Genomic DNA, 72,089 nt, shown 5'->3' on the forward strand with positions numbered 1-72,089 from the left:
CTTACCGGCACATCACAGCATTTATGTACGATCTCGTCACTTTCGCAATATCGGTAAAGTCATTGAGTATCGAATCTTTGACTTTCTGAAGGTAGATAATGCGTTGCACATTTTGCTCACTTTGAGTAGTGCGGGATCTTAATGAGACACAGTGCCACACCACGTCAATTCCTGGCGTTAAAACCGGAACGAGAGCATTCCATATCTCCCCCTAACGACGGGAAGTATGTCTCATCAAAGTGACCGTCTGCTAATATCGCAGGATAGAGATCAACAGTTGTAGATTGGAAATAGCGGACAAGTGTTGGTGATTCATAAATCATAACCAACCAGAATACTTAATCGTTTCAAGTAGACCTATTGAGATAACTACAATAGAGTCACATAAACAACTTTAACCAAATAGGCGTTAGTGAAAAGAACCTTGAGACCGTATCCAGTGACCATCTGGTATGCACTAAACGCTTGGCAAGTTGTGGGTCTGAAACGAATAAATGTCGCTGCATGTAACATCATTACATATCCCCATGCAAAAATCGGCAGGTTAGTACCCATAACCAAGTCCGAGCTCTGCTGGATCGTGCAATGAATGAACATGAGGAATAATATGTTCAACGACGATCCCAGTAGATATGCAAAACGAAATCATCAAAGTCGTGGAGGTGAACTCTCCAACGGTATCCAATCAAATAGATTTGAGAGGATGAGAAGGGTGGTGAGCCCTTAGTATGATGATCATAGCTAAAAACTTAGCAAATGCAGCGTTCCTTGTGGAAAGCAAAGCGACGTGTGACCAACGCGTCGATTCTCTTAACCTATACCATAAAAATACCAAAAAACGTCTGCATTCGGTTGGATATGGTCCACTAATGTCACCTTAAATACTTTGTAAGAATGGAATGTTCTCGGTTGGAGCCTTAGCAAATAAGGACTTTCTTGAAATCTAGCAAAAGAACAAGCTTTACAAAATGAGCGATAGGCATCAGAGATTCTTATGGAGGCATTAGAAAACACGGGAGGCATCAGAAGCTCATGTGAAGGAGGGGATGCCGCCACCGACGACCTTAATGCCATGGAGCCACCGGGAGGGGTTGGCTCGGCCTCATCGTGCATGGCACGGATAGGCACGGCCTCACCGTGTGGAGCACGGGTGAGGTGTTCCTCCAATCGCTTCGTGAACATGAAAAATAGATGATCATGTGAATTTCAATGAACTCGAATCATTATATTTCGTTCAAAATGACCAAAAAATGATCATGTCAAAACCGAGGAGATAGCAAAACCGAACCCATGATTCAAAGAATCTTGAGTTACATAAAGCTACTGCTGTAGGCTAACAAAGCTACTGTCTAAGCTTGAAAAAGTTAATGTCAATGAAATCTGACATATTCATTCCTCTCCATTCTTAACACAAATATCAAGATGAAAATCCATCATTGGCATGTATGGGCCTTTAAAACTTAGCACGACACGAAGATATGAAACACAATCTCCGCACGAGATCCGTAAAACAACTACCTGCGCCGTAGGACAGTGTGGGTGGTTACGCAATAAGCAAAACACTCGATTTCACGGCGGGACATGCTCAAAATAAAATTAAGAGAGTCAACAACGCGGTGAACTTCTCTAGACAATACGCCATAGGATATTGTAAGACGGGGGATTGAAACAAATGTGCAATCTCATCGAGTGTATCACATGGCAATAGAACTACATTTTTCAACTAAAGAGTTGGAAAAACATGGTATTGGAGCAGTTGAATACCAAACAATTAGGGTGGAAAACCATTCATTTGGTGCGGGTGGTCACCAATAATAATAAAATCGTTTGAGATATGAAACGACTTGGAGAAAACCGGAAAAACATGTCAAAATAACTCAAAACCGGGTGAAATTTTTGGACTAGGAAAAAGTGACATCAATGACTACTCAAATATGCCGGAAAAATAACGAGAAACGACGAAAAAATCGTCAGAAAAACTCACCGGAAGCCAGCGGCACCGATTGCCGGAAATCCGGCCGGTGGCGGCCGGAGCTGGCCGTAACCTCAGGTCCGACGGGAACGCCGTCAGGAACCGGATGGCGGTGCCGGAAACGTCGGAAAACGGCCGGAAGGCGGCGAATACGCCAGAAAACGTTCCGAAAACGCCGGAACAGTAACCGGAAAAAACGACATCAATTTTGATGTTCTGAGGTCCGTTTTCCAAATTTTAAGGTCCAAAATCACAATGTAGTGCTATTGGGGTCCCATGTAACCCAAAAGCGGCCAATTTAAAAACCACGTGAGTTGCAAACGTTGACCATGCATGTTAAGCCAAGGTAAATAAAATTTTCATGAGTCCATCTTTTAATCAAGAAATATGAGAAATTTTATAGAATATGCCAATATTTAATACAACACAACCAAACTTCCAATTCCAATAGACGACTTAAGCTAAAGTCGAGCAAAAAACATGGCAATGCCAACGTCATACTTGAAAAATAGTAAGCAGAAAACATAGTCAAAATAGATTGACTAATCAAAAGTCCGTAGCAACAAAATCTTGCATATCGGATCGGGCGGAGCCTTAGCCTGAGGCTCAAAAATGTGCTTACTTGAGAATGAAAGAATGTTACGTTTCCATCTCCAAGATTCCCTCAAGAAATAGATACAGATGCCAAAAATGGCATGCGTTTCTTAGATGTGGAGTAAGCATTAAGGTCAACTCTGATAATACAACGTCATAGACGTTCATCAAATCATTTTAAGTGTGTCCAATAAAATTCGTTATTTTTGGGATCTTTTGTCAGCAAATAGTATTGCTTCAGAGTAATGAATTTCAACTCAAATAAATGAGTACGTAGACCTTGGTATTATCGTTTATAGACATGAGTTTAAGAAAACTCGAACATTCAAATAACAGTCGCGATGACGACGCATCCATAAGAAACGGGGGTTGTATAGGTTTCGAATAATCGAAATATTCAAGTATGTAACCGGAATTAGAAGGGTTGTGATGTATATGGTCACAAAATAATCGATGCATAACGGCGATTCTCATGATCGCACCCAAAAAAACAGTGTACTCAAACAACCACACGAAATCGATTTCTTCCCTTTAAATAATAACGTGACTCCCCCAGGACCGTCACACGAAAAACGTCGACCAAGAGGGGAATCATATCCCTCTTTGGTCTCATCGGCGTAATAAGAAGGCCGGAAAAGAAGACATGAAAAGGCTAATAGCGCCCGATGATTTATATATATATGTTCAAAAGCAGCAATTTTAATAAAAACATACTTGTTGGTCTGCCAAATAGACCGCATATAATTAAATTGCTCTGCAAATCGATCGTCATGCATGAAGTTGATTGATGAATTCCTTTTCGATCTTCGTCCGATGACATAAAAATCTTGGGATGATACGATCAAAATCGTATGTAGATGACAAAAGTATCGTCCATCTCGACATGAATGTCATCACCATAGTACGACGAGCAATGATTTTACCTATACGAGCACGTGAAATATTGTTAGAAATAAAAGCGTGTCAATGAACATTTAAATAATGAAATAGGAAAAAGGAAAAGAAAATATAGTATGAAGCCCAAAGGGCTATTGTGCTCGGCAGGCCATAGGCCCAAAAGGGTAGAGAAGACAGGAGTAGCTTCTCTTGAGCGAAGAGTTTGCTTGTGCAGTTCGCGTTTCTTGCGTAGATATGCGGGAGGAGCAATTTTGAATGCTTTGATGCGGGGTCTTGCGGGGCAAAAAGATGTTTTTGCGAAGCGAATGCGGAGGAGACCCTGCGGGACTGCGGGGCTGGCTGCAGGGGCTGCGGGGCTAGCTGCGTGTGGGGCTACGGGGCTAGCTGTGTGCAGGGCTGCGCGTAGGGCTGCGTACGTGCGTGCAGGGGCTGCGAGCAGAGGCTGCAGGGCAGCAGGGGGGTCGCAGGGGTTGCAGGGCAGGATCTGCGTGCGGGACTGGCTACGTGCAGGGCTGCGTGCGGGGCTGCAAGGGTGCGTGCATGGGTGTTGCAGGGGCAGCATGCGGGGGAGGGGGGCTGCAACGACGACGAGCAGGGGCTGCGCCGACGAGGAACGCCGACGGGAAGATGCCGGAGGCCGGAGACGACGGCGTGAAGGTACATATATTGGCCTCCATATAGTTGATGAAGATCCAAAGGTGTGGAGGACAAGTCATGAAGATTTGATATGCAAAAAGAGAATTGAAGTTGTTTCCTAATTGGACTAGGAAAAGATTATGGTTTGTTTTTCCTACCAAATAAGTCTCCACCGATTTGATTATGGGTAGATTGATATATATTTGGGAATATATATTTAGTTAAATGGTGTTTGGGAATTGTTATAGAAAAGGATTCAAAATAAAAGGTGTATTCCATATTCCTATGGATTTTTTCCTTTTCTATGTGAGATGTATTAGGAAGGGAAGTTAGGTTTAATTCCTAGGGTTAGGGAATACATGTGGCTGCTATATATATGATGTATATAGGCAGTAGGTTGGGTAGCCTTGAAGCACACACGAATAGAGAAGAAACGAGGTGAAACCAAATAGAAGAAATTTCACAAAAAGGAGAGCTTAGTGCTAGGAGATCTGTGTGACTCCATTGAAGACCTTAGTGGCAACATCAACGTTCTTAGTGAGGTTGATCATCCGTGTGACTACAACGATCTTAGTGAGGTTGTATCGACACTTGAAGCAACGATCTTAGTGAGGTTGTTTCGTACTTGGTTGTGACTATCAAGTAAGAAGTATTTTTACTTTTGAGAATAACATTATTATTGATTAAGGTGTAATCATTGTAATATTGTTTATTCAATAGAAAAGTAAAATTCTTCTACATATTCCGCTGCTATTACTCGTTATTGTTCTATCTTGTATTTTCACGGCGGCCGGCGGTGGAGAAGAGAAAAAATTTCTAGGGCTCTAAAAGTTTAGGGTTTGAGGGCAAAGTGCGTGATAACATGTTTCAGGATGAAATAATTGTGTATTATTGAATGATATGAGGGTCTATATATAGGAATTACAAAACCACAATACCGTAGGATTCGGAGTCCTAATCTATTACGGAGATGCTAATTTATCTCCTAACAGAAAACTTATTAGGCTAAGACACATATAAGGGTAGAATAGTAATTCTCCCGGAACAGTTTGGTATTTATATTAGTTGGTTTTTATGATATGGAAAGCTTAAAAAATTCTCAGTTTTTCTTTAACACTTTTTGTATATTGTGTCTATATAGGCTATACACATGGTTAAAAAGACTTCTGCTTATAAGAATTGACTCCGACAATTGGAGCTTGAGCATAGTGGGGGAAGTACACCTATGAAGAAACGTAACATAAGTGAAACAAGTAAGAACTTATCAAATTGAACTAAAATAATAAAATGTAGAGTTCTTTGTATAATTATATGTCAATATTTTTTATAGTGTTTGTTGGTTTGTTTATGTAGGAATTTTTGGTAAGAGCAATTTTTGTTTGTATCACTAATTTTTCTTTTTACCAGCTTTCGTTAGAATTTGGTGATTCATTTTCAATTAATATAATTATATGTGATAACAATTTAGACTATAAAAGTGATAAAGTTTGTAGACTTGGATATTACTGTGTCGAGATAAAAATTTGGGTTGTGGAACCACTATGGGGACAGACAAGAAAGAAAAAATGTTCACTGAAAGACAAAACACTATAGAGGGATGTACAACTTATTCTGTCCCCAAATTGTACCAAAACAAAATGAGGATGATACAAATAGAGACGGACATATTTTTCCTCCTCATCCATCAATTGGGACTGATTCCGCCCCCCTATAACGTTAGTAGAGACGGAGTGTTGTATCTCCCCATACTCCCAATAGCTAGTAGTGCTGCATTCAACATTGCACAACGCTTGCTGGCTAGTATGCTCTCTGACTTGATGAACATTGAGCTTTGTGCTGGTTTGGCATTGCTGTAAAACTGTTGTAGTTGGCATTGTTTTTTTTTTGTTACATTGTCATTTGGCATTGCTTTCTTTTGATACTGTTGTTGGCATTTGGTACAATTTGCTACTTTTCTAAACCTCAACGAGCACGGAGTTTGCTCTATGTATATAAAATTGTAAACTTAACCTGGGTTTTGCTTATAATTAGGAAATAAACAATGAGTCCATTGATGCGAACTGAAGTTGGTTTAATTCTATATTTTCTTCTATGAAAAGAAGAACCCATTGTATTTGTAGCTTTACCACCCGACAGGGAATAAGATATCAAATTTGCTTCTTGCTAGAGTAATGAAATTCTTCAAGTTGCATTTGGGTGCTGCATCTGTGATTTCTGTGTTTCACAGTTGCCTTGAGATTATATAGGCATTGTTTTTCACTTTCAAGATGTTCTTTTATTAAAGAAAGCTATGACGTTTCTAGATTAAGATTCATATTCAATATGTTACATATGTGTGTATATTAGATTCAAATTTCTTACGGATCAATAATATACCAATACATCAAGCAGACTGGATTTGATACAGAAGCAGATTAATACCTTGTATAAGTAGACTAAGCTTGTTTTGATATCAAGTTGTTAGTCGATCTATATTAAGCTGGTATATCATATGGATAAGCCGGTATATCAACTCCGCTCCTTCAATAAGCGACTTGTCTAGAGTAAGACTGAAGTGATTCCTGAGAGGAGCAAATTTGTAGCACCACCTTCCTCGGCCAACCAAAGAAGCCGTGAAGCTACACAAAATGTCCGTATACGAACCTGATTGAATCAATATATTTCATGTACAAAGAGGGTAGTGAATCTTATTTTTTGTTGATCAATTGAGCAATGGAATACGAGAATCAACGTCCATATATAGAGAGTTTGACTAAAGTCAATGAGTAGTTCGAAACCAATTTCGTATATAAGATGAGCAAGTTGAAACTTGGAATTAGTGTATCCAAGTGAAATGATGAGCAGGTTGGAAAGTGTAGACAAGTAGAAGGTAAAGAGAACACACAATTATAAGATGCAGATGCAGATACAGTGGATCTCGAAGTCGAAGAATCAATTGTTAAATTCTTACGTAAGGAGTATATTTATTAGTTTGCTCTTACGTCAATTATATTTATATATGCTTCTAAATAATTATAATCACTTCTCTTAATCCAGATGTGACATTATGAGATGAGGACATGTCTCTGTAACTACGTTTTCACATTATAAAACTTCATTCGATGTAATTATTTGGAGTCTGTGAGGGTGGTAATGAGATGAGGAGATTCAAGAATCAACTCAATCAATAGCTGGATCATAAACTTGGTAGCCATCCTATCCTAATCAATCCGCTGGTTATGACGAAATTTGAGTTGGAATTTTCCAGATAATCTGATTATTTTTATAACAAAGAATCCTCTTGGAATCTTTATGAGGTGATTATATAGATGTTCTAAAATATAATTGCACGCACAATTATCGGCAAATGGGAAAATCACATGAAATCTGAGAAAATTATATTTTACATGCTGAATATATGTTGCATCTTATTCCAACATTTCTCCACATTGGTACATAGATATCAATCATATGCCTAACTTCTTAGGTCAACTATGAAGCACTTGACGATTAATCTTGTGGAGTAATATCTGCTCTTCTTAAGACTAGAAACAAATTTGAAGATCATTCTCTTTCACCCAACATAATCGATCAGCTTCTGCATGTTTTGCCTGATCATGTTTTACAAAACTTGTATGCTTATGTGAATGGCTGGCTGGTTATCCCAACTTCGGCCTTGAGCATATTCTTTATATATAATCTTTACATGCTCGATGATCGAACTATTCCTTTAATTTTGTTTTAACTCAGATCTTGAAATTAATTTTAATTTTGTGTCTTACTTCTTAAAGTGACACTTGTTTTTTAAGTTCTATTATATAACAAACCACTATAGTGACTTCTACCGACACTAAGTTATCAGAGATTGTACGTATAAAAAAACTAGTTGAAAATTATATCTCAATTAATTTAAATTGAAATTTGATTTCGTGCGCACACATTATTTTTCAATATAAATTTAAAAAGTAATATCAATGTTTTAGTGACAACAAAGTCGATGGAATATGTTATTTTATCAAGACTAAGATGACATACATAAATTGGACAAAGACTTTTTAGATACATGATTACTAGCATCCAAAGCCAATTTGCTACTTGCCATAATTTAGAGTAACTTAATCAGGGCGCTCTTTCTTCTAGTTGTCAACTTCTTTTTAGTTGTACCTCGCTTTATTTTCTTTGCAAGTTTGCTAGGCCAGTTGCCCTTGTGGCCTCATAATTTTCTTAGTTCAGACAAAATGGAAAACCACACAAAAGATGATTTTCCAAGCCCTATAGAAGTATAGATACCATATATCATGACCATAAAAATTGACGAAAATCTGAAGCAGATGGTTGTGGAACCTGGTCTCACAGAAAAATTACAGAAATGTAAACATATTAGCTCTCTGATTGCTTGGATTATAACATGCTTATGTACCGATACATCAAGTAAACTTACTCGATAATTACAGTCCTACTGAATTTGGACCTTTGAAACTGATCTGAAAATGAGAAAGAAAAAACAAAAATCGAAAGGCTTTGTGTTTGGGGAATCTCAGGGCGAGAACTCCAGCAGGCCACCAGTATTCTAAAACGGGAGGAACAAATTGAATAATAGCTGCAGGGTGCCACTGAATTTACTATTTATAGTTTCCTCACCATTTTGATATTTGGAAATGAATATCTAAATGCGACGGCGAATAGAACAAAAGAAAGAAACGACGTCAGAGAGGGAGATGGGACTCATGGGAGGCATTGGGAGGCCGGAGGGGGAGAGGGGAGCTGTGGCTCGAGAGCATGAGCGCATGCATCTCTCTCTGCAACCTCAATGCGATTTCTATATTGGTGAAAGTGTGTGCCAAGCCACGATCTACTCTCTCTCTCTCTCTCTCTCTCTCTCTCTCTCTCTCTCTCTCTCTCTCTTTAACTCGCCGTTGAACAAATCATGATTCCCACCGATTTCCACTTCTTCAAGTCATTGCGTCATCACCCTAAAGAATCCACCTTTCTGATTCTCTCTCAATCTCTATCTCTCAGCTTCTTCTGAACTCTCTCTTATTCTTAAGCTCCTTGCTTGCTTCATCATTCGATATGTTCTAGTTGACTTTACAGCCGTGAGAAAGTACAATGTCCATGATGGGTTGTTTTGCATACGTATGACCGGGACCCACGTGGGCCAAAGTTGGAATCTTTCTTTCTCCCCGCATATAATCAAGATTCAGTATAGTCGGTCCAGATTGAAAGCTTTGGAATTGTGGGAGGGGATTTGGTCCTTTCTTTTGAGATTGAGTTGTGTCTTGTTTCTGTACTCTACTGTCTCCCTCTGTTGCTCTCTTTGTTCCTTGTGTTGCAGACACTGTTTTCATGGGTAATTCAGGAAAGTGTATATAAAAACATCCACTTGGGTATCTTGAGGAATCTTCAACCGGTAAGTTATGCTTATTCCTTTTTTCTTCTTCTTCTTCTTCTTCTTCTTGTAACTTACTTCCATTCAGTTGGAGACAAACCCAGTTTGGAACTGCAACTGGTTCTGGACCTCTTGGTTTCTATCACTTTTGTCTTTCCAAACTGGTCAAATTACTGGGTGAAAGAATTGTTTCTGTTGTTCTCTCTCTTTGTTTGTTTGGTTCAAAGTTTGAATCTTGTAAGTGAAACAAGATTTGACCGGTTGAATTCAAGAGATAATCTTTGGAAAGTGGGGGGGGGGGGTTTGATTTTATGCTTTCTTTACTCTATTGATTCTTGCCATGAATATTTGCATCTTTGAATTTGTATTCTATGATTTCTATTACAATACTACAATGAGCTGTTGGTTATTCGATTGGTTTTGGGGGTGTTTGTGGCCTGGTTTGACGAAATATGAGATTTGTTAATTTGAAAAGAGAATCTAATCTTCATAGAGTATGATGTAGGATATTGTTGTTGATTTTCTTGTGAGCTATGATTGGTTGAGTTAGTTTTTGTTTATTCTGGGAGAATAGTTCTTGATTGTTGTTTATGATTGTATGAAACCTGGACAGACTGGGATTTGAAGGCAGAACAGTGCAAGTTGAATTGCTCTTGTGATATCCTCTTTATCAATCAGCTTCCAGCTTAGAGTTCATTCATTCCTAATTCAAGGATTCAGCAAAAGGGTGATCATGGAAGATGATGTTTTATCACCAGCTACCATGCTGGGAGCTCCAACTGATTCCGCAATGGATTTAGACTTCATGGATGAATTGTTCTTAGATGGATGCTGGTTGGAAGCAACGGAGGGACCTGGATTTCCTAATCAGAGCCCCCTAAATTCTGGTGCCATCATGGACTCGTCTTTCTGGCCTACATCGGGGACCAATGGAAATTTCTACGCAAATCCTTTTCAGACCATTAATCAAGCTCAGACACCACTGTTTAATGAACTCCAGGAAGAAGCTCCAGCCAATATACCATCTTCTAGCCAGACTATGACAGATATTGTTAAAATCTCCGGTCAGTCAGGAAATTCTATAATCCAAGGTCATGGCCTTAGTAGAGGTATCTGGATTGGTCGCATAGAGAATCAAGTTTCTGCACCGTCTGTGCTGGAGAGATTAAAGATGGCACTTGTGTACATGAAAGATATCATGAGGGACAAAAATGTTCTTGTACAGGTATGGTTGCCAGTGAATAGAGGGGGTAGACGTGTTCTAACAACTAATGATCTACTTTCCTCACTTGATTCTAGCTGTCCAAGGCTTGCCAAGTATCACGACATCTCTGTGAAGTATGAGTTCTCAATTGGAGGAAACTCTAAAGAGTTAGTTGAGGGCTTGCCTGGTCGAGTGTTCTCGGCAAAGGTTCCTGAGTGGACTCCTGATGTTCGATTATTTAGGCGTGATGAGTACCCAAGGGTTGGTGATGCTAAACGGTATGATGTTCGTGGAACTTTTGCCCTCCCAATCTTTGAACAAGGTTGTCAGACTTGCTTGGGTGTAATTGAGGTTGTTACAACCACCCAGAAGGTGCAGTATCAACCTGAGCTTGATAGTGTTTGCAAGGCACTTGAGGTCTGTACTTTCTCCTTGAATCAGCACATTGTCTTTGAATTCCTTTCAATTTCAGTCAGTGAGTGCTGTATAAATCACTGCAAGAGTTGACATCGATCGAAGTTGCTTGCATCAGTCTCAGAGATGTCATTACTGATATCTAAAATTTTGAATTCATATATGTGGTGAGTTGTGACTGAGAGTTTTTTGATATAACTGTCATGCCAAATTAATGGTTTTCCAATCTTTACATTTGTAAATTATTCGTGCTTGTGGTTTTCTCTTTTGCTAATCCTTTAAATCTGTCTCTAGATTGGAGAGATTAACTTAAATCTCTTTTGCTTCAATATTTCATCTCTTTCTTTCAAACTTAAAAGGTGGAAGCCAAGCCTATATATACTCTAATATTGGATAGTTCAATGTGATTGCTTATGAGAAGATTAACTTTATAAGAGAAGATGACCTTTTATTTTTTTCACGCATTGCGTACATTCATTCAAGTTTCGAATGTCGGGGAAAACTTTATATATTGTCTTATGTAGATAAACCTCCCTCTACTGCTTTGTACATAAATCTTAGTCCAGCATTCTGGTCTTGTTTCTTTCCCTGGTCTATGTTTCTTTTCACTGCTGGAGAAAAGAGATATTTTCATTTCTTGATTTCTCTTTTTTATTTATTAAAAAGAAGGTTATATTATTTCCCATAAAAAAAAGAGAAGGTTATATTATTCATAGTTTGGTTTACTGTCACTCAAGTAAATAAATTTTAATTAGTCTAAGCTGCAAATCACTGTAAGCTTGCAATACTAAGAACTTTGATCCTCCAATCAAAAAATAAAATAAAAACTTTGATCCATGTGAGATCCTTACATACTTTTCTTTCCTTGCCTTGTCCAGATGAGTTGTTCGCGTAAATGTTGTTTCCTAACATGGTTAAGCTTCCTAAATTGCAGGCTGTTGATCTTCGGAGTTCAGAAAATCTGAATACTCATACTCTTAAGGTAACTGCATAGTTTCCGGAAAGGAAAATTGGTTTATCAAATTTTCTGATATTCCTTATATGGTTATTTGGTGGGTATTATCTTAGCAGGTGAATAAAAAGCCCTACCAAGCTGTATTGCCTGAGATTCAAGAGGTTATGAAATCTGCATGTGAAACGCATAACTTGCCCTTGGCACAAACTTGGGTGTCATGTATCCAACAAGGCAAAGATGGTTGCCGACATTCTGATGACAACTACGTTCACTGCGTTTCAACTGTGGATCATGCTTGCCACGTGGCTGATCCCCCTATCCGGGGTTTTCATGAAGCCTGCTCTGAACATCACCTGTTAAAAGGCCAAGGCATAGTTGGGAGAGCTTTCATGACTAATCAACCATGCTTTTCAGATGATATAACTTCCTCTGGTAAAACGGAGTATCCTTTATCTCATCATGCCAGGATGTTTAACTTGCATGCAGCTGTTGCGATACGTCTACGGAGCATCCACACTGGTTCAACTGATTTTGTCCTGGAATTCTTCTTGCCAGTGGATTGCAGGGATCCTGAAGAACACAAGAAGATGCTAACTTCACTGTCTTTGATCATACAAAATCTCTGCCGGAGCTTACGGGTTGTCACAGACAAGGAGTTAGAGGAAGAAATAGATTTGCCAGTCAGTGAAGTGACCATCCCTTCAGATCCCAGGCCTAGTAGTATTGGCTCTTTTCCGGAGATGCAACAGACTGATAATGATGTCTCCATAATCCCAAAGGAAAAGGCAAGGAAGATGCCAAGTCCGAGATCGTCAAAGTTCAGGCCACAAGACTTGAACGTAAAAGAAGGTGTTGACAGTGTTGGAGAGTTTTCTAAAATCGGTGAGGGTAGCTTCTCAAGTGTTGGTGTGAGTAAGACAGGAGAGAAAAGGCGTACCAAAGCAGAAAAAGCTATCACCTTGGAAGTTCTTCGAAAATATTTTTCTGGTAACCTGAAAGATGCTGCAAAGAGTCTTGGAGGTATACATTTTGTTTTGTGAAATATATGTCATGCTCTGGCTTTTGTGAAAGTTTTTGTGGTATTTTAGGGCCCTGTTAAATGCTTAATTTTCCTGGTGGTGCATAATCTCTTCACTTTGTTTTATTTCAAAATTTAATGTCAACCCCATTTGAGACTCATACAACTGGAGTTGTATATATGTGTATAATTTCTATCATGTGTTAACTGTGCTTTGTATAATCTATTAAGTAGATATGTAATACATATATAATGCAAAAATAAAGTTGCTTGTGTCAGAATATTTTAGTTTTACCAGCTTATAACAACTGAATTATGCAAAAATGATAGACTGCAATGAATTTTCTCTTCTTTTTATGGTTGTTTCTTCATAATTATCGTTAACATTGTCTTTTCTCTCTTCCCTGTTGTTCAGTTTGCTCCACAACCTTGAAAAGGATATGCCGACAACATGGAATCAAACGATGGCCATCTCGGAAAATCAAGAAGGTTGGTCACTCCCTAGAGAAACTGCAGCGTGTAATTGATTCGGTCCAAGGTGCGTCCAGTGTTTTCCAAATCAATTCTTTCTATACAAACTATCCAGAGCTAGCCTCTCCAAATTTGTCTGGGACCAGCCCGTTTTCAACTTCAAAGCTGATTGATCAGTCAAGGCCATCAGATGTGCCACCTGAAGGTGGTGTTTTGAGTCCCCAAGCTACTGCATCAAAATCTCCATCGTCTTCATGTAGTCAGAGTTCCAGTTCAAGCCAGTGCTGTTCCAGCAAGACAGAGCAGTGTCTTCCCACATGGAGCGTCGCAGGTAGTGACGATCCTATTGGTGGAGATAATAGAATGTTGAAGAGGGTCAGAAGTGAAGCAGAGTTGAATGCCCTTCGTCAAATTGGAGTGGAAGAGCTAATGCAAAGATCCCAGAGCCATAAAAATCTCTGTGAGCAACAAAACTTGCAGTCTTTTTGTCCTCCATTGAAATATGATGGCCAGATAGCTCAAGACGGGGCTGCTCGAAAAGTAAAAGTCACATATGGAGATGAGAAAACTCGGTTTCGCATTCAAAATAACTGGAGATTTGGAGATTTGGAGCAAGAAATCGCAAAGCGATTTGGTATAAACGACATGAGTAGATTTGATATCAAGTACTTGGATGATGATTCAGAGTGGGTCTTGTTAACATGTGATGCAGATTTGGATGAGTGCCTTGAAGTATGTCGCTCTTCACGATGTAGTACAATTAAGCTCTCCGTTCAGCTTTCTCGTCGTCGGTTAGAAAGGTTCTTAGGCAGCGGTGGCCCTTCTTGACGGATTGTAACTCGTAAAGAGTTTCATGAGTTGCAACATGGATTAAGAACTGCGAACTGCACTTTCAGGTTAAATCTAGTCCAGGTGTTGAAACCTTGCATAAATTGGAGCATGGGAACGGAAGTTTCACGTCTTGACTGAATCTGTTGAAAACAATCAGCGTTGTTATCTGGGACCTTCATGCTCCATCAATTAGTTATATTAACTAGCTAGTTAATAGTTGTCTGTACATTGTAGTGAATGAAAATAATTGTTCCTTTTGTTCAAATTATGGAGCAAGCATTGTGTTTCTTTTTCCCCATTCTGATAAATTATATCAAATCATATGATTTTGTCGACAGCGCATTGCAACGTCCAGTGTGTCTGGCTGCGCCGGAGCATAAAAATGACCCGAGTTTTCCGATTTCAATTCGTTGCACAAATGTCCTGACCGTGCACTGTAAATCAAAGAACGATGACCTCGGTGATGGTGAACATACAGTTGCACCTGGTGAGAGCTATCAGTTCTCTTTTCGAAACAACTTCAGCTTCTGGTATTGGAGCAACAAATTTTTCTTCTGCAGATTTTGATGGGGGAATGAACAGAAATGGTTCGATATAGAGTAAAAACCTAAAATGGTACCTAGATTTTTGTCAAAAGTACTTTTTGGTATTTACGAATTTTTATGACCCAAAATGATACCTGAACTATTGTTCTGTTACTTAATATGGTAGATCCGTTAGTTTTTCAGTTAAATTGATTATATGATATATATATTTTGACTTTTTTGGCCCAATAAGTAATGAGCAAAACAGCAATTTGAATTAATTTTGTTATTTTTGCTCAACAATATATGTACTAAAATTTGTGTTATGTTTTGTATTACCCGAGTTAGTTTTAAAGTCTCATCAAATTTGCAAATATCATATATCACATATATAATATATAATTATCCTCAATCAATGACCATGCATAGTTTGATGGAAATTTGTGAGAATTTTAGACAAAAAATAAAAAAAAGAAGGGAGCAAAAATCTATTATCTACTGTGTATAGACCATTTTGCCCTTCTAAATATGTGCTACAAACGGAAAAACTAACAAAAGTACCATATTTGGTAATGATGCAATAGTTCATGTACCATATTGAGTAACAAAAATTCTTAGGTACCAAAAAATACATTTCATAAAAGTCCAGGTACCATTTAAAATTTTTACTCTATATATATGGTCTGAGGAGATGGGAGGAATAATGAATGTTTTTTTTTTATCAAAGTGGTCCGTAATGATCCGTGCTGCCGGTGGAAGAAGTAATCGGACGTCTGTATGGGAATGAAGGCAATTAACTATAGCTAGTTCTATAGAGAGAGAGAGAGAGAGAGAGAGAGAGAGAGAGAGAGAGAGAGAGAGAGAGAGAGAGAGAGAGAGAGAGAGAGAGAGAGAGAGAGAGAGAGAGAGAGAGAGAGTGCCATATTTTGAGTTTGCAGCCTCTAGTAAATTTGTTGGTTAAAATGACCGGGAGAGAGAAAGGGGCAAAATAGATTTATCACCAATTCCGACAAAATTGGTTAGCGGTGGTGCTGGTTAAATCCAACCGAACACACTATACACAATAGACATGTTTACTAATATGTAATGAATTGAAAATAGAAGAATTAATTACGGGATGACATAATTTTCTTGTTTATTAATACATAGGAAAATTAGAATGAATATGGGTCTCACCTCCTCATTATGAATCGATTCGTCCTAAAACCCCTAACTTGATACCCAAGGAGGAGGTGTGTATCAGAATCATTTACTCCATCAGTTCGGGTATCAATTTTTGTTACCTAAACTACCCTAATTTAATTGAGAATATTTTCAAATTGTCCAACCCAAATTAAGAATATATATATATATATATATATATTCTTAATTTGGGTTGGACAATTTGAAAATATTCTCAATTAAATTAGGGTAGTTTAGGTAACAACCACATATATTCTACGTGAGTACTTAAAGTTAATTCGTCTCTTTTTCTAATAATATTCTCTAATTTTTTCTCTTTTATTTACATAGTTTATGATCGATAAATGAAATTTAATTGAAGTTGATTTGTCTTATTGGGTGTTAAAGGAAAAGAAAATTGGTGTATGTCGTTCTGATTGTAAAAATTGGTGTAGCACTATTGAATGGTAGAAGAAATAAGCGATTTCATAGATATATATGGGTATTCCAGTATCAAATTAATTTTAATTCTGATTTCAATGGTAAGTAAACAACATCAATAATTAGTATTGTTTATGTTATAATTCCATGTGGAAAGTAAACAGTTCAATATAATTGAAATCTCCACATCTAAATCTATTATGTCTCTCATTCCTAATGAATTGCATTCCTGATGAGTTCCATTTCAAGTTAGTAAACGTGTCATATGTAAAGTTGGCCTAGCTCGAACTCAACTCAACTATTGAATGAGTTGGAGCATGTAACACCCCATTCCAGATTAATCCTATTAATATGAAGTTAAGGTGTTAAAAATAGATTCTAAGCTTGATCCATCATCAAATTGTATAACCCCCAATACTAATAAGCTTCTCTAAGAAAGAGAGAAACCCCTTTCAAATACCCAGGCCACTCTTTTCCTTCCCGATCCCCGAAAGTTCTTTCTCCTCTTAATTTTTGCCACTGCTAGAGGTTTCTTCTAGGGGTGTTAATTGAAAACCGAAAACCGAAAAATAACCGAACCATAACCGAAAAAAAACCGAAGAAAAAAAAACCGCACCAAACCGCAAAAAACCGCACCAAACCGAAAGATTTGGTGTGGTTTTGGTTTGGGATGTTTGGAAACCGAAACCGAACCGAAAAACTGAATATATATATATATTATAAAGAAATTATATTATTTATAGATATATTTAATAAACATAATTAAATATGTTATCGATCGAGACCCAAACTTTATCAAAATTCAGTGAATTTTTTACCATATCTGTATTTATATATGCTGATCACATCCGACGGTCGAAATTTAATAATTTGAATTTTAGATATTGGAACCACAACATGTCTACTAATGTGGTATAACTTGTTTAGTGGTCTTTTTGCAAATGTATGCAGTTGTGAAGCAACTATATCTTATAAATAGAATTTTGCAAATCTGTCCGCATGATGCGTTACGTATAGTGAAATATGGTTATGGTAAAAAAATCACATATTTTCGATAACGTTTGTGTCCCGATCGAGGCGGTCAACCCTTTTTACGCTTATTATCCCCTATGGATAGCCTTATCCCTGTAACGTAAAATATTTGAAAAATTTACACGAGCTGCTACATCACATATATGTGAGAGTGTGTGCATGAAAAAATCCACCAAAACTAGTCAAGAAGGAGGGGGTAAGAACAAATTCACTTAATTAGATGAAATTAAGTTAATGTTGACCACATCGATCGAGACCCAAATATTATCAAAATTAGATGAATTTTTTACCATATCCTTATTTAAATATGCTGATCACATCTGACGGTGAAAATTTAATATTTTGAATTTTAGACATTGGAACCACAACATGCCTACTAATGTGGTATAACTTGTTTAGTGGTTTTTTACAAAATGTATGCATTTGTGAAGCAACTATATATTATAAAATAGAATTTTGCAAATCTGTCCGCATGATGCGTTACGTATAGTGAAATATTGTTATGGTAAAAAAATCACATATTTTCGATAACATTTGTGTCCCGATCAAGGCGGTAAACCCTTTTTACGCTTATTATCCCCTATGGGCCTATGGATAGCCCTATCCCTGGAAGGTAAAATTTTTGAAATTTTTACACGAGCTGCTACATCACATATATGTGAGAGTGTGTGCGTGAAAGAATCCACCAAAACTAGTCAAAAAGGAGGGGGTAAGAACGAATTCACACTTAATTAGATGAAATTAAGTTAATGTTGACCACATCGATCGAGACTCAAATTTTATCAAACTTAGATGAATTTTTTACCATATCCGTATTTAAATATGCTGATCACATCTGACGGTCAAAATTTAATATTTTGAATTTTAGACATTGGAACCACAACATGCCTACTAATGTGGTATAACTTGTTTAGTGACTTTTTGCAATTGTATGCATTTGTGAAGCAACTATATCTTGTAAATAGAATTTTGCAAATCTGTCCGCATGTTCTTTTTATTTCGTTAAGAATCAAGTAGATAGACAAGGAAAGAAACTCCGATTTTCTTTACAAAATAACCGAAAGAAAAACCGATATAAACCAAAGAAAAACCAAACCGAACCAAACCGAACACAATTGGTTTTTGAAATAAAAAGTGAAAAACCAAACCGAACCAAACCAAATAAATAGAACGGTTTGGTGTTCGGTATCACCTATAAACCGCACCATTCACACCGATTAACACCCCTAGTTTCTTCCTCCTTTTTCTTTTCTGCCCCGGAGTTCTCTCTTTTTTCCCCTAAAACTGACCAGGTCCCCCCTAGATAAGGCTGAGAAGGTCAACATGTAGTGGCCCGAGTTAGTGAGTCAGTGGAAGTGATGAAGTCAAGGAGGTTGGCGGTAAGATAAACTCGAGCACGTCGGTGCTCTATTTGTTTTCCACCGACATCTCTCCAACTTTTCTCCCATTTTATCCATCCTTACACCTTTTAATTTATTAATTTGTTTCTTTTTCTTTTATTTACTTCTATTTTACATTTTTACCTCTTAGTGACAAAATATAAAAATATTTCAATTTCCTGTACAGTTTTCCAACACAAACTCTATCCAACATTAACTTTAACTAGAATATACTCCTAGAAAGTCTCAATTTGCCACTAATTAACTTTAGTAATAAAGTAAGAAAGTGCTAAATTATTTTTCTCATTCTTCTGTACATAAAATAATTGTTCTCGACAATTACTCATCAATAATACTTATATACAAGTATATATATATATATATATTGCAATATATAACTTGTCCTGGATATTACAGAGCATTTTTAACAAAGAGGGAAAGTTATTTAATAGTGGGAGGTGATTTTTTTTGTTTAGTCAAATACAACGATTAATATTCTACAACATATCAGCCGAACACACTGAGTTCTAATATAAAAAATGAGACTTATACTATTGTACTAACTACCAAATGGTAGTCGAGGAGTAGTTACCTGTAGAAGTGGATAAAAAATTTTTTTTTTCTAATATTAATATTTACTTGAAATTACGTTGGATATCCTTATTAGTTTGAATAAATCACAGTGTGCTGATATTGAGTTGCATCATTTGACCACCATTGTTCTTAATTACATGGCGTTAATTGCCTCATTAGACACCATATCCATACATCATCTGCACACAGAGAAGGACACAGTTGCTGACATTCTTGTGAAGAATAATACTTTTCAAGCAAGAGACATTTGCATTATAGATGAGCCCCTTAGTCTTGTTGCTAAAGCTATTATTGATGATATTTTAATTGCTAAGAATACAGTTTTAAGACCAACTTATGTTCTTTCTTTTTTTTCTTAGGCTTTTGGTATCGTTTGTACCAAAAAACTGTTTACAAGACCCTTGATAAAAACCTAAGTCTGCGCCTCCACTCGTCGATCTGATTCTTGAAGCTGCCCAGGTAACATTTCACTTGCAACTCAAAATCTGCGTGCTTAGCTTTTCTGGGTTTTGATGAATTAGTCTCAGCGGTTCGTGGTGTCTTGTTCTTGGTTTTCTGGTGATTATTTGATTCCAAGTATGACCAAGGGTAGTAGTTTTGGTTCTGAAATTGATGGGAAACGATAAAGACATGAGTATTGTTGCTTACTGTGTTTACAATTCTATTTTCTTGTTTGATTCTTGAATTGAATTTCTGAGCTCATTTGAATCGTATGGTAACTTCCTTCAATCTGGGTTCGGTTTTTCTTTCGTGATTAAGTTTTGCTCTTCTTTGTGAATATGAGGCTTGAATTACAACAGTGTTTCTTTTGCGTCAACTTGTTATCACATAGATAGGATTGAGCTAGGTCATTAGTCTATTTGGAGTCAGAAACATGTCTATAGTTCTGGTTGCTGGAAATGTATATCCAAGGTTTCATCGCGGCAAGTATGGAACAACTGTTTTAATCATGTTATTTTACTGTGTAGGCTATTAGCGGTGATATAGGATGTTTGTTTTTCATTGTTCTCATTTTTGTGCTTCACAACTTTTGGTTCTTGCGAATTTATTGGCACATATTGTTATACATTTGTTACATTGATGTCTCATGTTTCCGGTGTACAACTTTTGAGGTTATCTGACACTTGTAATCATCCTTGTTGTTAATCACAAGCAGATGGGGAAAAAGATGAAGAGTAAAACGGACAGGGAGACTATTGTTTCTAATCCGGTTATTGATTTGAAGTCTATTATCCATCAGCATTCTCAATTCATGGACAAGCTAGTTGAGCTCATCCCTGCTAGGTTCTACTTACCCACTGACGATGATGAAAAACCGTGGTTTCAAGGCCTAAGCAAGCCTGCAAAAGCTTCAGCTAAGAAGCTAACAAAGCAAAATATTAAGAAGGCTCGTCTAGATCGATTTGATCCAGATAAGATTTCCACAACAACCCTTGATTTGTTAAAGCAAAGTTTGGAGAAGGAGAAGGAGAATGATGATGAGAGTGATAGTGGTGAAATGGAGACTAAACCTGTGGTGCCTGGTCTGGACGATGATGACAGGTCAGTGACATTTGAAGAACTGCAGCAACGGCTTCGACGTAAAATCGAACAGTTTCAGTCTGGTCGCAACTGTGGAGTTTCTGAGAGAGCAAGGAAGAGGATGGAAAGGAAGGAGAGATATGAGAAAGGCGCTGAGGACAGAAAACGGAAGAGAGAAACTGCATCTGATGAAAAGAAACCTACTAGTACTGAGTCAGTGGACAAGAATGTTGAACAAGAGGTTGCAGAGGCTTCTAAAGGGCTCACATTCAGTCGTGTCAAACTTGGGGATGATGATGACATTGGAAAGAAGAAGAGAAGACTGTCAAAGGCGAAGGAGCTTGAGAGGGCCAAACAGTTGGAAGAAATGAAGAAAGACCCAGAGAAAGGCAAGTCTCTCTTGTGGAAAACAGCAACTAGTAGAGCTGCTGGGGTTAAGATTCATGATGATCCAAAGTTGCTGAAACAAAGCATTAAAAAGGAGAACAAGAAGCATCAGAAGAATGCTGAGAAATGGAAGGAAAGGGTTGAAACCACACAAAAGTTAAAGGCGGACAAACAGAAGAAGAGATCTGATAATATATCAGCAAAACTTGATGAGAAGAAAAAGCGCAAAATTGCAAAGAGAGAGAAGAAACTAATGCGGCCAGGATTCGAAGGTCGCAAAGAAGGTTATGTCAATGGGGGTGTATAAACTCTCATTACGGATTAAGCTTCTACCATCGCATTATTGTATGGTTACTACCAGATTTAGTACAAGCAGGATATTACAGGGGATCTCAACTAGAGGACCTTTGTTCTTCTAGAGCTTCTCTCCCCTTTTCGGTATTTGTAATTTCAACTATTTACATTCTTGCAGCTTGAGTATGAATCATATTCTTTTTTCTCTTTTAATCTTATTAGTTGCGAGAAGAGTTCAAATCAATTCAAGTGTAGCGTGCCAATTTGTTTTGCCAGCATTTGTTGCTGAGATCTGATGCCTTTTTTGTTTGTTAAGAAACCTGATTGTTACCTGATGCTGTTGCCCTTTTCTTTTTTAGGAAGATACCTGATTGCCTTGTATTGAAAATCAGAAACTCTTGACCGTGCCGAGTTCCCCAGAAGCTCAAATAGGAATTGCCCAAACCACAGAATTTCTCCGTAGAAACGTAAAGGTAAACTTTGAACAGAAGTTCAGGTAGAAAGCTAAGGTTAACTTGGACGAAGTCTCTTGTGATGTGTTTCCAGGATCAGAGGATCTTATTCAATATTCGAAACACGCGTGGTGTTTTCAGGATCTGACTTGAGTGTTTCGATCGATCGATCATACATTGTCGATACTGCCCAGCTTCGTACATGAAATGTCCTTGAAGTAAAAGATACCTTTCTATTTCCCAATTTCCTTGTTTTTGTTACCAGAGTTGCTTATAATTTACATAGTGAGCTACTTTGATATCTATCGTACTGTGGTTATACACAAAAGAGTAACTGTAAGAGAAACAGGAACTATTGCCTACGAATCGAAAATAACTATTCTGGTCACCAGATTAGTTTGTTATTGTTCTTGTTGCTGTTCCTTGAGCACACATCTTGAAGGGGGACCAAACATGCTCAACACCACCTGCAATCAAAATGATGTTACAAGTCCCTGGTTCTGTAATAGAAATGTAATTCATTAATTGCATCGGTGAAAATGTACTACTTACCGGCAAAAATACAAGCCCATGTAAGAAACCAAGAAGAACTAGTGCTAGATACATTTGAAAGTAATAAACCTGCAAAGCAAAGGATGAAGTTATGAAAGTTGGAAGACAGTATTGGTCAGTGTGACTGAATTTCAATGCTTAAAATTAGTACCACAAAGACTTCTGTTCTTGAGAAACAAAGTACAATAACCCCAACCAACTTTGTAAGTGTGATTCCACTGCAAAGGCATGATACTGTTAGACATTTATACATATATGACAATGTAAAGTCAGAAATTTTTACATCTTAATCAAGCATCGTACAAGGTGTTTTAAGAGAAGCAAAAAAAAAAAAAGGGATCTGAAGATCAGCTCTTTTCAAAACAAAAACTAAGGTACCTGAAGACAGATGCACCCATTGTAGCCAGAGCCTCCTTTATTCGTTGATCTCTATCTCCCATGCTAACCTGTGTAAGAAATGTTGAATACAAACTATCAGCTGAAACGCACCAATGGATACCACCAGTAACTCACACAAACTACAAAAAAGCTCAATCAAAAACCATTTCAATGTGTGTAAGAACTACATATTAAAATTTAAATACACATTAGTATCATGTTTTAGTTTTTTTTCTTCTTTTTTGATCCTTTCCTTCGCATTACTTTGAAATGGAATAGGGTGGGAATCTAGCGCATTTCACTATCAAATGCTTCTCCAAGAAGGGAATAGCAAGCAGTTAACATTAAGTGTTTAATAGAGTAACACTGACCGAGAAAGCATGTGTCATATGCACACAAAACTCAACAGAAATGCCAACTGCCATAACAAGGTTAACAACTGAGACTGCATTTAACTGAATGTGAAGAATTGCCATCACGCCCTGTAGAAGGTTGCCTCGTCAGCATATATGTTAGCAGGACATTTTTATTCCAAAAGGAAAAGTTTAAGAAGGAAAGATCACCATGAGATCTACAACGATCATTGCCAACACCAATAGGATAATTGCCGAACTCCACAAGCTACAAAATCAATTTTAAAGTAAAGGTTGATAATCATCCATAGAGAATACTTTTCTCTGCTTAACTAAGAAAGATAAACACCACAAGTAGATTCTTCTGCTAGTAAAACACTGACCTGCAAGTGACGACTAGGCACACGATAAATACAGCACCTGATAAAACATAAAATATCACGGTTAATCTTCAATAAAAATCATACTGTTTCAGATGCATCTATAAAGGAATTATATGCAAGTTCACAGTAGACCACTGTTCAAGAGATGTGACTTTTAGTTCTGTGAATTTTCTTTTGTTTCAGTTGAAGAAAAATGGTCATATAGAGGTCTCACTTAGGGTACATGATAATAATAGTTATGTAGCACATGTCTAACTTTTACCATTTCTATGGAAAGAGAACTAACCGATAGCTATAGAAAGACTCATAAGTGCTGTTTTCCAAATATCAAGGTACTGCTCAAAGAACATGTAAAACACCGAATATGGGAATATCTCAATCTGCAACAAAGAAACATCAGTTTAGTAAGCATACAACCAGAATCCCAATGGCCAACCAGTACTATATTCTAGATAATATGGCTCATCTATTGCATATTAAATAACTCAATATAAGTTATTCACCAGTAAATTACATAAAATGGTCGATCTAACGAAATAAAGTGGCAAAAAATAAAAATCAAGCTTTTTATGGTCAAATAACCAAAATGATGTATAAATACTCTTTCACAAGCAAGAAACTTAATTGTCTTTACCTTCCCCTCAAATAAAGACTTGTACCCTCACCGCAACTCTTTTTTTTGTTTTTTTTAATAAACACCGCTACTCTATAAAAAGGAGAAACGGTTTTTTTTTAAAATGTTCACCTGCTAATTTCCATATTGGTCAGTTCAACTGGTTTCAGTTATAAGAACAGAGATTTACATCAAAGCCACATAATTTAGTACAACATGCATCATCATTACATATATTGCATTTTAAGAGTTTGCTGAAGCTTGAGATTCCTTTCTTTACATTCTCAAAAGGTCAAAATGCCATATTAAACATCAATCAATACAGCAAGTAGCCTTGAAATCTTACCTTCAAAGAATCCGAAATTCTCGAACAAAGCTCTCGAGCAGCCCTCATCGAGTTTACATAGTCATTCTAGAACAAACCATGAGAAATTAAATTTGCAGGCCAATTTGATACAGACGATTAATTTTGTTTCTATTCATTATAGACCTCCCATACCTGTTTGTTGAGAGGTGTATGATATGTACGGAATGATGATGCTTGAATAATGCCACTTTCATACCCTGATGATAGTATATCAAATAACTAGCGAATTAGATATTTTGTAAAAAATCAATCTGGAAGTTATTATGAAGCACAAAACCCAGTTTCAAACCTTTCAATTCTACACTGCTTGTGTAAGCTCCATGGCCACCTTTCGCACAATCTGAAGAGGGCAGAGCATCAAGGAACCATGGAAGTTTTTCCTTAAATTGTGTCGTGGATGGACGGCCGTTATGCAGATCCGAGTGACGGAAACACTGACAACTCAGAAAATATAAATCAGCAATGATACAGATGGCATATTCACTTAAAGCAATTTCCATTTTGCAGTGTATTTCAATTACCGTAGTACAATCTCTGCATACTCCACCCAGGCTACAGGAACTATCAGAGGAAGAACAGCAAGGAGGCTGGCATATAGCTTAATTTTAGTATCAATGAGATTACAAAAACCAAAAAAAAAACAATATGAGTTGAGGTATACAGGATATCTAATACGACGGGAACAGCATCGTACTATTGGTCTGTTACTCTCCTTTTTGAATATTTATTCTTGCAAACAACTATGGAATCACTTATGTGAAATGCATATCTAATATTAATCGTTAGTAAAAACTAGATATACACACAAAATCAGTCACAATGATATTGCAGAATATATGGAGTTGGGCGCATTTCACAATAAGCTACTACTAATATAAGGCGAGTTATTATATGTTAAGATGAAATAACATGTTACTGTTCCATATAAAAAGCAACGAAGAGAATATTCATGCGGGTTTTGATTTAATAGAAATCCCAAAGTTCAGACCTTGATCTCATACTTACAATTAAAACTGCAGTTTAGCATTACAGCAACCCTGACTTCTTACTACTACAGATCAAACCAAACTAAAGTATCATTACCTGATCATCAGGAGGACAATAAGTTGCATTTGTAAACTTCCGACAGCACCCAAAAGCTTCCGGGGATATCCACACAAGAAAATCATCAAGCCATGAAGCAGCAGGCTTAGCAACATAACTTGATTCTGGAATTAAGGATGCTCTTGCAATCTGCATAAGCAGAGGACAAATTATACAGACATAGATTTTAGAAGATGGTTTACATTTGCAAGAAAAAAAAAATTCATATACAAGAACAGTGACAATTCAATTAATCACATGCTTACAAAGGGACGTGTATAGACTGTATACAGACTGAGAAAGTCGTACGTTTGGAAGTAAAGTTACTCATGCATCTATAGATGCAAAGAATAGAAAAGCTAAAATTTATTTATTAACCACAGAACTGACAGAAGGAACTCAAGCAAGCACAGACGGGCAGTGTGAGATTGTTTCACGAATCAGGCTCCAAATAAAAAACCCAAATACGTACTTTTGTTTCTAGTTACGCATTTTACACAATAATAAAATGCAACCAGCTCGAGTAAGATAGATGCTTCAAAACAAAGCAGCATGTATGATGGTGTAATTATCAGATCTGGACGGTGCCTGAAAGCTATGACTAAACTTTTTATCAAAGAAATATAAACGTCAGATTTACCTCATTCAACAGAGAATCTGAATCGCATTGGCTAATGGAGCACAATTGATTTGTATGTCGTGATTTTGAACTGCGAAGCCAAGTAACATCAGTAGAGAGAAGATCTTAAACTGATGGAAGCATTAAGACAGGTGTCGTACATAAAACAAATACCAAACCAAAATATACATGAAGACTAATGTTGTACAATATAAGGTCAATTTCAAGATTGCGAGTAGTTTATTATAACTGCTTGACATGCAGCTATAGTCTACACCACAAATCTATTTGGTGCCAAAACTATAGAAAAAATAATATTCATTTCGATCCAGGTAACATGCAAAAGGCGAACTAAGCCCAAAGCACAGTATATATTGATAAGTAAAATGTTCATAATTTACATGTGACTTTTGTACTGATTACTAACTCTGCCAGACAATTAGCAACAATCTCAAGAACGCATGATATGGTCTATGATTGCATTATCTAATTCTTGAGGGACATGTTTCAGTAATCACTATGTCTTAAAAATCACGAACACCAGAAGTAAAACAGACACATTCTTCATTTGGAGGCACAATTAAAAAAAAGGGGGGCCACATGAATATATATATATATATAAAGTATGAGTGATAGTTAGATACCTATAGTTGTAGTTCTTCACAACAAAATACAATGGGGGTCCTATTCGAAGGTACTCTGATATATTATTGAAATAACCCTGGAATGTGTAAAATGAAGTGTTAGATCACAGAGAACCAGAATAATCAATAACATTTAAGTGACATACAGACCTGAAGATAGGAATCTTGGGGAAGAACAATTTTTTGTTCCAAACCAGGTTGAATTCTGGTGCACAATGCCTAGAAGGTATGAATACTTAAAAGTTAAATCGAAACATATAGGAGAAACAGCAACAAGGAGCTTAACATAGATCGAGGGAAAATCAGAACTCACAATGCTAGCCAGTGAAAAGGCAACAAACATAGAAATCACTACTATCTTAACAACCCAAAGACTCAGAATGGGAGCATGGATATCCTGAAATAGCATAAGAAAACCCAACACAGTTAGAAATGTATGCAAGCAGTTTACCTTACCAACGGAAAAGTCTCTACTAGTCATACAGAAAAAATTGACTCAAATAATCTTAAATGTTTCAATTCTACGGCAACATATAGTAGAATTTGTAGTAACCTGTGCTCTAAAACCTAATGAGGATTCCTGTGGCAACCCTGGTAGTTCCGGGTTGCATTAATTATTCCATTAATTAGTAAGACATAAATTTGCTCTCTAGTTTTGATGCAGTAGCTCTAATAAATAGCTCAACCACAAGAAACAATCACCTTCATATAGCGTGCCAGCAACCCAAGTTTTCTTTCTTCAGTGCCTATATAAGACAGCATTCAGATGCAGATCAGATGATTTTTTTAACAACAATTATGACAATTAAAGTCTTATACAGCACAAGCAATAAGGATACTGAATCAATCAGATATATGTCATAAAACGATTCTGATACCTTTATCAGAGTTGGTATATGATGAAACTTTCATACATGGGAAACAATCAACCCTCTTATCCTCAGTTCGGCGAAAATCAAGAACAATTAGAGCTACAAAAGCAGTAACTTGAAGGAGGAAGTCCAAAAGAACAGCTAGGGCTACAGAGTGAATGTAAAAGATTTTAGTCTGAATTATAAGCCTGAGAGAAAGGAACTCTAAAACAAGATATAGGATTATTTCAACAAAAACTCATAAGAGATAAAAGTGTCTGACCAGCAAACATGGAGAACACGCGACAGGCTGGCATAGGAATAAAGCTGCCAACTGCAAATGCTAAAACTTCTGATATACTAGCAAGAGTTATGGATGGTCCAACTTCCACAAGTGCATTGCTCATTCGCACTTCTAAAGGCAACATCAATGGTTGCCGTTTGACAGCATGAACCAATATGCACATATTATCTACCCCAACCTATAAGATGAGGTAGCCCAGAATACTATAAGCTACAACAAAATCCACGACACATATTTTGTTGGACATAATTTTCAAGACCAAAATTTCAAATCTGAATTTATGTATTTGACTACCATGTAACTAAAGCATGTATTCAAGCTTCAATACATGGTAATCATAAACATTAATTCATATCATCAGAGGTATACCCCCACTGTTTGAGGAACTTACAGCTAGAACAAGAAATGGGATGACTTCCATAATAATTAGGGTAGATTTAACTCCAATGGCACTGAAAAATCCCACTGATCCAAGAACAGAGAGCATGACAAGAACAACTCCAGAAAGACCTAGCAATACCTAGCATTCAACCATAAAAAAAAAAAATGATATGAGTAATGTGCCAATTGTCAACCAAGAACTACCAGTAAAACATAATGCAAGCATCCAGTCCATCAAAACGCACTAAAAATAAGTGTAATACCTTTGAAGAAATGTAAAAGGAAGACAAACGAGGAGAGTCACCCAGAGTAAGAGAAATATAAGCGAACATCACAAGATAGCTTATCTGCAATGATATAAGAAAAGCACAGCAAATCAAACACAGTCCACGTTATGACATCAAGAAGACCATTTATGAGTTATAGGATTTTAGAGATTTTAGTCAAAACGGAAATAGCAACCCAACCTGAAACAGAGAAACCACTTACCAATATTGTAATGGCATCTGCAGTGCTTTCTCTCTTGAGTTCTTCCTCGACGGAACTCTCCGATGAGAAAGATAGTGTTAAATTTTTAGATTGCACCATTTGCAACAACTCACCCTATCACAAATGCAATACAAATCTTAAACTTTAAGCCAAAAATGATGTGTTTTCATACTGAACAAGTAGGAAACCATAATTACACATATGATAAATTATAACGGAATGATAAGAAGGTAAACCTTTGCTAACTCAATAAAAGCCTTCTCCCATGCGACTGCTCTTTCAGTTTCATTACCATCGTTACTAATAGCATTATTTACAGGATAAGTTATCAAAAACGCCGATGCCTGTTCCGGAAAAATAATTAAGTCATTAAAGACTCCAAGACAAAACATTGCTCTTAACTTGAAAAGATTTAAAGTAGACTTCATTTCAGGAGAAAATAATATAAATCCTTACCTCTGAATAGTTTTTCCCAGAGAAACCACCTAATGCAGTGCTGGGATCAAGAGGAGCTTTATAAGCACTCATGCATGTGTCAGCAGACGAATAGTGCTTCAAGTGACCAAACACAAATATCAATTGCCTTGTCAAGAATATCACGATACTTCTTACAAGAAAAATTGAAATAACAAAATACAAGCAAGCAAACTGAAAATAACCAAACTATATAGAATTTGCTAAGCTACAGAGAAATCTAAGCATGGATCATCACACTAGATGACTCTGGTCCATCTAGAAAAACGAAAAAATATTGCCAAAGTTTCTGAGAACTACACCATACAGGTCAACCATATGACTGATAGCAAATTAACATCTCCGACATCAAATTAATGATGAAAACAGTAGATTCACAATTCAGACAATATGCAAATGGGGATTAAGAACATACCTCAAAACAATATGTTAGGTGCTCAATCCCACCATAATTGTCATAATTTTCAGAATCCAATTTGAAATACTGGTACCATGAAGATAATGATGTCAGAATATTAGTTAAATTAAACATGAAAGCATCAGGGCCAAAATTCAACACAGAGTAAGAAAGAAATAAAATGAGAAATTTAATAAGCAACAATATGAAATAAAATGAGAAAATTCTTGATATAAACTCTTAACAAAAGTAAAACGGAGGAATTAACAATGTAAATGCATCCCAAATCAATTGCACAGTGCATACAACAAACCAGTTTAGAATTTCACTACCAGGGCAATACTAAAATATCCTAGAAACATAGATATTTTTATTTACATGGATATGTATGATATGGAAGAATTGAGTGCGCACTAAAAAAAATTTAGGATTACAATCACGACACCAATAGATTTTCCGGGAATTCACGTTTATATGAGTAAGAGATCTTGCAAACTTTAGTTTTTACAATTATTACAGTATATTCAGTGTCCAAATTGGGACCATAAAGTAGAGTTCTACCTGTATGACACTTTGACTGGCGCAATCTTGGTCTAGTGGCTTCATGCAGATATCAGCAAGAGATACCATTGACCCGGAATAATTTGCTTTAATTCCATCAACCTGCCAAAGATATGGTGATAAAACTGATAGTAAACATGAGAAGTATTTTGCCACATTACAATTACAGACAAAACCAAAGAGCAATAGAGCAGAATACACAACAACAGATAGTCATATCATACAGCCCATTCCATGGCAAGTGGTAAATGGTTTTCAATTGTCACACCTTTACAAAGAACAAATACCTTCTTTTGTATCTCAAAGAGTAACTTAATGTTGTCCTCTGTTACAATACTAGGTGTCTTGCCATGCTTGCCATCCGGCATTGTTGCTAGTATAAGCTGTGAAAGATATGAGGTGACATAAGTTTCTGTAAAGATTTAGAGCCAGATGGCATTGACTCACCAAATCCAAAGCACCAATAATTCACTTTTACTACAGTGTACTTCTCACGCCAACAATAACTAATAATTGAAAGTAATGATGATGCAGTTGTTAGCTCTATGCTTCTTTTACCTTCAATGATATAGCTAAATCAGTTAGCATCCATGCAATACACCATATTCCAGAGCACAATATCACATAAAACACGATTTACCAAAGAAAGAGAGTGTAACGATGTAGAACCTGCTCAATTCTGTAAAACGGGGCTAGGTGACTATCAAAAAATTGCCTCTCCTCTGCTGCTTTACTCCCCGGCCCTACCCATAGCTGATACAGTGGATAAACACAAATTAAAGGAGATGTAAATAGTCTGATGTCAACCTCCACACACAAGAGAATACATCAAACGCAACTTTATAATTTCTAGTAGTATCAAAAACTGCAACATGCATACAAGAGATTGGAAAGCTAACTTCAAACTAAAGTAACAATATTTGGAGTCTTCACAAAAGCCAACAACTGAATTGAAAACTATCTTCACATGATGATGATATCTTCGCATGATTTGAAAGTGTTCACCTTCTTTAGTTATTCTGGAATATTAAAAAAATTACATTCGGGCTTAGTTCCTTGAGAGAAGCTATCAAAAATAACAAGGTCGACCAAAAACTTGTTCAGTAGTGCATTCAAGCACCTGAAATGGATAAAAACTTATGAACAGCCAAACGAACCTTCTCAGGCCTTGTTTCCACCTTGAAACTGATAAGACCGAGGCAAAGCAGAAGAACTATAGCTGATGATGAACCCAACACTTTGACTGGATTTCTAGCAACCCACTTCCCATATCCCCTGAGAAACGAATTGTTATTAGTAAAAACCATTATGCAAATAATATCTGCAATTGTTAATATTATATCACTAATTTTACAACGCAATAATGGCATGAGCAGTCACCTGTAAAATTTTGACATATATCCTTGCACAATTGAAAGTTGAATACTGTTTCGTATGTGGGGAGGATCTTCAAGCACCTAATGATACATAATTTCCGTTAAAATATAGTTAATATGTGCAACCTAGAGAGAGTTGAAGAGCATATGAGCCAAATAATTTAGCACAAGGACAGAAAAGAAGTTTGTGATGTGTTTAGACGGCAGAAAGCTGAAGGGGGTGACAATGCCAGTAGAATTGACCATAGAGTTTTGACAATTTTTCCTGTGGTCTATAATTATACAGAAATAGAAGAAATATTTTGTAGAAGAAACTCAGTTAATCAGGAACCTCCAGCTTAGTAAAGAAGTATGCTAAATCTAAAACAAAAAATTTCCATAGTGATATCCTGATTTTGCATACAGATCAACATTTATCACAAACAAGAAAATCTGGAAGCCAATATAAAAGTGAAAGAAGAACTCTGTAAATCATAGTTTCGAGAGTGAGAAGATAAGTTCAGATATGCCGTTACATCTATAAAACATTGCACACCTGAATAAATGCAGATAGCTAGAAGCAGCTGATTGAAATGGGGACATCCACTATCAATGCTATATAAGTGTGAAATGATGAAATTCTCACACATAACACATACAAATTATTCGAACACGTAGATGTACATATATGCATTGGAGGAAAAGGTTGGAAATTGGTTTACACCTGCATTGGAGGATTTTCATTCTTTTCCCTGCTTATAGACTGAACTTCACCATCATCCACTACATTTTTCCCCAACGGTTTTGTCCTAGAAGCCGGGCTTTGCTTCCTAGACCAATGATAAAAACCCCACCCAAGAATCACAGAAACCAGAACGATATATAGAACTGCAACAGAAAGGTCAATACATTTGGCCTGCAAATTTTCACAATAGGAAAGCACATAAATGAAGCATATCTAGTACGTAGTATGAAATTGTGCTTTATGGTACCAGAGAGTACCAAAATATTCTACAATATTTGCTCTCACCTTAATAGAACCAATTTTCACTGCACATGACCCGTTTTGGGGGTAAACTGGAGCAGCTGTGTTAGAACAAACTGTGGATGAGGGGCAATCACCGCAAGAACAGCCCAGTGAGTTATCACCACAAGAATAAGTAGATACATTCATAGGTACCATCCCGGATGTGTCAGTAGCATTTGACTGGAATCGGATGGCATATGGTGAACCTGGCATATTAGGAGCTGCTTGTCTACCAAGAAAAGTATACCACTCTGCAATAATCAGTCAAGAAATGCATAAAAGCACAATTGAGGTGAATAAATAACAAGCACTTGCTGGTAAATGAAAAAGGAAAGTCTCCACTGCACAATGCAAATAGCAAGATGTTCTTGAAGCTATAGAACATGGAATGACAATTAGGTCTAGTCCTTGCTCAGGCATTCAATAGCCAAGCATCCACATGCTCATACCAGCCAAACCAAGAGCAAAGAAACCGACATATAATATATGAGATGATATGATGTTTTCATGTTCTATCAGATAAAGCAGAAATAGCCATTATTATTGATTAAAAGTAATAATATGTGTGCTTGTTTCCATCATAATCCTTTGTGAAGGGTAAATCATGCAATGGCGGAGCCAGGAATTTGAGCTTACTGGTGCACAAATTTTTCTTATAATTTCACAAGGATATAAAAAAGGAAATTAACAATTTTACAAGGCTTGGAGCTTGATTATGTCTTTAATAAAAATTGGAAAGATATATAAAATGTTTCTCATCAATATTGAACAAAAAAAAAAAAGAAACAAAAACACTTAATTGAAGGCCCTAAATTGAAAGACACATGAATTGAAAAAAAAAAAACGAATAGAAAGACACGTGTATCCAAGAGATCAAAATAAAAGACATGAGTTGAAAAGAAATGAATATATATATATATATAAAAGAATAATGCTACCAGGGAGAATCGAACTGAAGATACAAGGGAATAACTACAAGCACTAATCCAGTACATCAAACCTTCATCCACGCTTTATAAATGTCAAACAAAGGTATACATAACACTTACTGGTGCACAGGAACCAGTAGGCTCCTGTGTGTCTCTGCCCTTGAAATCGTGTGTGTGTGTGTGAGAGAGAGAGAGAGAGAGGCAAAGAGACGTAAAAAAAACTGTGGTTTTCATTTTTTCAGAATGCAAGAGTTCACCTTGGAAATTTTGAGCACCAGCACCAATGAATTCCATGGCTCGAGAATTCATGGTACCAAATTTGACATCCTTGCAGGATTCATACAACCCCGCACCAAAAGCATCATTTATGTAAAAATCAATTCCTCCAACAGTCATATTGTTATTTACCTGAAAAGTAATCAGAATATAAGTTTATCTCTTCCACATGCACAGTATGACCACCTCTCCAAAAAGACTAGTAAACACAGTCACAGTAATAAATAAATAAAGGTTAAGAAAGACTTAACATTTCTAATAGAGGACTGTAGTACACGAAAAACGTCCACTAAAGAATAATTACAAAGATGAGTAAATACAGAAAGGGGACAAAATTCTGTCCACTGACTAACTGACAATCTTAATAATAACCAGTAATGATATACCAGATGATATGAAGTTTGTAACAGATAAATTAATGTTTCTTGAGGTCATTTATAAAGATGTTATGCAATAGTAATTTAAAGTGAGATTGGTTGGCGCAATGGTGTGAGAATATAAATTATTGTTACAAAAAGGAGGAAAAAAATAGCATAAATGGGAGATGTGGATCAGGGTCCCCTAACCTTGTTTATAGTGGTCACATTGATAAATAAACTCTGATTTGGAGAGCAGGTAAGCTCACAGAAGAGGTTCAAGAAGTTTCTTAAGCATGCTGGACAACCTACAAGAAAGGGAATTGCCTGCCGAAAATATAACACAAGATGTGTATCTGTTATAATTTGGGTGGAAGTGATAAGTTTTCCAGCAGCAGAATGAATAATTCTGGTTTGTTGGCAACTTATCGCAGTAATCAGAAAAATACTTACTTGCTGAACCGATGCTCGTAATGTGTCAAATTGCTCTGCTGTACAACATACATTTCCAGTAATTGTTGGACACAAGCTTTGTATCTTGGATGAAAGCAAGTCATTTGGCTGGAAGACATGAAATATGTGAACATTGTGTAACTAAAAACCTTAGGAGACCTTCACTCAGACAGAACACGAAACAGAGTAAATCTCGAAGTACTTGATCAATCATAAAAGAACCACTTCTGCATAATACCTTTACAGACGGGGTGCCGTACGGACAGTTCAATACTTTTCCATCAGTACGTTTACCGCATAAGTCATACATAGCGCAAAATCCTTCAGAATGCCTTTCCATGGTCAAAACAAAACAGAACAAAAAAAAAAGTAAGACGAGGAAATTTCTACTTATTTTTTCTCGAAATCAAACATGTCATTTGATTCATCAGCAACCTCAAATTGTTGCTTCAAAATTCGATTTCGAGGCATTCATAATAAATTAATAAATTTGTAACAAAAAAAATTGAAAAGCAACAGAATCATATAGACAGCGCACGCATAAGATCAGCAGGGAATATCAATGTTTCAACTAACAAGAACATGTGCATCAAGTAGCTCATAAAGTGAAAGATTAGCTCATAAAAAAATGAAAAGTAAACAAAATAAATAATTAAAATGACTGGAATATAAAGTAGTACAAGTTTCAGAGAGATGTCCCAGTAGTAGTTATTCTGAGCAGTAAAAAAAGGCTCACCTTGTTGCATTTGAGGTCATAGAATTCTGAGCAAGAACCACAGGTAGTAGTATCCATAACACCTGAACAAATTTAAGCAATAAAATTGAAGAAACATCGAACGGAAAATAATCAAATTTGAAAATGAAAATAAAAACTCCTTATATTTTGAAATTCCACTTCGTTTCACTCAGAAGACTATTAAAGTCTATAAACACTGAGAAAAAAAATAAAAATTATTTTCGGTTGCGTCAGCAACGACACGAGCAAGGAAGCTTTCTCCGGTGGTTCGGCGAGAAAGCCGCATTGAAATCCGGGAATTGAAGGCGAAAAAAAAGGAGCGAGAGAGGAGTACGTGCCTGGAAGAGAGAGAGGGAAATTACGAGGAGGCGTAGGCGGAGGAGCGCCATTGTCGTATGTATCGGAGTGAGAGCTCCAGCGTCTGAAGCGAAGCGAAGAGAAGAGAAGAGAAGAGAAAGAAGGAAGAAAACGAAGAGAGAAGACGATCCACTAGGAAATCGTGCAAGTGCGTATTTTGTACTTGTGCGGAAGAAGAAGAAGTACAAGTGGTTTATAGTGTGAAGAGAGAGAGAGAAGTAGGAGAGTCAAAGAGAGTGTATTTATCGTTACTGAGAGTCTGAGAAGTCCTCCGGAGGTGGGGGGTGGTGTGATGAGATTACGGTTCTGACCTTGCTTTCGGTTGGTTTTAGTCGCAGCGTCAGTCTGGGGACATTCATGATTTCAGGACTGTGGTCGCACTGTGGCGGGATACGGCCAGGGTGTTTTTGTAAAATTAATTGTTTGAGTTTCCCTTTCCTTTTGTCTTTGTAATTCCATCCTCAAATTCAAAAGTGTGCGGTTTCTCATGTAATTTCATTTTCAGGGTTTTCTATTGCATACATTATATAGCAATTCTGGATTACCATCATACGGTATACTATGTGTGGTCACATACAGTACACTATATTTGGTACGGTCCTTGACAATTTAGTTCATTTTTCTTTCTTTTTCTATCTCCGCATGTACGTTCTTGTGATACTCTCAAATGAAGCAATTGATTATACCGTTTAGTCACAACATAAGTGCTTAAGGGTGGGATTTGGCCAAGTATGGTTGTTGACTTGGTGGTAAGGTGATGAGATTAGGAGAGGGACTTGTGCTAATGATTTGGAACTAAGTCGACGGATTAGGAAATTAGCACAATCTTGGGAAGAAGTGACATTCTGGGGTTAGTGTGGATCTGGAAGAATATGGAGATGCCACAACCGTGTCTATATTTGGCATTCAGTGCGGTTGTTAAGTGATAGAGACGCATGATGTCACTGTGATCCTGTATTTGGTATTATACTTCTGGCATTTGGTTTTTTTTTTCTTCCCAGTAAATGCCGAATTGCACTAAATTTCAATGTTGCATTGGGGTCATTGGGTTGGTACAGTAAATTGCGTGTGGTTAATATCGAACAGTGTTCAACTGTTCAAGAGATGACAAAGGTTTAAGGACAACAGGACAAAAATGATATCATGCTAAAACTAACATTTAAATGCCACGTTGTATTGTCTGGTGTGTTTTGGAGAGAAAGACTTGTGGAAAAACACATCTAAATAAGTAAATTATCTTTAGTGTACAACGTACATCATCACGTACATTGCGATTTTTTTTTAATAAAATGCTTTTGCGGTTACTCAAGACATAATAAATGAAACTGTCGAATACAAGAGAAAGATGTAAAGTCTGAACCTCTTATTACAAAAATCTGAAATAATATCATAAATTCTTACAAATAAGTAGTTAACGAGGCGCCAACTAGCAAAAATTGTGTTGATGACTACTCTATTAGCTTTAATGTAGCGGTAATATACCGGAAAGATAACTCGACTACTGCGAAATATAGTTACCAATTGTACAGCTTTCCCACTATGTTGTTGTCGGAAAGTAGATCCAACGTCACTTAATTTCATCATGTCACTAGGTGGAAATGACTATTTGACAAAGTAATAAACTCGCCGCTTACCTAAAGTAGACAAAGCACAATGAGTGCATTCACGAAGCCCTATTAGTCCCAAAAGATACATGCAAGGACTTGTTACTCGCAAAATGCAATACAAAACAAAAACCAACAAAAAAAGTAAAACTAAAAACATAAAATAAAACATAAGCCCATGCTAGGCCCAACCACGAGCCCACGCCCAGGAGATGGGAGACACCATTGTTGTTGACAAAGCCATGAACGTTGTCGCTCCACCTAGCCAAAAACTCCATAAGCCACAACCCACGCAAAGCCAACCACCTTACATCGGACCGCCCTGCCACGCCCAATCAAACTCAATCAAGAGATCCGACGACATCATAACCCCACCTAGGGAAGACAAGGCCCGTTTGACGACGAGAAAAGGGTTTGCCGTTGGACAGGGAGAGAAACATTATTTTCTACTGCAAGCGCGTTCTGTAGTACGAGCAAAACTCAAAACGTGAACTGTTTAGATTCGAGAAAATCGTATAAATAAACGGTGGATATAAATTATTTTCAATGGCTAAGCTTGTGTCGTGTATCATACACACTATGCATACAAGATTTTCTGCTAAATAAGAAAGAAAACCACCCAGAGGAAAACATATTTATTACAAATAAATAACTGTGGAGAATATAGCAGGGTAAGTACTTCATAAGTACTTGAACTCTTGTGTGCATGGCAATGTGATACCTGAACTTATAAAATGGACAATGTGATACTTGAACTCTTATTTCGATTACAACAAGAGGTCTCCATCTATTTTTTTGGGAATATTATGTTAGATACCTAACGGAAAAAAATGGGCTAGTTTTTTTTTTCTTTAGTTTATATTTTTAGAGTTTTATTTCGTTCAAAAAATCAAAAAAATTGACATAGCATGGTGGGCTTATCAATTTGAATTTATTTATTCAACATATTGCAAATATTTAAATCTATCCTCAATACTCAAAGGTAAACAGTTAATTTTTATCATAATAACCAACTCCATAGCTACCAAATCAGATCTTTTAACAGAAGTTAGACTTTCTTATAAAGAATTACAAAAGGTCAGATTAAGAGAAAAAAGACTCATAAAAATTATGAATACTCTCCCTAGAGATATCCAAATTATTGGGATATTATCTGCAATATCCAACAACAAATCTATCACATAAGAGAAAAAATTGCAGTACTTCAAAAAACGTTTTTGAAGAAGATCAAAGTCACTAGATATTTTAAACATTAGTTAGATCCCCCGCCTAACTGGTATCAAAGCCTAGCCATTGGTTAGTGCTGAAAATTTTAACCCAAAATCCAAAATCAAATCCCAAAGATGGGAACATGAATTAAACAAATACAAGAAAAGCTGGATTTTCTAGTACAACAAATTGATGCAAGACATCAAGAATCTATAGCCGAGGCCTCATCAACTTCTAGATATAATCTATCAATTGACTAAATTGGAAAGTAAAATATACTATATTAGATCCCTCTTAGAAAAACAAGAGCTATTGGCAAAGGTCAATAGTAAAATATAAGATTTCAACATACAACAAAGAAAAATCTTAGATCATGTTAAAAGATAGTCGGAGAACATAAGAGGTTGAAAAATGAAAGCCAATCTACGACCAAAACCACAAAATCTCAAGGATTAAGCCCTTAGAAGATCTACAAGGAAACCTCTCACCAGGAACTTTCTTTTTCAAACCAACACTAAGTCCAAAGGTTTTTAGATCTCTAGCTCCTCCAAAACTCAGAGACATGAGAGACATGAAGATGATGAGCATTTTCAGAAAGAAAAAATGAGTACAATTACTAAACTATGAATAATTCGAATATAATGAAGTAGAAAGCAATGTCATAAATTCTACAATTCCAAAGTTTGAATTCAACCAAATCTATAGACATGGAAATTTTGAGCTGTTGGATAGCCATCAGTTTAAAATCCTAGAGTTTACCACTCCAACAACCACGGGAGAAACAAATGTCCTCCTAGTAACACTTGAAAAAGTAGCCAAAGCAAGAAAGAGAAATTACAAGTTTATGTACATTAGAGCAGTCCAAGTAGGCATAAAACTTCTTGCAAAAGAAAGATTAAATTGTTCATTCCTATGTGTTATACAACATAATAGGCTGATCGATTTCCAAAAAAGTAAGGAACCCTCCAACCATCGTTATGCAATCAGAGCAAATACATAAAGTTTATTGGGATAAGGTGATCTTCCCAATAGAATGGAGGTTATCTGACCCTAAAGAAGAGCCAGAAAGTACAAAGGTTGCAATCTATGAAAATAAAGAACTAGAGACGTAAGTCTTAAGTTTGAAGGACCAAGAAGAAGTGATGCAACCCTCGAATGGTTGAAGAGTGATAACTCTATAATTCTTAGAAGAAGCAATACCTTTAAATAAGGAAGTACTTCTATAAGTACCATAATTGTGTTAAATGAAGAATCTAATCCAGTAGTGGAAGAGGATTTAGAAGATGAACTTCACAGAGAAGTTAACATGCTTAAATCATCAGGACTATATGAGCTATATAATGAAGTGGAAAACTGTAAAATCCAACTCGACTTGAGCAGTTAATCAAAGAAATAAAAAAATTTAACCTTGAGAAAAAAGGAAAAGATGAAAGAAAGATCTTTCCATACCATGAGGTTTAAATGGAAGAAGGAGAAAGTTCCACGCCTCGAACTACCATTTTAAAATTGTTAAAGATACAAAGCTTCTTGAGAAGAAAGAACCTATAAGAGATAAAAATGATAGAAACTCTCAAAGATTTGTCCTGGTATTAAGTGCACCAAAAATACCAATTTCACAACATGGTACTTGGTTAGACCTAAACAAAGCTCGTAACAAGAAAAAGCTATAGACGATTGGGTCAATGCAATATTTATGACTGCATGTACGACATATGGAAAATTTAAGGCACAAGGTCTACCAACAGTGTAACAAGCTACCCTAACTGGAATGAGAAAAAGGTTCTACCTTGCCTGGAAAGAAACCGAAAAGGGGAGAGCAAAACTAGAAAGTGATAAGAGCACTTTGTGCAACGTTCTTAACATGTTTTTACCTCCATTTGTACTTTGCTTAGCCCTTATTGTTGTACTATTGAGTCATTGAGTCGTAGTAAGAGTCTTGGGCGGTATTGGATGCATTTTTGTGCTTACATGAGTTAAAAACGCAGAATTGTTCTAGAGTTCTAGTTTGAGTAGGAATCCTTGTAGGACTAGGAAACCTAGTTGGATTAGGAGTCCTCATCTTTCTACGTTTTGGTCACATTGGCGATATTTTGAGAGTCCTTCTTGCATTAGGAATCATTTTTAGACTTAAAAACGTACCATTTGAGAAAATCTTACTTGAACTTAAACTTTTATTCCGTAACTTTCATAATCTTACTCTCCTATTCTAGTAACTTACTTGATCTTTTTATATGAATTATATTGTCTTTTATTATTTTTCAGATTGTACAATGAAGGGACAAAATAGATGAAAAGTCAAGCAAATGAAGAAAATAAATAAAGAATGAGACACCTATACAGGAGAAAAAAAAAGAATATATCAAAGGGGATTGCACCCACCAATGACAAAAATAAGTGAAAAAAAAGAGAGAAAGAAAAAGAAAGAGAATAAAAAGAGATAATGCAAAAGAGAAAGAATGAGACACCTACAAAGGAGAAAAAAAAAATTATCAAAAGAGATTGCACCCACCAATGACAAAAATATGTGAAAGAAATTGAGGAGAAAGAAAAAGGAAGAGAATAAAAAGAGATAATTCAAAAGAGAAAGAAGGAGACACCTACAAAAGAGAAAAAGAATGAATTTATTAAAGGAGATTGCACCCACGAATGACAAAAATAAGTGAAAAAAATTGAGGAGAAAAAGTTCAAGCTATAATATTTAAGAAGCCAAAACTCATTTATAAATAGCACATCATTCACAAAGAAAAATGATAACTTCTTTTTAGCATTCAAGAGCCAAAACTCTACCAAAACACCATCATAAACTTCTCTCACAAATTAGCCAAGCCATCCAATCCAAAACCATCATCATCTCCACCGAGTTTCACGTATTGCAACCGTATTTCTAAGGTCCCTACAACGTGTGATTCTCGCAACTCATCTCCATGGCTTCGTCTATTTGTGTTAATCTACAATTCTTTGTCTATGAAGATTGTAAGTTGTTGTTTATGTGGAAATATTGGTTTTGTATTTGTTTTAGAATTTTCAGATTGTATTTGATATGTTTTTGAGACTATGTCCAATATATGTTCTTATAATTATTTAAGATTGTATTTCTATTATTGTGTTCTAATCATCTTTATCAGACTGAACGATCCCTGCTTATTCTATACTAACGATGATGTTTTACATGGTTTATTATAGACGTTTTAATTAACGCTTTATCAAAAAGCATTAAAAACGATAAATCTCCTACGACATTTGTTGCTCCAGTCTATGAGCAATTTTGTGCAGATATTTCATTTGTTGGAGACAAGGCTAGAGAAACAATCAGAACCAACATATATGCTTTTAAGATATGCAATATGGCTTATTTTGACGAATACTTGAATGAGTTTCAAGAGTACTACTGCACAATAGGAGATTTAGAAAATATAGATTTGATATATCTCTTATACAGAAAACTACATGAGTCATGGAGATCAGCTGTAAAAGAAAGCATAGACATCAAACCACTTGAACGATTATCAATCAGAGGAGTGGCAGAAAGAATCAGAGAACTGATGAGGGAACAATGCAAGGCAAATTTAAGAGCCAAAGCTGCCATGAAACAACTCAAATGAGCTGATAACGTTTGCACCATACTTGTCAAAGTTCCAACTAATTGGGGTCGTAGAGCAACACCGAAGTAGAAAGAAGGAAAAGAAGTTCTACAAAAAATGTTTCGAAGGAAACAAAAGGAAGCATTGGAATTTCAAAAGAAGCTCAAATTATAAGAAAGATAAGTATAATCTAAAAGGAGATTTTTCGAGAAGAAAAAATTAACTCCTCAAGAATCTGAAAAGAAGAAAACATGCAAATGTTGATTGTGCAAGGCCGGAAGGACATTATGCTAACGAATGTCCAAAGAAGGAAAAGAGAACTTCAAAAACCATGTTTGAAGAATATGAAGAGGTCAAGAGATGGCCAACATGAAAAGGTTTGAAGCAGTCTATTCTGAGGATGAAGACAACATGTCTATCTACTCGTCCTGGTCAGAAGATGATTCTTCAGAAGATTTGAGTCTGAGTCAGAACAAGAAGATAATAACCCTAGAAGGGTTATTCTCCTTCATATCGAAAATTGGAAAAACAGCACGGTAGAAGAAGTCTTTTCTTATGGTGTGAAACTAGATTCATTTACCTGTGATTTTTGTCTCTGTTTTGAGAAAGATGGGATTCATATATCTTGTAAAAAGTCAGAAAAAAAAACGTATCACAAAGAATGCTTCATAGCTGAAGCAAGAAAGAAAACAAAGAATGGTTCGATAAAGCAGCTAGTTGAATATGAATATGAATATGAATAACACTTCTATGAGATAGAAAAAAAAAAGAAGTTATACGAACATAAATCCAAAGAATCAAACTTGAGAAAATGAAGTTTGATAAAACCTTAAATGAGGAAATAACTTTGGATAAAACTCTAAAAATGGTATTTACAAAAAAGAGAGGAGGACACTCAAGAGGCTAATATTGAAATGCATATGGAAGAAGAAAATTGCACAGAATTGTGTAATTCTTTTACAGAGGTAAAATAAGTTTTACCACCTCAAGAAGAGTGTCATACAAAAATAGTCTCTACAAGTAGATTCAATAGCTACATGGAAATTGGACTAAAATTTCCTGGATACAAAAAGTATCATCCCCATGCATTTGTAGATACTAGATCAAGTTTCAATTTAGCAAAAAACTTTGTTATACCAGAAGAATTTCGGATAAAAGATCCAGAAATGAGACCCATGAGAAAAACTATAAAAGGAAGACGCATCTACATGAACACAATAGCAAAAGATGTTAAAATCACCATCGGATGAGGAGATTTTATCATCAAATAATTATGGCAGCCAGAGAATCAAGATGCATATATGCTAATAGGAAATGAGTTTATCTTACAACAAACCTTCATTCAGAAATCACCTCTAAACCTTATAGGTTTTGAGAAATGAAACAAAATTTTCTAGATAGAAAGGTTACAACATGCTAAGAGCATAGTTGACCCTAGTTTTACAACACAATATTAGAAGTTGCAGTAAAATTATGGTGATCTTTATAAGCCAAAATGTGAAGAAATTTTACAATACAATCAGTATAGAATGCAAGAAGAAGTGCTGATTGAAGAAGAATCTTTAGAGGAAGATAAAGATGAAAAAAAATAAAGAAATAAGGTTTATTTAGGAGCAAAATCTCAAGCATTTTGAGGCCAAGCTCGAGAAAAGCCATACCCTTGGTGAGATCAAATAAATGCTGAAATAAAACATCGACATAAATCCATTAAAGTTTTGGGAAAATGACCCAATAGTGTGTGAATTAAAGCTCTATGACATGAATGTCATCTCTCATGTAAAAATACCTCAGTACAAGGAAGAAGATCAAAAGGAATTCAAAAAGAATATAGCAGATCTCTTAGAGAGTGATTAATAAGGTCATCAAACAGTCATCATCTCCTGCTTTCTATGTAAGAAACCATGCATAACAAGTTCGTGAAAAGGCAAGAATGATAATAGATTATAGAGATGTTAACAAAAAGACTGTAAAGAATGGTTACCAAATAACGTAAGCAAGAGTTTTGATTAATAAGCTCAAAAGAGCAAAAGTATTTTCAAAGTTTGATGCTTAGTCTGGATTTTGGCTGGTCAAAATGCATCTAGATAGTATCCCTCTTATTGCATTTGGAACTCCACAGGGACATTACGAATAGTTAGTAATGTTATTTGGATTAAAACATGCTCCATCAATCTTCCAAAGAAATATGGATAACATTTTCAAACAAGTGACAAGATTATGTGTCGTCTACATTGATGACACATTAGTTTTCTCCAAAAACAAAGAGGAACGCATGAACCATCTGTATGAAGTTGCCAAGCTGATCGTTCAACATGGAATTATTTTAGGAGAAAAGAAAGTCTGTTTGGTCCTAGAAGAGATTGACTTCTTAGGGATAAACATCAAAGATGGGGTGATTAAACTCCAACCTCATATCCTATAAAGGATTTAGAAATTTCCAGACATAATTCCTGACACCAAAAGTCTTAACAAATTTTTAGGTGTTATAAATTATGGAAGAGATTTCCTTCCAAAAATTGCTGGATTAACAACAATATTATCTCCCAAGACAAGTTCCAAGAAAGCTTGGAAATTAACAGAAGACGATGAAAAAATCGTCAGGCAAATAAAAGACTTGTGTAAAAATTTGCCTCCACTTCATCACTTCTCGAGAATGATGAGATCATTCTCCAAACTGATGCAAGTGACAATTTCTAGGTTGGTGTTGTTTTAGCTAGAATTACAGGCACCAATGAGGAAAATATCTTGAAGTTTTGTAGTGGCAAGTTTAGCCCTGCATAGCAAAATTATCCCATAGGGGAAAAGGAAATTCTTGGAGTAAGACAGACAATTGTAAATTCTCCCACCTTTTTAGGAAAACTATTCATTGTGCGTATAGATTGCGCTAGAGTAAAAACTTCAAGAATTTCAAACTTGATAGAGCAGTTGATGGGGTAGATTGGAAAATTGCTAGTTATTTCTTAACCAATATGATTATAATGTGGAATTAATTGCAGGAAACAAGAATTATCTCTCCGACGCTCTAACCAGAGAATTGGCGATGTTCAGCAGAAGTGAAGAAAATGACGAAGGTCGAAATCCCAGAAGCAGGATGTCAATACCCAAAGAGAAGAACCTTTGAGAGAGATACAAGAGCAGTGATAAGACTGTAGGTCCCCTTCATGACGGACCAGGTTATCAGTTCATTGTATCCTATAGAGATGTTGGATCAAGATTGTTTATGGCTGATGCTTTGTCAAAAAGCAGAACTACTCTTGATAGAGTCTTAACTGTGCATGGTTATCAATTAAACACTTTCCCTGAATCAGTTTTTCATTATAGAAAGTCATTAGTCTTCTATCAGAAAGCTTTGCTAGATAATCAAATCTTTTCTGTTTAGGAAAATAATTCTAGATTCATGATTAATTCACTTGAAGCTCTGGCAGAAGAGTTACACCATCAGAATAAGCATTAAAGTGTTGCTCCAACAAATATAGCCAAGATAAAATATCTTGAATGTCCAAAATGTACTAGAATTCATGTTCTAGCCTTAAAAGAATCATAGTGGTTCAGATTTCATGATTAGATTGGGAGCCATTTAAGTCATAAACCCTGCCACAAACACCATATCTAGGAAGATATGTTGTAAATATTTAGAGTGAACATTCTCAAGAACACAAACTCTGGTTAGTTGAAAATGGACAAAAAATAATGGCGATCTAAAAGGATTGCCACCCATTATAGTTAATACCATCAAAACTGTAAGAATGGCATATTGTGCTCTCAGACTCAAAGATCCACACCTACTAAGTAGATACATAAAAGAAATGGGGAAACAAAATATATTTCTCTGTATCATTATGTGAGAATCATCTAGGGTAGATACTCAGATGTTGCATGTGCTGGATATAATGGACATCTGAATTCTAATATCCCATGAATGAAAACAATGAGCCTGGAATACATCAGAAAGATCATCGAAAAAATGAAAAGGAATCCATCCAGAGTTGTGTAGCATAGCAGAGATTGTTTCCATTGTGTGAGATTGTGTAAGAATACTATTCCGAGTGAAAATAGTGTTTATTTGTAATCATCTAGTGTGCTACTATTACAAGTAAGTATTTATATTCATAGTAATGAGTAGCTAAACAACTTTTGATGTTTAGTCGAGAGTGAGGCTCTGAGTTTTGTATTTGTAATTATGTTTAAATCCCCATAATTCGTCACAAAAAAATTTATTTTCTGCCTTTCAATCTAGTTTGTTTCTTGTTAGTTACTTTACTTTGAAAGAGCCAGTGAATTCGCCAGTTTTAGTAGTTGTTTAAGACAATAAGTCGTTAGGCGAAATATTGGCATGTTGAATGGAACTCAGTGATATATGGTTCAGAGGAAACTTAACCATTCTCTCCATCTAACCAAAACGAAGTAGGCCAAGCTGTAAACAACAATCGACCAATCATAGTAGATAGTAGCTACTACATTATTATTTATAGGGTTATTAGCAATGCCGAAATGTACGTGCCGTAAGAGATGGAAATTCTTTAACTATATATCACAATTTCTATTGCTTACAAAAATAAAAATATCTATATAGTGAACAACTAATTGAGCAATTTTAATAGCTATTACTCCCTATTAGTCATATTACAATTCCATTTGAAGGATGCGTTAAGTGGCAATAAGTGTGACCAATATATCACATAGTATTCATACTATCCAAACTTAATTAGTCATCTTATAAGTGTGGGTATTAATACTAAATGTTTCAGTATAATTAAGTATTATTCATGAAGTTATATTTCATTCATAACTTTTCTGATGTGTGATATACCATTTCCAATATAATGTACGAATAAAATGTACATGTTAACTTACTAAACAAAGTTCTTCATGATAAATTATGTATCTATTATTTCTTTTGCTACCATATTTCCTTTCTGCAATCAAAAGGAGCAAAAAAAAAAACAAACAAAAATCACTACAAAGTACAAGTAAACCAGCTCCTCAACACAATAGGTCGTTAGTCACAATTAACAAAGCAAGTCGCATGCGAGCTAGGTTGAATTTCTTTGAATTTTCAAGACAGAAGGTCGGATCATGTGTCCAAATTTATGCTGTTGGAGTAGGTTTTTTAGTAGAATGTCACATATTAATCACGAGCCGAGCACTGAAAATCAATATACTATAGCAAAATCACACCCTGTACTTGTCATTGTTTATGTTCCCACCAGGAGCTAGCTACATACATTATAATCAGCTACCCCATGCCCTAATTGACTACCTTATGTCCTTATCAATACAGAACTTCGACCAGCAACTGGACCCCTAAATAAGCACCAAGCTCGATTTAGCTCATGAAAAAATAATGGAACGAGTTGACGATCCATGCATGATCACCACAAAATGGTTGTTCGACTTAACAATGCGTGTACATTTCTACTTATTGGAGACAAAGCCTTCAAAGGCTGGAAGATATACATAAAATATGAACATGCTCTCCAATCAGTATTGTCAAACAATTCTCCATTGATTGATGATGATCCCAACCAGCAACCACCACGTACAGAGGTTCGTCATTCATATATATCTCGAGCATGTCAAGTGCATATCAAGTCGATCTTTGTCCGCAAACGGACCCGTTTGTCTCTACCCCCTCTCCTTGGCATTAATTAAACTCAATCAATGTTCCTGCGTTACTAGAAGAGGAGGCGGGTAGAGGAAGCATATTTGTTCCCACCCTAAATTCCTCACTTTTATGAAACAAATTTGTGGTCAGCCCACCACATGCCCAACTTCTATTAAAATGTCAAATATCCCTTCGTTTTCTACAATCTAACCAATGTTAACTAATTTATACTTATTGTCACAAAGGTAAAATGTAAAATAATTAATCTTGGTTAGACTGTAGAAAAAGAAGGAACATGTGGCAATTTAATAAAAGGTGGGTATATGGTGGGCACATCAGAGGTGAACGACAAATTTACTTTTAACTTTCATCCCCACCTACCTATATCAATGACATGTATCATTTCACTATTTTCCCTTTAACCATAGTTAACTCTATAATAATAGATTTATTGTTTTCTGATTTTAACTCTTTTTTAAAATTAAAACAAGATTCCAAAGCCAATTTTTAGTTGTTGTTAATGAGTCCATGTCCGAATCTGAAAACTATGAAGATTATATAAGGCTTGGGTTTCTTCTTTCTCCTCACACTCTTTTATTTTCCTTTATCACTTTCCTTGTTTTGATATAAACCTATTCTTCTCCTTTTGGGTAATTGTAAATCTGGAATAAGCCTAAAAGGAAAATCTAAGATACATATTTGGTAGCTTTGATGATTATGTATGATAGTGTGTATGTGGTCAATTGGTATTAGCCAGGTATTTTTGAGCTCAATTACATACAGAGTTTGATGCTATTTTCTTCAATTACTCCTTTGCTGAAGTATAGGCTCTTGCATCACTTGCATGATATATGATTGTATTTCTATAATAAAGGTATGCAAACGAGCATAACATGTGTCTTTACAGGTTTTGGTACTTTCAAATAAACTAGGGTTCTTTGATAATAACATGATATTTAGATTTTCAATTTTGAGGGTGAGTTAATAATACGATTTTTTAAAATAAAAAGAAAAGAAAAGGTTGATTTAAAGTTTAAAAAAATAGAAAATATAAAAATTTTATTATAGAGTTAACCATGGTTAAAAAGAAAAGGATGAAGGGACACATGTCATTGATATAAATGGGTGGGGATGGAGGTAGGGAACTAAGGATGAGAGCAAATTTGGGAAGCAAATTTGTTATCCACCTCAATCATGTCTACTTCCCAAATTTGCTCCCCACCTCTATGATGCCCACTCATACTCATATCCACTACTCTAAATAAATGTCAATTGTCATTTTTCTTAACAAATTTATAAAAAAATACTTTACATTTACTTAAAGTGGTGAATATGAGGTGCACAACAAATTTGTTTCCGCAAATTTGCTTTCGTGGGGGTGGACCTATTAACAAGCCCATTAGTACTAAACCCCCCTTAGGTTTTATGATAATTTATTCCTTAATTAGCCAATTAATATAAAATATTAGTTCCATTCTACCTTAATTTCATTATCAACCCCCCCCCCCCAATTTCTCATAAGCAATCAATTTTAAATGACAAATTAATTATATTAGGAATGTTTTCATTATTTTGACAAACCATTATCCCTTATCAATCAAAATATGTAAGATAATTGATTTCTTTTGATCAGTAAATAGAAAAATCTATGCATTTACCAAAAGAAAAAACTTGAAGTAACAAATGGATAAATTATTACTTTCTTTACTTGTAGATTTTTTTATTTTTGTACTAGTTTAATTAGGAGATTCTCTAAACATCTTAATTTGTACAAGTACATAGTTTATGGTACATAAAATTTCCTTAATTTGAAGATGAACGACTTCTAGAAAATTACACAAAGTTTTAAGTTCGGTAGTTTTATTACTAACATGCATAAGCGCAATTTCATATATCATAATTGGACCCCCGCAAGTTTCAAATTCTGATTCCGCCCGGTGCTGTTGGTACGTGGTTCGGTTAAGTCTTTTTTCGTTCGTTAAAAGTTGGCAACAGTGGTTCTTAATAAGCATTCACACATGATGTTACTGATTATTAATTTTATAAATCGATCTATCAGATGAAATCAAATCCTTTTAGATGGAAATGGGCGAATTTCTCAACCTAAATCTGTTCATTGCCGAATAGTTATAATTTACTAAATTAAACTAGTGCGTCTTCACGAACCCCCGCAAGAATTTGATTGATGGGCTGGTACTCCGTATTGTTTCTTTAAGTAAATAAAGCAAATACGTGTTGTTATTTCTACTATTATAAAGTGGATAAAAACAATTTAATAAATTGTCAAATCTATCTTTTTATAATTGTATTCTCTAAACAGAAAAACAATTATGTAAATAAAAAAAACATTTCACAAATGTGATTTGTTAAATTATCCTTCGTAGGAAATATAATTATATAAAAGGAAGACTCACTTCAAACAAAATTCTACAAGCTTGTGCGATGCACATGTTTGGAAGTTTCCCTACTCCAATTAAGACGGTTGGTAACATTTCGAATCATAATTAATAGGCACAAATCGTTGTAATATTAATCACAAGATGTTTCATTTCCAAAAAAAAACATCAGATGTATATCCATTTTGGTAGAACATGCATATAGTCATTACGGCTCTATTCTGCACGCTTTAGTTTTTTTTGATACGAACATTAGAGTGTGCAACTGATATTCTCTAAAATATATGCATGTGTAGAGAGAATGAGCGATCGATAAATATATATATATATATATATATATATATATATGCATGGTGTCAAGGATCGATATATATTGGGAAGACGACAGAGGGTTTGACCGTTATGAACGAATAATTAATCTATAGTAAAGGTCATGCTTCAAAATGAAGATATGTGGTACATGCATTTGAAATGAATGATTCACATTATGATCAACTGTGATTGCTTACCATCTCTCTAGCTCTCGATCTTTAACCAATAATTCCAATCACATATTTGGAATTAAGTGAGTTAATTCGATCATCGATCAACAAAAGTATAGGATTAGTTTCTTCCATATGTGGAAAGGTGATAACAAACTTAAACTTTGTTGCATCATACTATCATGACCAATCAGACTATGTGTTTTATATGGTCTCTGGTTTTTAATTCCTAAACAAAAGTATGTGATATTGTTTCTCCCATTTACAAAGAAGTTTTAACAAACTTAGTTGCGCCCAACTGGTCATATTTTTGCTCTTAATTATATATATATATATATATATATATATATATATATATATAATTTCAGCTGCAGATGTCCCCACGATGTGGATTCAGCGATTCCGGCGATGCGCAATGACGACGCGGATGATGCCGGCCGTGCTCCCCTCCCACCCTCTTGTCTGTGCCGACCAGAATTGCAACGCTAGCCCATGCTGGACAAAATCTCGAAATTTTTGCACGGTGCCCATAAACTTGAAATTTCGAGATTCTGGCCAAATTATGCCGGTGCTACAGCTTTGGCCAACACATACAGTAGCCGGGAGGGGGGAATACGGCCGGCACCATCCGTGTCGTAGTTGCTCGTCGCCGGTTATTGGAATTGCCGAATCTGCACGGTGCATATTGTACAGACGTCGCCAGCAGAGACAGAATATATATATATATATATAATCCTTATTCAGAGTGAGCTTTCACTCTGAAATTACAGAGTGAAGTTCTAATTTTGGCACACTTGTTGGTCAATTTGTTTTACCATAAGTGATTCAATATTTAAGTATGCTATTCAAGATCATCTTTACAAAATTTCATCTAATTCAGACATTGCTAAGGTATTGAAATTAGATTAATTCAATCATCGAATTAAAGCTGTTCAACGTGAACCGTTCGTGTAAATCTCAATTTTGAAAACTCAAATCATTGTTAAATTGGATGAAATTTTGTAGAGATAATCTTAAATAACATACCTAAATATTGAATGACTTATGATGAAAACATATGACCGAAAAGTGTGCCAAAATTAGAACTTCATTATGTAATTTTCAGAGTAATATATATATATATATATATATAGGCTATCTTCCCATTAAAATATATTCAGTACGTAGTTGCTGATCGATGTTGTCGATATCAGAGATGCATAGGCAATTAGGCATGCATGCCTGAAAGAAAAAAAATTATTATCCTAATTCCTAAACGTGTTTTTGCTGCTTTTACCCCTATATTTTTATGGTAGCTAGCTTCCACTCTAAGGCAAAGTCAGCCTGGTCTGAACTATATGCTGCATGCGAACTTGTTCATGTTAACTGGAAGTCTTAGCACAATGCAACAAATTTCGACGCTGCCGTCATTAAACCAAGTACCATATATCTAACCAGTGTTTAAAAAACGGCCTAGGCGCCCGCTGCCGTCATTAAACCAAGTACCATATATCTAACCAGTGTTCTAAAAAACAGCCTAGGCGCCCGCTGCCGTCATTAAACCAAGTACCATATATCTAACCAGTGTTCTAAAAACGGCTTAGGCGGCGTCTAGGTGTTAGGAGGTCAGTTGCCGCAACGATTTTTGCCTCGGCGGCCATTCTCGGCGTTTTGCGAATTAGGCGGTCACCTAGGTAGTCAATAATAAAGTTGACTAAAAAAAACCTAAAAGAGAAATAGACTAGATGCTTCAAGATTGAACAAATTTAGTCTATGTTCAATTTAATGCTAAGATAATCAACAAAAAGAGAAGAATACAAGAATTAGGAGTAGATGTATTACTTGGTGAGGAAGTTAGTAAGGGTGGATTGTTGATGGTAGAAATGATGATGAAGAAGATGAGTCGGATATTACTAGTGTGGAGGGGAGAGACTTTGGGAGTGGATCTACCCGGCCTAGGACTAGAAGTGTGGAAGTAAGAGAACTTCATCATGAAGATATTATTTCGGATGAGGACACAGAACATTGAGTTTGAGTCTGATACCGAAGAAGTTAGGGAATGATTTGGAGAGGAAGAACTTGAGATTTAGGTATGCGTTTGTTTTTATAATTTGTATTTTGTTCTAATATTTTTGTATGGACTTTCCATTTAAGGTATTGTCAATTTAGACTATTTTAAAAATTAATATTGAACATCATTATATATTTTTAATCATAAAAATAATTTAAATATATGTATAAAAATATAAAAATATTTAATAATTCGAAATCGCCTAGGAGACCGTCTAGCCGTCTAGGCGCTAGGAAGTGGTTGTCCGCCTGCATACCGCCTAGCGCTTTTTCGAACCTTGTATCTAACACGTTACTTAGCATAAACGATTATTAAGAATAATTGAACTGCAAAAGTATGGTTAAATGTACGTGTGACTATAGTAATTATCCTAATGAGAGGGCAAGAGTTAACCCAGTTAATTATAAATGAAGAATGAGAAATTAAAACTCGCATATATATATATATATATATATATGTATTAATGCCAACATTTTCCTGGTGTAGAAGCTGTGATATAAGCAAGGTAATACAAGGAGGCCGGTGTATCAGGTATGTCTTCCTCCGCAGGAGTGGGCAGATGTCCTAAATCCTACCTATGCTATTCTTGTAAATTGTAATTGAATAAAAATAAAAATTCTTGGTAATTAATTGAATGGTTTAATTATATGTGTGTGTAAGGGGTAATGGTCTAAATAGCGGTTATCGACATCGTATCGGTTTTGTAAAATAAGGATATAACGGGGATATATCGAGATATATCGAATTATATCGGATTTATCATTTTTGTTCATTTTTAATTAAAATTTAATATATTTATAAACATATACTTCAAAATATACCAAATAATATTAACTACTAAGTACTAATTGAACAAAAATAGGTGCACAAAAGATAAAATGAGATATTGATTATGCATTCATGCATTATAAACTCTCTCATCATCAGAATCAAAGTCAAACTCATCTTCTCCATTATCTTCATCCTCATCTTCTGAGATAGAATAATTTTCATAAAACTCTCTTACCTCTCGGACTTCTCTCAAGGGTGGTACCACACTACTCACTTTGGACACATGTTCATCTATTGTCAAATCTTCAATGACATTACCTTCAATAAGCCATTCTTGTGCTTCCCTAGCTTCTTTGGCAAGTAGTACCTCCTTTCCCTTATCATTCCTTCGGTTTTTGTTGATGATTTTGACATTGAATTGAACATATACCAACTTGCTCATCATTGCGGTATCTAGCCTATTCCTCTTCTTTATGTGTATCCCTTAAAATGTGCTCCAATTTCTCTCACACTCGGATGAGCTTGTGGTTGCGTTGAAAGATCTGAAGCTACGAAGGGCGAAGCAGCGAAGCCTTCTGCCTATTTGCGTTGAAATTCCTCAAAACGACATCGTCTTCTTAAAAAAAGAAATCACCGGAAAAAAAAGTCGCCGAAAAAAAAGTCAACGAAAAAGTCATCGAAAAAAAAGTCAATCGAAAAAAAAATCCTCTGAAAAAAAAAGTGCACCGAAATATCAGGTCAAACTCGGTTTGACCCGATATATCGCATGTTGACCCGATATTTTGAGTTGACCGATATATTGAGGTGATATGACATTTATCTTATCAGTTGCTAAATATCACCGATATATCCCGATATTTAGAACACTGATAAAAGGAGGTCTTGGATCCTTTTAACATTGGTTTTGTTTGCGTTCTTAAAAATTATTTGTATATACTAATCATCAATCACTCTGTGCTTAATTGATATAATGTTGGCATGGGATGATGGAGCAGCTGGCATAATATAGTAAAATAGAAGGCCTAATTAACTGAGATCATCGAGCTAGCTCCGTCAGAACGTTCTATATATGGAAATGAGAAAGAAGAGGGTGGTGAGTATAGCTTTAAGGCAAAAGGGGGCTATGCAAATAATTGAAGCTAGCTAGCTCGGGCAAACTGGTTAGATAGTGGGACAAATGATGGCCAAAGATTCCATTCACATGTACGTCAGGCCGGACGGGGACCAATGCACGGAACAAGCTGCTAGCCTTGCTTAGTCAGCGCAATACTGGTGATGCCCATGCGAGAGAGAGAGAGAGAGAGAGAGAGAGAGCTGCTCATGCAGGTACCCCTTAATTGGTTACCCTACAGGCTACAGCCCCAACTGCCATGCTTTAAGCTTATAGTTTCAATTTGATCAGATCGGAGTGAAAAAGAAAGAGCCAGAAATGTGCGTGATTTCTTATTCTCATTCACATTCCGGATCATCATTGCCGGTACTCATTGGATGCTATCATCATTACGAACCCCCTTGCTGGCATGCCTGAGCTCGATGATGATGATCGATGCTGGAAAATTGCCACAGCCTAGCTAATTGCATTTTATTAGATGCATTAGTACATACTATAAGATGGCCTTTTGAGTCAACTATAACTAAGCACATTCTTTCTTATTTGATATACTCTAAAAATAGACTTTAGTTCATAACGAATTATTTAATTTTGAGCCAACAGATGAGTTAAGCGATAAAAGAGATGATCAGATGAACCTTCAACCTTTACTGTATTATAGGACGGACAGTGGGCATGAGTAAAAAAAAAAGTAATCCATTCTCAAATTGGTATAGTATCCCTACATGAAAGACGTGATTGATACATGTCAAATACGCGTGAACAGACCAAAACCTTTCCACTCGAAGCTAGGCAATTCAACATGCAATAGGATCGAGTACAAAGAGAAACTCACCGTACTCACGCAACTCATACATAGTCGCATATCTATCACTTTTTTTGCAATAGGATCGAGTACAAAGAGAAAACTCACGCAGCTCATACATAGTCGCATATCTATCATTTCTTCTAATTAACAAACAATCAAGTACTAGTGCTGCTCTCTAGTTTTCCTTTGATGTATTATTTCTTGCTAACGTCACCATCTACGTACTTGTTTTGTGATCCTTCATTCTCAATATAATTTCAATTAATTACGTACTAAATAGAATTTATAACGTTCAATGATTTACGATATGAATCATAAGATGTCAAAGACGCAGAAGTTTAATCAATTGCCGAGCGGCCGCTAAAAATCTAAAAACCAATGATTGTTGAAGTGTTTATAACTATTGGCGTGACGATTCCATCACACAAGTATTAGTAGTCTTGGGACTTCCTTTTTGTGAAGATCGATATGTTAGAATCAAACTAAATAAAGTGTAAGATTACATAAACGAAATCAACTATGACAAATCTAGGATCAATACATATATAAGAATAATCTAATCAAATACGAATGAGTATAGAAATGCAAACTAGATAAACGATTTCCTTCCATTGTTCTTCTCCTAAATTCACCATGGACCACATACAATTGATGGTACTGTTTGAGGTGTGGTACTGATCAATGAAGGTAATGCACTTTATATTAAAATAGTGGTTGACAATTCTTTCCATGAAAGAAAAACATATAATATTCTTATATTATCTGATATATTACTCTAAATTAATCAAACACGTTTGAATACAAATTCAAAAACATATTATATTAATAAAGCTACTTTTGATTATAAACTTTATTTAATTCACTGATGTTATATATTGAAAATGTTGATGTCTAGTTCAATAAAGTCTTACACGATAGGCAAAGGTCCGAGCGATCTTGCTCCATTTTCTGCCACAAAATTCTATTGTAGGACTTGTAGCCGGAGATCGAACGGGAGAGAATGTGAGAACCAACCATCGGAGTAGCTAGAGTTGAGTGGTCCATAACCATAAAAACGAAAAGAGAAAGAAAGAAAGAAAGAAGTGAGAGTGGTCCAAGGTCGATCCAAGTACTGCTGTACTGGGATCTTGTGCTTCGGAAAAATAATGCATTGGCTTCGCTCGGAGCCTTTGCTATCACACAGACGCACCATGATGCATGCTATCTAGCTACTTCGTGATCCCAATTCTCTGCCATTCTGATTGGCATAAAGCAATAGACTGTGAGCTTGGACTACTATGATACTCTTCTAATCTTTTTCAAAACAGGTCTTTAATTAGCAGTTAATCTATTGTGTATATTATGAGTGTATCTCACGTACTAATGTTGTACTGTGTCACACATTGTACTGTATTCGTATCCGTGTTCATGTCCATGTTCATATTAATATTAATTAGCTGGTTGAATTCGTGAACTACGAAACTCTTCTAAGTTCAGAACCAGTAGGATAAAAGAACACAATGGATAAGAACGTGTTGGAAATTGATTGGCTTAGATTTGAGCCATTTGGAATCCCACATTGAAAAAGATGAAGAGTCATCATTGGGTTATAATGGTTGATACCACACACACTAATGTCGAGGCCTTTTGTGGAAAACCCCATACCTGAACTCCACCGGGTGACTAAAGTGGGGGGAGTATCGACATTATTGGACCCGTGTGTGTGGAATTGTTGGCCGCTTCCGCACAACAATTGGTATCATAGCCCAAGTTACGTTTGGGACTTGGTGTCTCATACGATCAAATTTGGTGGAGCTCTCATTTGTATTGGGGTCACAAGATTTGAACTTGGATTGATGCTTGTGGTCGAGGTAGAGCTATTCGGATCGTGAGACAATTGGTGATGACTCGAATCACGCCAATGTGGAGATTGTTGGAAATTAATTGGCTTAGATTTGAGTCATTTGGAATCCCACATTGGAAAAGATGAAGAGTCATCATTGGGTTATAAAGGTTGATACCACACACACTAATGGCGAGGCCTTTTGTGGAAAACACCATACCTAAACTCCACCGGGTGACTAAAGTGGGGAGAGTATCGACATTATTGGACCCGTGTGTGTGGAATTGTTGGCCGCTTCCGCACAACAGAACGAGTAAATTAACGTGTATATAATTTGAAGAAAAAAAAAGTGTATATAGGTTGATTTGTACGTGATTAAAACTAAAACTTGAAAAGGAATAGGAAGAGGAAGGTCGTATTCATTTGTGGTGGAAGTAGACCCTCCCCAATTAAGTTTGAACCCAAGAGCTAGACCCGAGAGTACGCTAAACCAGTAAATCTCATCAATGCATTCAGAATTTCAGAAGTGATCATCATGAAATAATGATTAATTTGAATACCAGGCGGCACCAAGTTTTCAGAGTTGAGAACTTGATCAGACCACCCATCATATATATCTCATGTTCGAATAGATGTTGAGGGTCCATCATTTCCTTCCAATATGATATGAAGGTACGCATAGATTGATAATCAAACTTAACTAGAGCTAGATTAATGAAGGAGGGCATCATAGTGTCATATAAAAGGAGCACAGCATGGTCATCAGCATGGATAGCGTGCACCTTGTGGAATCATATGTATGATTTATTTTAACGTACCCTTTGTGTTGATTGATTTATTTTTGCTTTCCTTATGTATAGAGTTTGCTTTTCTATAACTTTTATTATATGAATCCTTTCATATGACAATATTGTACGTAATCAGAATTACATGAACATGACGGCCACCAAGGGATATTAATTAATTAAAACTCCATGGATATTCAAATCATTCTAAAAATTCCTTGAAAAGTCTAATCCTTGAAAAGTCTAATTGTTTGTTGAGAGAGAGAGAGAGAGAGAGAGTCGAACCCGCCAGAGTTGTAACATTTACAATCGTAAAAATTCGACTACGCTCGATCGACTATGAATGACGATATATATATCAATTCAACTTGTATTTTTACAATGTGCATGCAACGTCTTAGAGGCAAGGACTAAAATATCAATACTTTTCTCGATATTTCCGCGAAAATTTTCATTTTTCGTCATATGAATATATCTCTTACATACAAATCATTTCTTGATGGAAATTTTCGATATTTCCCGACATATCCAGAAACTTTCGAAATTTCCCGATATTTTCATAATATACCAAGTATTTCTCAATGAAAATTTTCGATACTTCCCGATATATACGGAATTTTAGATATTTCTCGATATATCCGGAAACTTTCGAAATTTCTGTGTCAGACCAACTTCAAATAAAAAAAAATCGCTGGTTAGGATAATCGAACCTCTGATACATACCTTGCAAGCACAAAGTTGTAGTCAACTCTACTACACCAACTTGTTGTCACATATGGCTCTATTTAATATATGTATATATATATATATATATATATACATTCCATGTCACAACATTCAATTAAAATGTTGATGGGAATGATAGAGCGTTAATTAAAATGTCTATAATTAATCCTATAAAATGTCATCGTTAGTATATGATAAGCACAGATCATTCAGTCAAGGAAATTGAAGGGAACTCTATACTTTTAGTGTTAACAAATAATGAGGGGTTTGAGATTGATTATTAACTGTACTAAAATAAAACCTAAATTACTATTTACATGATCGACTTCTCTTTAACAAATTTAAATCAAATTCACCATTACACCACATAATTACAAGTTCGGACCTATCATACATTATAATTCGACCAATTACATACTTTTTAGACACCAATACAATTAGAGCCTTAGGGGATCATCTAATCATGCAAGATTTCAATTAACAGTTAGATTGACTGAGAACCTAATCTAAATTTGCATGCAATCGAATTCAATAACACTTAAACAAGATTACATTTAAACACCAAATCTTTATTGGAGACATGTTTCATGTATGGCGTCACCCACCATGGTTTCACGTGTAAATTTCCAGAATTTTTACCACTTTTAATCAACAGAAACCGAAGCTACTTAGGACATCATTCGATTTGTGTCAATATGGTTGATGAATCTAGCACTCAAACACAATCTTAGGGACTGCATCCAAGCACTAAATTCATATGCACATATCTGAAAGTTATCTAAAAGTATGAGAAAGATGGTTAAAACACAACAATAGAAATACAAACTCATTAATTATAGGAAATCATCAATTCGGAAAAGACCCAAAAATCCAATAAAACAATCTGAAAATTTTGATTCTTAATACAAAACAATAATCTCACACAAACATCATACTACAATCTTCATAGACAAAGTATTGTAGAAAATCAAAAATGAACAAACCCATGGAGAAGAGTTGCGAGAATCACACGTTGTAGGAACCTTGAAGGTGTGTCTTCAATGGTGATTTCGGTGGAGATGGAATTGGTATATGGGGGAGAACGGTTTGCTGTTTTAGTGAAGGATGTTTGAGGTAGTATTTTGGTAAAGTTTTGGCTCTTGAATGCAAATGAGAAGTGATATTATTTGAGAGGTGAAACCATGCATATATAGAGGAAAGAGGGAGGGTTTGAACTTGCCTCTTTCTTTCTATAATATGTTTTATTCCCTAAATCATGTCATGTTTTATTCCATTAATAATCATCTTCTATTTAATTGTTGCCTGACTTGTTGATGATAAGACTCCGTAAAGCATGACTTCTCATTGTTTTCCTCTAGTATTATCTCTTAAATCTAATATGAAAATAAGAAAATAAAATCATAAATAAGAGATAATTAGTTTCGAAACCTAACAAGGATTCATAGTGCAAGAAAGACTCTCAAAATATCGCCAATGCGACCAAAACGTAGAAAGATGAAGACTCCTAATCCAACTAGATTTCCTAGTCCTACAAGGATTTATAGTCAAACTAGGACTCTAGACCACCTATGCGTTTTAAACTCATGTAAGCACAAAAATGCATCCAATACCGCCCAAGAATCTTACTACGGCTCAATGACTTAATAGTACAACAATAAGGGCTAAGCAAAGTACAATTGAGGTAAAAACATGTTAAGAACGTCGCACAAAGTGCTTCTATCAACTACCCCACACTTGGTTTTTGCTAGTTCCTTAGCAAAATAAAACTAAACAAGACACTATTGCCCCTAAATGATTGCCTCAAAATCTCAAAACACATAGCTTTCAAGTTTAAGCATTTGAATGTAAGCACATAAATTCCAAGTTTCATAAACATGCTTCATAGTATGAATAAGTCAGATATGAGACAATAAGCATTTAACATGTTTAGTCAATCCAATCCTCCTCACAAGGCATACTCTCTTCTTTTCACTCAGATTCATGGTTATCATTCACACACAAGTATATGCAAGAGAAAGGATATTAAAACATCAAATAACTTGCATATTTCAAAAAATAAAAGCACTTTGTGAATAACAGAGGAAAACCTCATTTAACAACTAAGTGCACAAATGGACCAAAACCATATGCTCAACTCTTGTGATCATCTCCACAAACCAAGATTTGCTCATTTTAAGAATAATTAGGATCATTAGATAAGGTAAATATTTAGGCTTAGCTAAAGGCATAGAATATGAAGGAACGCAAATGTAATCCTATAGACGTAGCAGAGTAAACATCATCTTTATGACACCACACACCATCATGGGCCAAATATAACAAGTTGAGCACAATTATCATTCTAACCACAAAGTGAACATGGACAAAGATCAAGTAAAATTTTTTAGACCTTCATTTACAACTCAACTCTAAATCACAAATGGAAGACAACATAACATTTATTTTCTTTTCTTGCCGAGTTCATCATTCATTTTTTTTCTTTTTCTTGTTTTTTTTTTCTCTCGGCAATGCTTGATTAAAAGCTTGTTGATTCTTTTTTTTTTCAAATGTTTTCCACCGCACACTTATTTCATGCATTATCACAACATCATCTTAATAAAAATTCTGCCAATTCTATAGGACAAGGTAGATGTAACTATACTAAGCATGGAGATAATATATGTGATGAAGAAAATACTCAATGTAGGCTCAAATGAGGTTCAACTAAGGGGTCCCAAACATGGCACATATAGGGATACATGATTGTTTGACTAAAGTGGTGGTATTCCTAGAAATGATCCTTAAATCATTTTCAAAATCAGAGTATTTTATGACTTAAAAGTTTCAACAATCACACAAGTGAGTTCTAGTAAATTCTAGAGTCCATTAAAAGCTATGTCACATAGTTATTGAATATGCAAAGAATAGTGAGGTTCATGAACAACCATGAAATTTCATATTACATTTCATGAAGAAAGTACATATAGGCTCAAAAACTCATAGGTTGTTATGGACTTTAAACTGACCAAAACATGTATGCCATAATCAATCAAAATCTCACATGTTCAGACTAAATCCACATCATCAATGAAACTTACAATTTAATTCGTATGAAATGCAAAACCATCATTTATGCATTTAGAGACATAATCATCATAGACTTTAGAGGCATCCTAAAACTCAATAAAGCAATACAATTTTTTTTCTTTTTTGTTTTTCATTCATTTTTCGGATTTTTTTTATATCATGAAACAAACAATAAATTAAAGCAAAAACAAACAATCAATGATCTTGCAACCCTACTCCACACTTAGAAAATTACATTGTTCTCAATGTAAGTTCAATAGTAAGAATGTAATTCACAAGCATAGAATAAGATCACATATCAACACATATACAATTCAACCATAAGAGTGAATGGATTAGAAAATTCTAACTCCCGTAGACGATTCCTCCACATATACGGTTGAAATGGGTTGCCTCCCATGCAACGCTTGAGTTTTACAGTCTCTCAGCCTAGACTCTCTCATGTTCATTCTCTGTTAGGCACATCTCTCACGATTGTCTCCTCATACGTGTGCTCCTAAAAAATCCTCATAGTAGGGCTTAAGTCGATGCCCATTCACCTTGAATGCCTTTCTTGTTGTATCACTTTGAATCTCAACTGCACCATGAGCAAACACGTTAGTAACAACAAATGGGCCAATCCAACGTGAACGAAGTTTCCCTGGAAACAACATAAGTCTCGAATGGAATACAAAACTTTCTGGCCCACTTGGAACTTCTTTCTTCTAATCATTTTGTCATGGTACACACGGGTTTTCTCCTTATAAATCCATGAAGCATCGTAAACCTCATTCCTAATCTCCTCAAGGTCATTGAGCTGCAACTTTCGATGTAGACCTGTTTCATCCAAGCTCATGTTGAACTTCTTCACCGCCCACCATGCTATGTGCTCTAACTCCACTGGAAGGTGACATGCCTTCCCATATACCAATCTGAATATGACATCCCAATAGACATCTTACGCGGTCATGTAGGCCCATAACATCATCCAACCGATCATTCCAACCGATCATCCACCCATCATATATACCTCATGTTCGAATAGATGTTGAGGGTCCATCATTTCCTTCCAATATTATATGAAGGTACACATAGATTGATAATCAAACTTAACTAGAGCTAAATTAATGAAGGAGGGCACACAGCATGGTCATCAGCATGGTCATTAGCATGGATAGCGTGCACCTTGTGGAATCATATTGTACGTAAAATCAGAATTACATGAACATGACGGCCACCAAGGGATATTAATTAATTAAAACTCCATGGATATTCAAATCATTCTAAAAATTCCATGAAAAGTCTAATTGTTTGTTGAGAGAGAGAGAGATATCAGTGAGGCAAGGACTAAAATATCAATACTTTCTTTGATATTTCCGCGAAAGTTTACATTTTTCGGCATATGGATATATTCCTTACATACCAAATATTTCTTGATGGAAATTTTTGATATATTCCGATATATCTAGAAACTTTCGAAATTTCTCGATATTTTCATAATATACCAAGTATTTCTCAATGGAAATTTTCGATATTTCCCGATATATCCGAAATTTTTGATATTTCTCGATATATCCGGAAACTTTCGAAATTTCTGTGTCAGACCAACTTCAAATAAAAAAAATCGCTGGTTAGAATAATCAAACCTCTGATACATCCCTTGCAAGCACAAAGTTGTAGCCAACTCTACTACACCGACTTGTTGTCATATATGGCTCTATTTAATATATATATATATATATATATATTGCATTCCATGTCACAACATTCACCAAAATTGAAATAAAACCGAACTAGCTGTTGAGGGGAATCAAACCCCGTTCACCTCATTACAATCTTCACAAAGCTATAGTTATGGTCAATACCGAGAAATGATTGATCCGAACGAGAACTACTAGTACCACAACTCACAATCAATCATCCACGACCCTTACAATTGACATATAAGTCAGTACATGCAAAATTATTTAATGACAACTCTTCACAATATACTCAGGGCTCTACTCAATGACATGATGAAGATAATGAATTTTGTGTACCTCATAGACTCTCTATGTGGTTCTAAATCACTCATGTAATTTCATGTTTAATATATCATATTTAAATAAGGTGCGATAACATGTCCTCCTTTTGGGTTCCCAGTCATAAAAAATATATTTTTAAGTAGATTTTTAATAATTCTCGACAATTATTTTACCTCAAATTACTACAACTCACTATAAACTAAATAGTTATATAATAATTTCTTATGACATATAGTAGATAATTGATCAAATAAACATCTCTGAAAAATTTATTTAAAAATAAACATCTATGTCAGCTCGGACATACAACCATTCTTGGTTGTGGAGGTCCGCATCAATGTTTTGGTGCATATTTCCATTTTTTCACAACTTTTCAACCCAATTTTTTTATATCCACCGTCTAGTATCTAGATAATATTGCGTAGATCATCTCTGCAAATTTTCAGCTAATTTGGTAATCGTTAAGGTTCTAAAAAAATTGCGTTTTTCTGTTAAAAATGTGTACGGTTCATGTTTGACAGAATTCAGTCTGTCCATTTGTTTTTCGATTTTGAGCGTCTTAACGATCACCAAATTGATTGAATTTTTCCAGAGATGATCTACACAATATTATTTAGATACTAGACGGTGGAGATAAGGAAATTCGATCAAAAAATGGTGAAAAAATGGAAATCCTCACTAAAACCGTTGGTGCATACCTCCTTAACTGAGAAAAATCCTATATATGTGTGTGTGTGTGTGTGTGTGTGTGTGTGCGCGCGCGCGCGCGCACGCCTTAAGTTTCAATTATCACTTGCATGATCTCGGACCGGACGCATATAACTTATAGGACAATGCGTTACGTTATTTTACTTACTCTCGAAGAGTGAGGCCCAAAACTATTGAGCATTATTTGGTCTTCATCAGTTCATTGTACACCGAAAAGCTTAATTTTAATCATGTATGTGAACAATTTTAATTGGACTTGTACTCTAGTTGATTTAGTTGATTAATTGCGTTTGTATCAAATTCAGTTACATAATTTATTTGGTATCAAAGATATTAGCTATTATTAACTAACACTTAAAACAGATGAAGAATTATACATGCAACATAGACAGATATCGCCATCTCTTGCAATGCCTCTGCTGTTAGCTCTACTAACGCTAGCTTTCCAGCTTTGATCTTTTGTAACTCTCCTAACAAGCACTCAATGAGATAGTATATCAAGGCTTACGCGTAGTGAGTATATGCACCAATGCTTATGTACATCTTTTAGTATGAACATGTCTCGAGTATCAATGCTCCATCCTATCAGTATCACACAAGTATATATATTGACTAACAAATGCTTCAGTGAGGTTGCTGTATAGGCAATCAAGTAAAGCACCGCGAAAACCGGAGCTTTAGGGTTTTTTTTTTCCAGAAAAATTGTGTTTCCGTCCGATGGTGCGTCCTTTAACGTGGCCGTTGGATGAGAGTTGTGGCGGATCCTTTGGGTTCGTCTGGTGGTGCTGGTGGTGGATCTCCAATGGGCGGCAGTTTGATGTGGTAGGATTGGCTTTTGCCGTCTAGGTTTGTTCTAGTTGTTCTTGGTGGCGGTGTTGGGGTGCCATCTTGGGGCTTGAGGCCGGGTTTTGTTGGCCGGTTGTGCTGGGATTTTTGTAGAATCGGTGATGGGGAAGTGGTGGAGGCGGCGACGATCTGTGCTGGGTTTGGTTTTTCAAGGCCAAGACATATCTTGGTACCTCTGCTCTTGGTTGGATTTTGGAAGGGAGGTGCTGCTTCTCGGCGGTGGATTTGATCGGAGGTTCTTGGGTGGTGGCGGGCGTTGACGACGAGATGGCTTGGACGATCAGATGGTGGCGGCAAGTCTTGCTGTCGTCGGATTGTTGGCTTAGGGTTTCAAGGGTGGTGGGCCTGAGCTCTATGGGCATGGGTTGTGTGTTGTAGGTGGGCTTGGGCTATTTGGTCCAAGTTCTTTTTTTGTTAGGTTTTTTAGGTTTTCAGGTTGTTTCATCCATGCTCCTTGAGTGTGGGTTTGGTCGTGTTGTTGAGTGCATATGTTTATGGTGCATGTCATTTTCAGGGATTATTTAAATGTCGGTTCTTTATGGGTGTCAATGTAATGAGGAAGTTGTCTTTGCAAATATGCCGGAGCTTTGGAATGTGATGCTATTGGACAGTTCTCTTCTTGAGATTAGCGACGAGTAGGATATCGACTTCTAAAATCAGTTTTTTTTTATTCGGGATTGTGCCTTTTTAATTCATGTTTATTACTTCTTATAGTAGTCCTGTGACTAGTTTATTTTTTCAGAACGAGCATGAGGAACTTTACTTTTTTACGAGTTTTCCTCTTAATGTAATTGTAATATCTTTTTGGTGAAATATAGTTCTGTTTTCTCTAAAAAAATCATTACACGCGTAGCCGTCACTTGGCACCCGCTTCACTTTTCGTATTGAGGGAAGAAGAGTTCTTTCTCAAAGAAGGTGAAAGAAAGTAACACAGTGCAGATGTTTTCCAGAATTCCAGGTACCATTCTTCTTCTCCCTCTGTCCCTTTTAATCTGTTTTTTTTTTTAGTTCAATTTTACTAACTGTGGATCAAATCTTTCAATTATGTAATGAGTTTGCTGTAATTTTTCGTGATTATTGTGGCCTCTTATCTGTTTATCATTGTTGGTTTGTTGGTTTTGTTCTGTCTTATGTAATTTGACTACCCACACATCATAGAACTTTGAATTTGTTGATTGCTTATGTATAGAAAGTTGAAAGCTGCATTATATGTGTCGGATGTCAAGTCAAGAAAGTTAGATGACTTTCTGGATTGCTTCAGTGATTGTGATTGAGCATTGTTTGTGATTCTCTCTGGGGGATCAGGTTTTGTTAAGATTTAATTATCAGTTGGCTTCGAAACCGGTCGTTTAGTAGTCTTGTAGGTTTGAACCTGTGTGGAAGTGGCTGTCCCTCTCTCTAGTGTTCAGTAGGTTGTTATGTATTATAGAACAAAAGCGGCTCTTACTCAAAAGTCCAATTTGTTCATCTTGGTTTGCCCTGTGCTCTCAGAGATGGGGAAGGCAAAGAAAGGCCCCAAATTCGCAGTCATGAAGAAAGTGATCACCAAAAAAGCAATCAAAAAGTAAACGTTTTCATTTTTATTTCTGTTCAGTTCTTCACTTTTGTGCTTAAAGACTTGTAATTTGATCTGTTCTTGGCTGTATGTGTTGATTTCAGCTATAAAGAGGAGGTCTTGAATCCAAAGAAGAAGGATATCAGCAAAGAAAAACTGCCCAGAAATGTGTAAGCTTCTGTATTTCAGTTTATTGTCAGATTTTGTTTGATTTTATGGTTATTGTGTTGTTGGGTTTTACATATTGGGTGTTGTTATATAGGCCAAATGTTTCTTCTGCTCTGTTCTTCAAGTACAACACTGCATTAGGGCCGCCTTACTGGGTTTTGGTGGATACCAACTTCATCAATTTCTCTATCCAGGATAAGGTGAGTGTTTTGTGCTAATTGTTTTATGTATAAGCTATACCGTTTAGTCAATTTCTTGTATTGTGTCTAATTTGATGATTTTCCTTTAACTTTCTGCAGTTGAATTTGGAGAAAGGAATGATGGACTGCCTATATGCAAAATGTGAGTCTTTGATTTATTCGCTTGTATAAATTGTTGGTTTCCCTGAGCCATTGATTTTGAATGTTGGGTTTGATAACAAGATCAATTGCAGACACTATCTCGCAGCAAACTTATATCGGTTAGCAAAATATGATTCGGCACTATGTAAACTTCTTTTTATTTATTGTTTTATAACTTTTTTTTATTGTCTTTTGAAATTACAGGCACTCCATGCATCACAGATTGTGTAATGGCAGAACTTGAGAAGTTGGGTCAGAAATATCATGTGGCTCTGAGGTAGTTATCTATGTTTTGTACTTATTACATCGTGGGCACTAGATTCAAATTTGATGCAGGAGAGAGATACAGTGTGTTGAGCGAACAAGGAAACAGAATAGTTGTGAAAAAAAGCGCTTAGAAGGGATATAGAATGAGAGAGGTTAGGAGAGAGAAACCAAGTCACAATCTTCAATAAGATAAATTTTAATTTATCTGATCTTCGGATTACATCAGAAAACCATATCTATAGGCTCTTATAATATCATAGGACTAATAAAAGTAATTAATAATAAGACCCTTAGATACTTACAACTTAAATAGACGAAGACACACTTAAGACCTTGAGTACTCAGACTTTAATAGACTCTTACAAACTCTTAGACTCGTAATTATTTGTAGTCAATAGAAAATTGACCTGGCAAGAATCTTAAACTACCATAGAGACTTTCCTTAAAATTAAAAATGTTAGGCTTAGTCTGTGGGAGGATATTTGTTTTCCAGACAGCTTATATCTGCTCCATCAAAATTGCTGTCTTTATATATGCTTGACTTATACTTTTACCACTCTACATTACTCTCTCTTACAATTCTCTACTTCTGTTATAGCTCTTTTGAATTATTATATTAATCCCAGTCTGCTCTGCTGCAATGACTGTAAAAGTTTATCCTCGTTAAGTGTTCACAACTAATGAGATAATTCGTACAACGTTGATCATTTATCTTATTGAAGTCTGAAAGGTCTAATTAAATTTGATTTTAGCAGGATTGCAAAAGATTCCCGTTTTGAGAGATTATTATGTACTCATAAAGGAACCTATGCTGATGACTGTCTTGTTGAAAGAGTCACCCTTACCTGAAGAGCACATGTTTTAAAATCACTATGTTCAGCGTAGTTGATATTCTTTAACTCTTTTTGCAAACAAGTATGTTTAATTGTAGTGTGGCACTTTTAGCGGGTGGAGAAAGCCACAAAACATGAATTTTTTTCTGCTGTGGTTATCTGTGGTGTGTAAGCTGTGTAAATTTGTGTTTGTATAGTAGTTATCTGCTAGTCTGCAGGTGTCTTTTGAAATTGTAGAAGTGTTGTAGGTGCATGCTTCTGACATTTAAATCAATTCAATTTATGTTTTTGTTTATTCACAGTATTTTTATATCGCATTGAGGATCTGTTTCGTATTATTTTATCGCCTGGTCTTTCAGTGTTTTTATTGCAGCTTATTGGCATTTTAAGGCAGTTGCGTGTATATTTTCTATGACGGATGTTAATCTTCTTGTTGGAACAGCATAAATGCTACATTGTGGCTACATGTGATCGAGACTTGAAATGAAGGATTCGAAAGGTACTATAATTAATAGTTTAGGACTTTAGGAGCATGTTGTTTGACATTAAGACCTTAGTGCTTAACTTAGCTTGTTCAAGTGCAGATCCTTGGTGACCAATCATGTACATCACTCAGCACAAGTATTCAATTGAGCGGTTGCCTGAAGCAACAATTGGTGGAGGTAAGCTAGATATCCTGAAATGAAAATATTATTATCAGATCTAAATGTTTCATACCTTTGATTTCAGCCTGATTGAGTCATTAATATAGTTTTAGAGCCGATATCTTTCTGTTGCCTTTGCAGTGTCCGATTTACATTAATAATTTCTGGTTTGGTGCAGCTCCAAAATATTGATGGATGAGGATGTGATCTTGTTCTAGCAGACTGGTTCTGCCCTGTGATTCACATTGTATTCTCAGACCAGCGACAAGGCGGTCTACTGGAGTCTGGAGATGATACCTAACAACCCAGGATCAATGTCGTCTGAGACTAAACACGCCCTTTTCATCGACTTTCTCTATATAGGATTTTATTGATATGTGTATGCTATCTGTCAGAGAAGTAATGATCGAAGCTTATAATTTATACACCAGTAATATGGAATTTTTCTAGTTCATGTTCAACTCTGCTAACTTTGATATCGAGTGGTGAACTGATGATTGTGTGAGAAAAAGCTACTATTATTCTTCATTATTTCAGACTGGTTTAGAGCAATCACTTTTTAAGTTTCCATGAATGCATTTCGTCGGATTTCACTTTCCCCGGATCATTTTCTGCGTTTGAATATCTTCAACTCTAGCACTTAAAAAAAAATCAAAATACACAGTTGCATTCAACGTTGTGTTTGAGAATCAAGAAACACTAAAAAATAGTTCAAACATAACAACATTGTTATGGTATGACAAAGTTTTCTAAAAGTTTTACCATCCGTTTCATGATCTTCATCATGTTCTTGAGCCAAGCTTGGTGGAGGAAGTAATAAAGATGGAAAATTCGAAGAATGAAGCAGACATTTCTACATACTTGAGGTTAGTATACTTGTTTCTGTCTTCCACTGAATTCAACTTGGAAGTTGGAACCGGCATTAACTAGTTTCCTTTTTACAGATATGCCCATTGGTTGCTGAGTTGGAAAACAATATTGAGGGTTAGTCTCGTAATTGAATCCTTTATGTAGCCATCACTTGGTTTTGCGGCTTCTGTTGTCTATGGGGAGTTGCAGAGACGGAATTGAGAATTTGAGAGGGAAGCGAGGGAAGAAGAAGTTAGAATATCATTGATCAAATCGGAGAACCCATCATCGACCTTGGCCCTCTTCATCGGATTCTTTTCACCGGTAAGTCCTGAGTTTTGCAGGTTTTTGTTTCCTGAATAGAATACAGCTCTGGATTTAGGTGCAGAGAGTTTCTACTTAGTTGAGTTTAGTTTAGAGGATGAATGGTATAAGTTTAGAGGCACTTATATTTCTTTGTCGTAATATTGATATACTTATTCTGAAGATTCGATCCAAAAGAAATAAGGATATTAAAAGCTAAAGTAAACTCTTAGGTCAATAGCAATGGCCAAAGGAAACAAGCTTTGTCAATGAACTATGATCAGAAATATAAGTAGATGAGAAGGAAAATGGCAATAAAATTTCTATCAAAATTCTAAGTATCTTATCAGATATCACCCTCTCTCTTTAGCGACTCTTGGTTATACCTCTGCACCTCATTCCAAAGCCTCTCTGGCAGCTGAGCTTTCTCCCTCTCAGACGTCCCAGGGAAGCAAGACCCTCACTGACGCTGCCACATCAAGCAGGTACCTCCTCTTATAATTCAACCAATTTAAACTGCTACTGTGGAGTTGCCCATTTGATTGTTTTCATATTTCATTAAATTCAGATGGTTTTGACTCTATAATGTTTTATGAGATGCTTCTTTTCGAGTCGAGTGTGGTGTTGGTGTGAATGTGTTCTCTAGTTAATAGGCTTGTGTTGCTTGTGGATTTTCTATTAGGACTTAGGACTTTTGACTTAGGAAGAGGAATACCATTGTATGCTTTTTGTGTGGTGCTTAAAAGTTGAGTGAACTAGTATATATTCTTAACTGGCCTTGGCCTTTGCATAATTCCATATGTGGTTTCTTTCCCCAAATTGTGACAGCCCTTTTTATCGCCCAGACAAATTGTTTAGGCTCTGCAACTCATTGTCAGAAGGACAATTGTATTACAATGGCAGCTTCCGCAAAGACTCATGTTTCTCAAGATGCATTAAATGGAGAGTGGACAGTTGTTTCATCTCGTCGTCGAAGGCAAAGAAGAAATCCTCCCGTACTGAAAAATCTTGTAGAGAAACAGCAACAACAGAAAAATTGGGCTCCAACTGATATTGAAATCAATTTTGATCGAGAATCAAAATTGATGCAGAAGATACAGATCTGTATGAAGAAATTGGAGCTTTCTCAATTCTTTCTTAAGCTGCTGGATCAAATGCAAACTGACGAGATGATGAATTGCTTCCATAGGGTTTTAAGTTCTGAGTTAAAGATGAAGATGGTAATGTACGGAATAGGCAGCATTGAATCTTATGAATCCCCTCGATTGCAGCTGAGCCTTGCCATCTTGCTGAAGAGAAGGTTCAATTGGATTGGAGACATAGAGGTGTTCGACCCTATTCTTTCTTCCACAGAATCTCGGGTTTTGGAAGCTCTTGGTTGCTCCATGTTATCTATTAATGAGCAAGGTCGGCGTGTGGCTCAAAAACCAACAATTTTTTTCATGCCACATTGTGAGGCGGAGTTGTATGATA

General features: G+C 35.9%; 5 protein-coding genes across 13 annotated transcripts in view; 4 read left to right on the forward strand and 1 right to left on the reverse strand.

Moving 5' to 3' along the window:
* The first annotated feature begins 8,800 nt into the window (after positions 1–8,800).
* LOC126794029 (protein NLP4-like) lies at positions 8,801–14,748 on the forward strand. Of its 3 annotated transcripts, none has more exons than XM_050520671.1 (5): positions 8,801–9,488; positions 10,081–11,088; positions 12,020–12,067; positions 12,154–13,060; positions 13,474–14,748. In XM_050520671.1, exons 2-5 carry the CDS (start codon positions 10,201–10,203, stop codon positions 14,355–14,357), a joined length of 2,727 nt encoding a protein of 908 aa, XP_050376628.1. In that variant the 5' UTR covers positions 8,801–9,488; positions 10,081–10,200; the 3' UTR covers positions 14,358–14,748. The 3 variants fall into 3 exon arrangements, with proteins under 3 accessions (XP_050376628.1, XP_050376630.1, XP_050376629.1); XM_050520673.1 differs by having other exon boundaries at positions 12,157–13,060; positions 13,474–14,747; XM_050520672.1 differs by lacking the exon at positions 8,801–9,488 and adding an exon at positions 9,540–9,704.
* Positions 14,749–19,856: 5,108 nt separating this feature from the next.
* On the forward strand, positions 19,857–21,868 carry LOC126794035 (uncharacterized). Its single transcript, XM_050520682.1, has 2 exons — positions 19,857–19,950; positions 20,648–21,868. Exon 2 carries the CDS (start codon positions 20,648–20,650, stop codon positions 21,704–21,706), a length of 1,059 nt encoding a protein of 352 aa, XP_050376639.1. The 5' UTR covers positions 19,857–19,950; the 3' UTR covers positions 21,707–21,868.
* Positions 21,869–22,355: 487 nt separating this feature from the next.
* Positions 22,356–36,265, reverse strand: LOC126794026 (uncharacterized). The gene is made up of 39 exons (XM_050520669.1): positions 36,065–36,265; positions 35,727–35,788; positions 35,229–35,322; positions 34,991–35,098; positions 34,748–34,864; positions 34,163–34,313; positions 32,980–33,227; positions 32,674–32,865; positions 31,975–32,051; positions 31,752–31,869; positions 31,264–31,347; positions 30,882–30,977; positions 30,595–30,696; positions 30,052–30,120; positions 29,619–29,714; positions 29,399–29,506; positions 29,163–29,276; positions 28,937–29,020; positions 28,684–28,812; positions 28,272–28,470; positions 28,016–28,156; positions 27,840–27,883; positions 27,451–27,534; positions 27,288–27,356; positions 27,138–27,214; positions 26,515–26,584; positions 25,875–26,024; positions 25,313–25,378; positions 25,081–25,225; positions 24,924–24,988; positions 24,771–24,836; positions 24,098–24,191; positions 23,812–23,848; positions 23,639–23,696; positions 23,447–23,557; positions 23,076–23,143; positions 22,849–22,915; positions 22,698–22,766; positions 22,356–22,612 (listed from the first exon to the last, which is right to left on the reverse strand). Exons 1-39 carry the CDS (start codon positions 36,113–36,115, stop codon positions 22,547–22,549), a joined length of 3,846 nt encoding a protein of 1,281 aa, XP_050376626.1. The 5' UTR covers positions 36,116–36,265; the 3' UTR covers positions 22,356–22,546.
* A 30,216-nt stretch (positions 36,266–66,481) lies between these two features.
* On the forward strand, positions 66,482–70,300 carry LOC126794040 (uncharacterized). Of its 4 annotated transcripts, none has more exons than XR_007672110.1 (9): positions 66,482–66,614; positions 67,148–67,220; positions 67,316–67,381; positions 67,474–67,579; positions 67,679–67,721; positions 67,925–67,997; positions 68,743–69,319; positions 69,405–69,482; positions 69,643–70,300. XR_007672110.1 is itself a non-coding variant. In XM_050520688.1 (6 exons), exons 1-6 carry the CDS (start codon positions 66,596–66,598, stop codon positions 67,999–68,001), a joined length of 384 nt encoding a protein of 127 aa, XP_050376645.1. In that variant the 5' UTR covers positions 66,482–66,595; the 3' UTR covers positions 68,002–68,833. The 4 variants fall into 4 exon arrangements, 1 of the variants encoding a protein (XP_050376645.1); XR_007672112.1 differs by having other exon boundaries at positions 69,215–69,319; XR_007672111.1 differs by having other exon boundaries at positions 69,263–69,319.
* A 220-nt stretch (positions 70,301–70,520) lies between these two features.
* Positions 70,521–72,089, forward strand: part of LOC126794036 (protein SENSITIVITY TO RED LIGHT REDUCED 1) — a 2,054-nt gene continuing 485 nt past the window's right edge. The window contains exons 1-3 of one of the 4 annotated variants that reach the window (XM_050520686.1): positions 70,521–70,637; positions 71,035–71,101; positions 71,445–72,089. The exon at positions 71,445–72,089 is cut by the window's right edge and continues 485 nt beyond it. In XM_050520686.1, coding sequence (XP_050376643.1) covers positions 71,513–72,089 — 577 coding nt within the window. In that variant the 5' untranslated portion in view covers positions 70,521–70,637; positions 71,035–71,101; positions 71,445–71,512. Of the gene's footprint in view, positions 70,638–70,985; positions 71,102–71,444 lie in introns of those variants that run through there. The other 3 variants (XM_050520685.1, XM_050520683.1, XM_050520684.1) reach the window with 3 other exon arrangements.

Source organism: Argentina anserina, chromosome 5 (assembly GCF_933775445.1).
Source record: "Argentina anserina chromosome 5, drPotAnse1.1, whole genome shotgun sequence".
NCBI classification, from domain to species: Eukaryota; Viridiplantae; Streptophyta; class Magnoliopsida; order Rosales; family Rosaceae; genus Argentina; species Argentina anserina.

What these genes read in the sequence shown, in the direction of transcription:
- LOC126794029 (XM_050520671.1), top strand. Translation starts at nt 10,201, where the DNA reads ATGGAAGATGATGTTTTATCACCAGCTACCATGCTGGGAGCTCCAACT. An exon ending in TGAATACTCATACTCTTAAG is followed by an intron (nt 12,068 to 12,153) that starts GTAACTGCATAG and finishes GTATTATCTTAG; the next exon opens with CAGGTGAATAAAAAGCCCTA. An exon ending in TGCTGCAAAGAGTCTTGGAG is followed by an intron (nt 13,061 to 13,473) that starts GTATACATTTTG and finishes CCTGTTGTTCAG; the next exon opens with TTTGCTCCACAACCTTGAAA.
- LOC126794035 (XM_050520682.1), top strand. Translation starts at nt 20,648, where the DNA reads ATGGGGAAAAAGATGAAGAGTAAAACGGACAGGGAGACTATTGTTTCT.
- LOC126794026 (XM_050520669.1), bottom strand. Translation starts at nt 36,115, where the DNA reads ATGGCGCTCCTCCGCCTACGCCTCCTCGTAATTTCCCTCTCTCTCTTC. An exon ending in TGGTGCTCAAAATTTCCAAG is followed by an intron (nt 33,228 to 34,162) that starts GTGAACTCTTGC and finishes TGATTATTGCAG; the next exon opens with AGTGGTATACTTTTCTTGGT. An exon ending in CAAGAACAGAAGTCTTTGTG is followed by an intron (nt 22,767 to 22,848) that starts GTACTAATTTTA and finishes TTTGCTTTGCAG; the next exon opens with GTTTATTACTTTCAAATGTA.
- LOC126794040 (XM_050520688.1), top strand. An exon ending in ACCAAAAAAGCAATCAAAAA is followed by an intron (nt 67,221 to 67,315) that starts GTAAACGTTTTC and finishes TGTTGATTTCAG; the next exon opens with CTATAAAGAGGAGGTCTTGA. An exon ending in GGACTGCCTATATGCAAAAT is followed by an intron (nt 67,722 to 67,924) that starts GTGAGTCTTTGA and finishes TTGAAATTACAG; the next exon opens with GCACTCCATGCATCACAGAT.